Source organism: Mytilus trossulus, unplaced genomic scaffold, assembly GCF_036588685.1.
Source record: "Mytilus trossulus isolate FHL-02 unplaced genomic scaffold, PNRI_Mtr1.1.1.hap1 h1tg000122l__unscaffolded, whole genome shotgun sequence".
NCBI lineage: Eukaryota > Metazoa > Mollusca > Bivalvia > Mytilida > Mytilidae > Mytilus > Mytilus trossulus.
The window spans coordinates 1972486-2044574 of record NW_026963298.1 but is presented as its reverse complement, the minus strand read 5'-3'; the positions used below and the strand labels follow the sequence as shown (position 1 = coordinate 2044574).

Sequence of the window (72089 nt, the reverse complement as noted above, 5' to 3'; positions counted from 1 at the left end):
ATACCAAGTGACTGGAAATATTTGTTATTACAAACGTCAGAACGTTGAAGCCGTGAAATGAATTTGTTCTCAGAGGTCCTACCCAGATTGTGAACATAAATTGCCAGACTTCCTGGCAATATCATATTTTAACAGGTAGCTACCCTGCCATTGGCAGCTGGTAAATTCAAAGTGTCAAAGGGAACGTCAGGGAATTTTGATTTGATCTACAAATGAAAATTGTTATACCCAATTCCATATTTAACAACTTCAGACTCATTTTGCGTAAATTAACAACGTTGCCGAATATCTCTTGTATGGAATATCATACAAAAAGTAAAATCACAAAAATACTGAACTCCGAGGAAAATCAAAAACGAAAAGTCCCTAATCAAATTGCAAAATCAATTGATGGAACACATCAATCGAACGGACATCAACTTTTATAGTCTTGACTTGGTTCAGGCATGTATGTAACAACATTAGTAATTGAATAGGTGTTTACTAACTAGAACTATTGTCACTGTTGTCTTCAATATGCAGGTTTGTTGCATTACGCATATGTTACTACCCGTACAGTGTGAGCTTTAATACATATTGTATTGTTATATAGCTCTTCAACGGTTTCGGTAATTATACATATTCAGATTTCAAATGTTTGGTTTCGAGCGTTCCTGATGAAGGTAAATCCAGAAAAGAGCGTCGTACACATAGCATTATTAAACGTGTTGTTTTCATTTTTTCTTTTAAATTCACAGTTTGAATTGACTAAGCCGAAAATTATAAAATAAAATTTAAATTAAAATCGGGAAATGTGTCAATGAAACAACAATTCACTGCATTATAATTCAACCCTCCCGTTATACTTCTAGCCAATGCAAAAATAAACAAACACTAAATAATACACAAAGTAAAACTCAGTTTAAAGGAAATCCGATTCCGATGCTGGAACAAAATGACAGCAAAATTACTGCTGATATGTCAGCTCTAGACCTCAGCTCAACTGATTTGAAAAGAGGGGAGAAACATAGCAGATGATCTTTCAAACTTAAAAACAATAAGACAAACAGACCAACAATAGCACATAAAAAAGAAAACATAGAAAACCTAAAACTTTACAACACTAACCCCATAAAAAAAAACTGGGTGCGATATTAGGTGGTCAGAAAGAATAAGCAGACCATACTCCATATGTGACACCCATCATGTTAGTACAAATATGATACCAAGTCTAATTATGTAGGTCACATACGTGAACAGGGCACGATATAGTAATTACGACATTATCAACATATCTGCTATTATCAGTGAAACGAATATTCCATAACGGTAAACCAACTTTTGATTAAATCCTTTAAATACGAATTGATGATTGCAACTTCATCGTTTTTAATACTTGGTTTAATAATGTGTAAACATATATCTGGTGAAAATAACCATAATTGAATATAGCTATTTAAAAAAAAATAATTAAAATATACATATTTATAAACAAAAATTGACATTTCAGTTTTATACTGTGGATTGTCATAAAAAGTAAAAACACAAAAATACTGAACTCCGAGGAAAATTCAAAAAGGAAAATCAAAAATCAAAAGGCAAAATCAAGAGTCCAAACATAATTGTTATGCCCCATTAATGGGCATTATGTTTTTTGATGCGTCCGTCTTGTCTTCCGTCCGTTTGTTTGTCCGTTCGTTCGTCGGTATGTCCCACTTCATGTTAAAGTTTTTGGTCAAGGTTAAATACAGGTAACGTTATCAATTCTTGGAAATATACGGAAAACAAGAATACAAAAATTTACTTTCACATAAAAAAACAAAAAACAATGACTGGGTGTATGAGTACCGAGCAACGTTAAATAATTATACTCAACAGTTATTAATAATTTTCAATGACAAATATAAGAACACTATAATACTCTATTAAAATGAGAAACAACGTCAGTGCCTAGAATCAATACTTCAGGGCCATTTGGTATTATATGTGTAGTGGGTACACATTATTTATTAACAAGGTATTGGTATCTTTTTTTTTCAAAAGACTAGATGTTCTGTGACATAACCTTAGTTCATCAACATTTTTCTCTTACACTGGTGTCGTTCTAGTAAGTCTGTGCAGCTGATGCAAGATTTTGAATGCTGAATTAAGTTGAGAAATGTATATTTCATATGTAGGTGCAGTAGGTATATTGCTACATGAGCTTGGGAAAATGATAAATTCAGAATTAAAATCGTCACGTTTGTCATGGATTCTAGTACTACGATAATCCTTTAAATCAAATAAAAGATAAGAGTTAAAATGTGAGCCAGAGGAAGCCATTTATCATCAGTGACAGAATGACATTTTTTACCATCAAATGAATCAAAAGGTGTAGGGGATAATGGAAATTTACATCTACCATGTCTATTGAGACTTGGAAATTGAAGATTGATTTTTTCGAGTCCGAGACGGAATACTTAATTTTTTCTTAAATTTGGGATTACAACCTATCCTGACCTCTTCCCCTCCCAATCCTACCCACAGGTTGCTAGTACCCAGTTCTTGATCAATGTGTGATATAGATCTAATCAAGAACTATATGGCTTATTTTTACTAAACTTGCAAGTACTGTATTAGGAATAACACATATTATGTAGTTTCACTTCTTGTCCAATCACATAAACTGTACTAATTTCTCTGCATAATTAGATGTGGATGTTCGACAATCAATGTATTATATATGAAACTCGGGTCAAAACTATTTTTTAAATCCATTTTTTTTTCATTAAAATAAGAAGAGTTATCAACCAAAAAATAAACCAAAGTGTAACTAAAGCTGAGCAAGGAATCAATTTGTAACTTGTATATTGATATCCGAAAGTTAGTAAATGAAATGACGAAACAAAACAAATTACTGTTCGATGATGTTGTAATAGTATTCAATCAGCTACGATAGATACCAACGTGTTGAATTCATTGTAAATGTAAAGTTTTTTTGTTTTTCTTAAAATCGACAAAGGATAAATAATAAAAAGATAACTTCACATATTGCATTAGAAATATTGGGGGAAAATACATAAAAACGAGCAGCATTGTGAAAGTACTAAATCTTCAATTGGGCGTATCTTTTATCATATATTTCATTAAGATCAGTTTAACAATTTATTGAAATATTCACCTGAAATCAGTTGTAATCATATACAGAGAAGAAGACAAATACATTAGTAGTCGACACGATCAGTTCTTAGATAGAAAAGTTTAGAAATTGGTTATCAGAGTTATCCCCTGATAAGTTTCGTTCATAATATATATGAACGAAACTTATCATGGGATACTTAAGGATTGGCCTTCAAATATATTTGAATAACATTTTGACCAGTAAATAAAACATTTCATTTCAGAAATTCTAAATACATTTAAAAAAATGCACCCCTATGCATCACAAATCAGATCTGTGGGAGAGGTTAAATAATTATTAACTTTGCTGTAAGTCAGTTGCTACTGAAATGGTCAATATTACCTTCACCAACTTAGATAGACATCAACTATGAATGAATTTAGAATTTAAATCACATATTGCATTTAATATTTTTTTTTTATGGATTTTATTCCTTCAATACGTAAAACAATTTATTAAAATTACATTATCAAAAAACGTACTGTATGAATGAGTACACACCATGATTAGTTGGAGTTTATTATGGAGGATTTGTAGAATTATAACATGTATAATGACAATAAGTTGTTTTGCATATAGCACAATATTCTCATGTTTGTAAGTTTTGTGTTTTCTTTAAAAATAATTCATATTTAAACGTTTATCTTACGAAATTTTAATGTAACCATGAGTAGCAATAATTGTTGTACAATTACAGATGTTATATTTCTGTTAAATTTTGACTCCTTCTATAAGAATAGTTGTTTTGTTTTACTTCTTGCAGCTTTATTTTTCAAATGTATAAACGCCTCCTGGAGCAAGATTTTCTCGCTAAATTGAAGACCTGTTGGTGATCTTCTGCTGTTGTATTTTCTATGGTCGGGTTGTTGTCTCCATGACACATTCCCCATTTCCATTTTCGATTTTATTATTTGCAATTCATCATGTTCATCGGACATCTTTTCTCCATCAACCCCTAATCCACCTCTTTTTTAATAACTGTTATTTTCATTCTGGTCAGTGGTCATCATGCTGTCACATGATTATATTGATCAATAATGAAGTATTGCCCACATGTTCATATCTAGTATTAGCCAGAAAAGTGCATTTTTTTTTTTTTATATCACAACGCATTCACAGTGCCAGATATGGACAGATAATTATGTTTCTTCTCTGGTAACCGCTATATAATATTAAAAAGAAACAAAAAACAACTAAAATTAAATTTGATAAAATGAGTTACTTATGACGTTTAAACATTTCGTATTTTAGCGATCATCGATGAGTTTTAGATCGACAAAAAAGTCAAAACCTTGGGAACTTAATTATAAGCCTGGTGTTTTCTAATACTATGTCTTACATTAATATTATCTCTCAAGTGTAATTTGTATTGCTTCTTTCAATCTGGACACACAACTAATGTTAAATGACTAGTATTGATTTTTTTCAAACATTAACAGTCATTAAGTTTGTCTTCTAACGTAAGGACTTAACCGATGAATCAGTTGTATGACTATTGAAGATTTCTCCAACATCAGTAATTAATCAGATGCAATAGATAGCAACGTGTTGCAATCAGTGTAATTGCAAAGTTTATTTCTGTTCTTAAAAAACTTCAAAGGATAAGAAAATAAGATAATAGCATGGAAAATAAAGTAGAAAATTATGAAACTCCGTCAGTAAAAAATAACTACACATTTGCCTTGGAATATGTTTCAAAGAATTATTGTTCGATATTAGTTACCAGTATGAAAATATTGACGACCTTACTCGTTTTGGTCGTTTTGCGTTATACCTGCAAAGTTGATGCAGCTTGGACTGAATTTGTTAGTAAGTAATATAATCAATACATTAATATAGTTGTAATCACTTACATTTTCTTTTTGCAGGATTGAAGGTATCGTTATTATTTAAGCCTTTGCTATGGTTTTGCTTTTGTTTCGATTAAAGTGTCACTGGTCAGTCTTAAATATGCGAAACGAGAGTTTTAAGTGAAATTAAGAATGGAAATACATGTAGGACATGTGTCAAAGAGACAACCACCCGACCATAGAGCATACAACAGCCCAAGGCCAGCAATGGGTCTTCAAAGTAACCGGAGTTGCCCTTCAGCTAGCCCCTAAATATTTGTAGTGTAAAGATATTACCAGACGCTCTTATGGTTTCTTCCACGAGATTAATGTGTGTCGTACAGCTCTGTAGAATGTTATGTAAATAACGGGTCGTGGAGGCAATATTTATCTAATTTTATATTATGCTAAATGCACGTTTGGTATAACAAAGTCAAATGTCTGGTTAATTGTATGTCTATATCGGTGGCAGTTTGACATGAAGTGCAAATAATCCTTTTTTACTCATTTACACATGCAAACTGTCATAATTATTGTTCTATTAAATTTAGTTTTTTATTAAATGTATAAAACCTCACTTCAAATTTATCATATCTTATTAACATTCTATTTTATATTACTATTCATTTCAATTAAATGTCTAAAACTTGGCTTTAAATGTATTATATTTAATTAACATTGAATTAAATATTATATTTCAATTGAATCTTTGAATGTTTATAAAACCGTGTTTTTCAATGTATCATTTTAATTAACATTCTTTCGATAGATACAATTTCTATGTTAGACTGTGCAAGGCGTTGCAATTGCCCTTTTATGTAACAAGATAAATATCGTTTATGTTTAGGTAGGTTATGTTTAGTTAAAAAGGACAACAAATCCAAAGTACTATGTTTACACTGTCAATCAAATAAATATAATGTGACGATTTTACAACGAAACTGTATTATTGTATAACAGTGATTAAGGTAGATAGGATGTCTTTTCTTATCTTGGAATTTGAAATACCAGTAAATACGGTCTAGATTTTTAGTTATACAATTATTATTCTTCTGTTTAGAAAAAAACCAACTCTAACGTTGAATTCAATTATTCTTTAGTGTTTTATGTTTTGTTTTCAGTGATATTCTTTGTCTGTTTGTCTTTTTTTTTTTGGCCATGGCAATGTCAGATAATTTTCGATCTATGAGTTTGAATGTCTCTCTGTGTAAAAATCAACTATATTACTTATCTAAGCTCGATATTTGGTATTACATTAAGTAATAAGTTCGGCTATTGATTTTGTAGATGTAAAATATGAGATGGATGACCTCCAATTATATGAGTAACACTGTCGTGGTAAGTGGATTATCAAGTAGAGTTATTGTATATTTCTTTGATTTAAAAAGATATGATATGAGTGTCAATGACACATTTTCTATCCAATTCAGTGTTTGTAAAAGTAAACCATTAAAGGTCAAAGTATTGTCTTAAACACGAAGCATTGACTGACACCGACAAGCAAGCTATATAGGGCACCAACAATGACAATTATAAAATAAGCTTTGGATTTCAACTATTTTGGCCACGAGCATCACTGAAGGGACATGTTTTGTCGAAATGCGCATCTGGTGCAAGAAAATTGGTACCGTTAATTTTATAACACAATTTAAACAGATAAAAACTGTTTTTTTTAATAAATGAAAAATACATCAACCACTGAACATCAGCCTGCGTGTTTAAACGTTTTAATATGTTTCAACCTTCATTATTATATAATATATAACATATTTATAAAAACGAATATGAGGTATAATTGCCATTAAAACAACTTTCCACACAAGACAAAAATAACTCAAAATTGTATATTGTATATTTCTTAAATATATTTCTTGATGTAATAATCAATTGGTATTTACACCAGAAATATAGCGTCATAATGTTTATAAAAAAACACTTAAAAATTTCGATACGACGTGCTTCCAAAACGAAAAAAAACCCAATTGATGTGAGTTTTTATGATGTTGCAAACAGAAAACCAGTGCTTTTGTTTCTCGTATTAAAACTAATATTTGTTTAAATAAAGATGTTCTGTAGACACATTTGTGATAAACAATGTTTAAAATGTTTAATTGTGATACGACAAAGTTACGTGATATGTTTGACTAAACCATATTCAAATCTTTTTGATTTCAGAAATTCACCCATACGACATGATCGAATTAGATCAAGAACTTTCTGTATCTTATGACATAAAACTAAAATAGTTTTCCCTGTTTCATTTCTTGCATTGCAAGATAGATCTTAACTAGTACTTCTTTAACCATTAAACATGCGGTCAGTTATGCACTGTTCTATTGCATGTCAAACACATATTTGATATCTATTCCAACGTATTCGGCTTAGGCTATGACTACCACATTCTGTCTGATAATTATGTATAGCAAATAACTGTGAACATTTCTGAACGGTACATTTATTATTATTCTGTTAAAATATATCCCAAATAATTAAAATTGAAAAATTTCACAGAAATGTAAATAGAAGAGTTTTATGCTCCTGACCTGTTTTTTTGTCCGTTTACGTCTCTAAAATGCTGCTTTGGATATGACTTGCCATTTATTTTGTCCGTTTTTAATGGGTTATTTGCAGTTCCATTGTACAGTTTAATTGAATTAAACATATATTGAGTTGTACTTGATGAAGTCATTTTAACATCAATGTATTTCTTATTATCGGTTAAGAGCGTTCAATTATTTAAACACTAACTGAAGATATAAGAAGATGTGTTACTAATGTCAATGAGACAACTCTCAGCCCAAGTAATTTTTGTTAAAAGTAAATCATTATAGAATGTACTGTCTTCAACACTGACACCAAACAGCGTGGTATAAAGGGCCCAAACGATATCTAGTGTAAAGCCTGTAAAGTAGAAAAACCAAAAAGACACAAAAAAAAAACCCAGTTATGAACCAAATAAATACACTTCAACAATTAAAATTATCAAAAGGTATTCATTATGTAAATGAGTATTCGTGCGCTCCTTTAAACTATGTATTGAAACTATATTGATCGGCATTACGTGTCCAGTGAAAAATGTTTAGCCTTATTACACATTCAATTAAACGTATTGTGTCAGTGCATTATACGATATAAAGAGCTTAAATTGGCATAGGATCATGTTCAAGATAAAACGAGCGAATCAAACCAAAGACATTGTTATGTCCATAAGATGAAAAACTGCAAATATCTTAATAAAGCAACAACAACAGAAAACAACACTATACAAAGCAAAACATGCACAAACATGATTGAGCAGGGTCAGGTGCTCCGGAAGGGTAACATGTAGCAGAGACTGATATAACATTGTGAATTTGTAAGGACTTTATTTAGTATTTAGATATTTTATTTATCATGTCACACCCGTTTTTTTTTTTTTTTTACACTATTTTTGAATAAATGATCTTCAAGTGATACAGCTTGTTTTTAACTTTATTTTTATATGGAAACCAAAGAGCCATAATCATTTCCCCTCTCTTGTTTAAACAATATATGTACATAAAATGGACAACTTGCATTGCTTTAAACGTTGGACTCAGGTCACTACCAAAGGCAACAACCGGCTCATCCTTAATATAAACAAACAAACAAAAAGTCCAAAACACAACCAGAAAACTTGTATCACACATTGTCAAAAAAAGGGGACTTAAGATACTAGAGGGACATTCAAACTCATACATCGAAAAAAAGATGACAACGTCATGGAAAAGAAAAAAAGACGACATCTCAACTTAGTAAAGACACAATATATGGCTCCGTTAACATGGTTAAGTAAGTGTTGTGTGTTAAAAAATGCGGGAAAGATAATTGTTGTGTGTAGAAGATCTATCCAGCCCTCTCCGTTCTTTCTTATTAACTCATTGTTTGAGATCCACTACCACAACGAAGACCATTACCCTAACGAAATAAACATGACAAATAAATATCACTGATTGGGTATACATCATTATGTTGATGCACTATTCAACAGACTGATGTTTTATTTAAAAGACGACTTGCTTACAAGACACTTTTAAACTAATTCTTTCGAGAGTGAACTTAAATTCAAATATATTTGTCTACCATTTATATATAGTGTACAAAACTAAGCCTATAGACTCTTAATGAATTAAAATATTGAAAGGATATGTTCACCATACCCTTACTTTTGATCTCAGTTCTGTTATAGATAATGCATATTTTAAGGTTTTCTTGTCGTAGAACACACCGTGGGGTGTTCTACGACAAGAAAAACCTTAAAATATGCATTATCTGACTTATATACCGTCAAAATATATTAACTTTATAAAGATTTGTAAAATTTAGTATCCTTTTTTACCGACAACACTAAAGTGGGATATTCCTTTCTAATGCGTTCAGGTTGTAATACGCCCTGCGGCTCATTTAAAATGTGTAATAAAACTCACTAAATAATTTAGATATAAACCTTTTAAAAATTGTTATCCATACGCAATAAAAATATTACTGTAACTGCATGAAGTAAGACACAAATGTATTGTTACCATCCGATAACGGTATATGACAAATATGAGACACATTGTAAGTTATTTATTGTATCACTTAGCTTATGGAAAAGGGGGAGGGGTTATGTTTTTTCGTTTCGTTTTGTTATGTTATTTCTATCGCGGAAAAGTTGTTATTTATTTAACCATTTTACTTGAATCGAATGAAAAATTCAGAAAGATTGTCTTTCGAAAAGCAATACATTTTATTAAAAGATAATCAGGATAAAATTATATCCCCTCCGCACCCGACCCTTTCGTGCGTTATGTTAATGTTATTCAATAGAATATAAGATTATTTTATTAGTTGATCATTTGATAGAGTAAAAGGTATACATAAATTTTAAAAAGTTACGAACTGACACGAAGACGAATATAAATACATGTAGGTCACAGTATGATTTCCTATTCAGTGTGTATCGGTCTGAACAGGCATGCCACTGGACGTTTAAGCAATCAACCTATTCAGATTTTCAAAATCTTACACATGTTAAATCTGGATTTATTTTATGAAAGTCTACCTTAAAATGTATCTGAACTATATGATAATGTTTCTTTATTATAGCGATAAATCAACAAAACTTCTCGTTATTTGTTTCTAAAATTTAATTGCGGATCTACAATGACGGTTTCTTTTACAACTATGAACTTTAGAACATAAATTTCCAAATCGGCAACAAAAAACTATTAGACGAATAAAATTTTGAAGTAAATCATAGATTGCATGTTTATCAAGGAAAATAATGACCTTACACAGGCGTACATATACCATTGAAACATGGTATCGTCCGGGTTGATTCTGAAAAAGAATGACCTGACGTTCTGAAAGAAAATAACTCCATATAGGTATATAAAGATGGTGTTAGTTGTGGACGTTAGGTAAATTCACCAACATGTGTCTATAAGTCAAGGTAACCTTAGATTTGTTGGTATGAATTGTACCTGGAATGGACAATACCTTTGATACAGGGACATTTTCAAAATAAAAAGTAGGGACAGGTAGTGTCACTATACCCAACTTTTGATTTCAGTTCCGAACATTCGTGAAACTACCCAACGGGTCCACTTGATTTCAGCAACTTTGATTAACTTTTCATGAATTTACATAATTATGGAAGTTAACCCATCTGGTTCTCTATGACTTATGTTTGTACCTAAAATGATAACATGTTTTGCTGCATGAATTGTTACATGAATCAAATAATAGAGAGGGTATGGTAAAAATATGCCATCTTTTGTAAATCTGTTAAGGGCGTTTTTAAAATGTCGCTAGCTGTGTCTTTAATTCTAAGCAACGGTTATAGGCAACTGAAATCATTTGTCCTTATAATGGTCAAAAGCTTTGCCGAAAGAACCCTTTATATGAGACAAAATTGAAAGAGCCTTACCTCAACTTTGAACCTAAGTTATAGACGGTTCGTATGTATTTAGGTCTATATATATTGATTAGTTTGATATCTTTTGTTGTTAGTGCATATACATTCTTTGGCGTAATTCCTTTTTTATGAATTAAAGTGTGGTTCGGATAAGGTCGACATACCTTTACATTTGACTTCAGTTGCATATGATCCGAGATTTACCCACTCTGGTCATCTAATTCGTTCAAACGATGTTGAGTCGTTTCATGTTAAGCCAGTGTGGACAAACCATTTGCGGCATTGTCATTTTAATGACAACAAATATTATAAGGGATAGTAACACGTCCCAATGCAAAACTTTTAAACTCAGTTGAAGGTCATCCATGACTCTATCGGTTCAGACAACCTGATACAATTGGCTGTCGTGTGAACCTCGTACGGACACACGCTGTGCCGTATAGACTCTTTGTGAATTGAAACATCAAAGGGATAGGATCACCAAACCCCAACTTTTTATGATTTTGTTAGTTTTTATCTTGATTAGAATTGTTAACTTGAATTTAATGGCTTAACATTGATACAGCATACAGGAAGGTTAACATTATATTTAACAAACTCATACAAAGTCGGGATTTTTTGTGATATGATGTAGGGTTTTGTTTTTTCCTAAATTTATCTTTGAAACAATCTTTTTTCACGGAAAATATTTGAGAAAACTTTGAAATTGAGAACCCGTTATCGATCCGTGTATTATACGCTTTGGCTAATGCCAAAGTATATATATTGTCTTATCAGATGTTAATGATGTCTCTGTATACAAATTTTAACAAAAGACGTCAAAGATACAGATGAAACATTCACATTCATAAATCTACAATTGACTATCAGAACAATACTTTAACAAAAAAGAATTGACAAATGACAATTAATAGCATACAAAATACAACATGTAATTCTTGTTTGTTATATCAGTAAAATCTTACTTGTTGCATATTAATTTTCTTTAACTCTGTTCCTTCGGGACAGTCAAAATCCGTTTCTCTGCGCTAACATTATCAAGAAAGGTCAAAATTATAATTCGATGAACTTTGTTCATGCTGAAAAGTCAACAGCCGTGTTACTGATGAACTTTATTCTCTTACAGAAGTATTATCAGTGATATGTTGCAAATGTTATTAGAAATTTAAGGATTTCATAAAAGATAATCAGTTTGTTATACCTGTTTTTGTATAATACCTTATGTTAATAACAGAAGTTCTTCAAATTAATAATGACCACAGTGAGTTATTGTTATCTAAACGTTCGTTTCTATTTTTGTTACATGTCGTTTGGTTTTTGTTGCTCTTTAGTGTTTCTGTTGTTTCGTTGTTTTCCTGTTAAAGTTGATGTGTTTACCTCGGTTTCAGTTTCTAACCCAGTTCTGTTTTCTCTCAATAGATTTTTTTACTTTTAAAAAGCGGTATACAACTGTTATACGAAATCATCAAAAATATTCAGATGTTTTTTTTGATTCCGCAACACACATTAGTTCCTTCTAAAGTACGTTTGATGCATCGAGTGTAAAGTAGGAGAGTTTACATTATTACTCCGAACTACACCTTACTGATGTTAGAACAGCAAGCCCTCGGCTTGGCTCGTCCTGTAATCTTACGACGGAGAGTTTACCTCCGTACAACCAACTATTGATCGATTTCAAAATATTTGTTATGTTTTGTTTATGCTATTTAAACGAATATCTGATGGACATCCTGCGTGTTTGATGGGGTGTCACTCTTTATATTTCAGCCAATTACATGTATAGATAGCATGCTTAACAATGTGTATAAATAGTCCAGATCACTGACTTATCGTTACATTTAAGTTGAAATACTCGAACTATCTTGTAGTACTTTACTGGTATTCAATATTTGTGTATTCATTATGGGAATGTACGCAAACTGTTCATTGTCTTAATCTCAAATAAATATATTTGTCAAATATGCAAATGAAATATACGATATACAAAACAAACGAATCATTGATTGATATTAATTTTAAAACACAAATTATTGTAAATTCTGGTGATAAGTTATTTAAAGCATAGCAATTTAAAATCTGCGCTGTTGATTCAGTGAACTAAAACAACCAAATAAACCAAGGGTTGGATATAATCAATTCAAACGGTTTGGCAATACTTTCAGAAGTATCTAGTTTCCTAACCTTGCTTGTATTCAATATGATCGTTTTTTCTCTGGCTTCTATCAAGAATGGTGTAGGAATAATGTTCAGCCCACAGTACCAGTGTACAGATTAAGCCACCTTTGACATCGTGCACTGGTGGCAAGTACTATAGTATTTCAACAGTATCACGTGTTCACATATCGGCCAATGAAATGTCATTCTTCTTCTCAGTCATCTTATTTTTTAACCTGTGCGACATGTAAACACTAGTTTTTTCCCTTTTACTGATTTTGACATACTTACCGGTAACTTTACTACGAAATGTCATTCTTTAAAGTAATCATACGTATAGATTAATAATAAACAATATATGAGTTGACAAAAAAGTAAACCCCCGATTTTCGTCGGTTATCTCTTGTTATGTTTCTTTTTCTGAGGTAAATACTAAATTTTATTCCTTGTATCTATCATAAGTTTATTCAAATACTTTTAACTTAAAATGCTGAAATTACTAGTATACAAGCACATCATCCGAATCATTGCACTCTATACTGTTGACCTGGTTTTCATGCTAGTAAGGTTTATGGTAAGCATATGTACCCCCTCCCCCGGCAAACCAACAATACAAATTTCATAGTGCATCATACATTTTGAAGTCTGATATGCCTGATTTTATTCAAAATAACTGCATTACATTTACGTTAAATTTTCTAATCGTAAAACTATATTTTGACCTTTGTATTCTTTAATCCTTATTTATCGTTTCTATATCTACGAGACTGTTTTCCTTGAAAAGTTTGAGATAGTGCGGTAAGTTTGTATCAAAACACGTGTATTTATAGATTATCGTTGATCATCTCAACGATATTGATTTTCTCGCTTGAGCCGGGACGTCGAAAGCGAGAAAGGCAATCGAGTTGAGATGACCAATGATAATCTGTTTATCGCTATTTTGCCTATGACGACGTTGTCAATTTCAGGTCAATTTCGTACGCAATGCCACGTGCCTGTTAAGGTTCTAGCGATAATGTTCCATCTCGAGCGAGTAGCATCAAATGAAAAATTATCACAAAAAAAAAATCAAAGGAAAAATGCACAAAATAGCGATAATGATCGTTATGATATCGTTCTTTGTGTGATTGTTTTTAGCGATAGTCTACTCATATCTGTAAAAAGGTTTTCTTTTTAATATTCAACTTGTTTTTATCCTATTTTCTTATTAAGTACCAATTCATCGTTAGATTGTTTCCCCTCTGATTACGTCTGTTTCTAATTTTTCTTGCCGCTTAAACAGATGAGGAAGACGTTTCAATTACCATACGAACTTCAATAATGATAAAAAATAAAGCATAGTCATGATATAGCAAAATATAAAACCAGAAAAAACAGTGAACAACATTATTAAAAAAAATACGTTTGACTTGTACAGACTTGCAACATCTAGACATTGAGTGTCCTCTAAGTTTGTTTTCTTTTGGCATTTTGTTAAATTTGTTAAGATACGATTGGCATCAAACACGATGCACAAATATAATTACTGTCCGACAACTGTTAGATCAGGATATGTACCAATGATAAAAGGCAAACATTTCGAACGAGGAATCAATACTTCTGTCAACTCGCCATATATTCTCGGTTTTAATGAACCTGATCACCTGAAAACAATCAAATCTAACAGTAGCACAAGATTCCGTCATGTAGAAAGAATTAGAAAAAAAACCATGCTGCAGGGAAAACATTGGTAAGCAACATTTTTTACAACATTATTTTGTCACAAAATTGCAAAGTTAACCATGTGGCAGTCCATATTTATAAATGTAATGCACCTACAATCATGACAAGACTTCAACAATTTGCCTAACTGAGTTTGCCTGTCCTCTTACTTCATCAGCTAATGATCAGCTTCGATTGATGAGCGAGCCACTCCGCTTTTATAGTCTGCGCCGTATGTTTTTTGAAATGCATGGTTCACTTGATTATATATTAAACATTACATAGCATTTACGTCTCCGAACACTGCCTCCTGAGAAGTAATTACATATGTCAATAAAATAAACGTATAGGAACATTTATGTATTTACAATGCATTCAATAAAAAAACGTGTAACATACACTTCAAGTCAGGGATATGGCAGTTATTTCACTAGTACTCTGATTAATGGTGTTTTTTTCTTGGTTTTAGTATGTTACTTCAATTTATTTTAGATTAATCGAATTATGACCATTCAAACAGAGATGTACTACTTTCGTGTTTATCTATGAGCCTGGACAAGAAGCTATTCATACATCAAAATAAGCTTTTAAAGTTCAGATTTATTTTATGTTTATGTTATCCTTTTATTTGAACACTTTTGTTTAATCAACATTTTCTACTTACATGTCTTACATGTAGGAAAATGCATGTACCAAGGAAAATGACAGTTTGATGTTATTTGATGTTTTGTTTTTGCCATTTGATCGGTTTGACTTTTCTCCAGTATTTTATGTTTTTGTTAAAACAGAGTTTTCCGGTTTTTTTTTATTTACAAACTATAAGTTAACTCCTTTAACATACTTAAATATTTAAAGAATTGAATGCACTATTACATGTATTCCGTTATTTATAAGTTGATTAAGTTAATTATGGTATGAAGAAGCCCCTACTCTTTACATGTTAATGTCAGAAGCCCCTACTCTGTACATGTTAATGTCAGAAGGCTTTACTCTATACATGTTAATGTCAGAAGCCCCTACTCTTTACATGTTAATGTCAGAAGCCCCTACTCTGTACATGTTAATGTCAGAAGGCTTTACTCTATACATGTTAATGTCAGAAGCCCCTAATCTTTACATGTTAATGTCAGAAGCCCCTACTCTGTACATGTTAATGTCAGAAGCCCCTACTCTGTACATGTTAATGTCAGAAGCCCCTACTCTGTACATGTTAATGTCAGAAGCCCCTACTCTGTACATGTTAATGTCGGAAGCCCCTACTCTTTATATGTTAATGTCAGAAGCCCCATCTCTTTACATGTTAATGTCAGAAGCCCCTACTCTGTACATGTTAATGTCAGAAGCCCCTACTCTGTACATGTTAATGTCAGAAGGCTCTACACATGTATATTTAGAATTAAATCAGTCATCCCAAATTGAACAGGCACTTTCGATTGGTGGATACATCAAGTTCGCTTCAGGGCACGCTTGAATAATAGAAGAATATGATTTACAGATTTGTATAAATAGTCTTGCTCACTGTCTTATCATTACATTTAAGTTTAACTATTGGAACTATCTTGTAGTACTTAACTAGTATATTTGTGATTCCATCATGGATATGTACAAACTGGCTATTGTCTTAACCTTAAATAATTAATACGTTCGCCGGAAATGCCTTTAAATATACGAAATATGACACAGATATATTTATCTCTTATATCAGTCATTCAGAAAATGTAAAAAAAGTAATCCACGTTTTTGATGCAAATGGTTGATAAAAGAGGGACGAAAGATACCAAATGGACAGTCAAACTCGTAAATCTTACACAAAATGACAACGCCATGGCTAAAAATGAAAAAGACAAACAAAAAAACAATAGTACACATGACACAACATATAAAACTAAAGAATAAACAACACGAACCCCACCAAAACTAGGGTTGATCTCAGGTGCTCCAGAAGGGTGAGCAGATCCTGCTCCACATGCGGCACCCGTCGTGTTGCTTATGTGATTACAAATCATAACAGTATAATCTTAACAGTATAATCATAACAGTATAATCATAACAGTATAATCTTAACTCTACATGGTTTCTTGTCATTGTTCACTTTATTCAGTGTTACCGGTATCTGGTTTACTAAACCTTCTGGTACTCAATATGATCGCTGTGTCTGGTGCGTCTATCAAGAAGGGTGTAGGAATAATGTTCAGCAAACAATACCAGTGTACAGATGAATCTACCTTTAATAACGTTCACTGGTGGTAAGTAAACAAGTAATTTTAAAAACAGTATCACTTGCTCCACCAGTAGGCTCATCTGTGTGTCATGATGTCTCGTTCTGTTATAAAGCTGATCCCTTTTATGGAATGTCTACCAAATACATAGATTACCTTAGCTGTATTTACAAAACCTGTTTGAATTATATGTCATCAATTATCGTTATTTCTTTAACCTCGTAATCATTTTGCTTTTTCTTTATTTTTTTGTCAATTTTAGTGTCACTGATAAGCCTTTTGTAAACTTTACATTGAGATAAAATAGCTACGATAGTAAAAAAATCGTATGAAATGGATATTTTACGGACGTAAAACGTCCGGTTTTTTTTAGCCGTATAACGTCTGTTTTTTTTCAATTCTTCATTTTTTTTAATCCTTTTCTCTAACCTGTATATCTCATCTAGACTCCAAAACGCAAACAATTTTGAACTGTCAATTCATATGTTGTAGTTCAATTGCCAATAAGACAATTTATACACTAATAACCTATGAAGAAACACGAGGTCTTCTTATCACCTTCGTCAATGAGCAAACAAACAACATAGGAAGCTATACGAGGCCTCGGCTTCAGTTAGTTATATTAGGTACTTCGATAGAGAATCACTGGAATCCCATACATGAGTCAAAGACCTGCAGGTTACTATAGGCTTTTTAACATTAAGTAAAACTTCATAACGTACAGTCAATAACTTGCACACATTTTGACGAAATGAATACCAATTCATATTAGAAAGGTAGATACCTGATTTATGTATAAAACAATCAACAAAAAACGAAAAACAATATACAATGTACTAAATAAAGGCAACAGTAGTATACCGCTGTTCAAAACTCATAAATCCATGGACAGAAAACAAAATCGGGGTAACAAACTAAAACCGATGGAAACGCATTAAATATATAAGGAAACTCGTGACTAAGGACATGTACACATAGTCATCTATGTTTAAATTTACATTTTGTTATTGCTTTCAGGTATGACTGGCATCAAACACCCAATTTGATTCACGGATATTATCACTGTCCAACAACCGTTAGATCTGGATATGTACCGATGGTAAACGGCCAACAGTTTGAAAGAGGAATCAATATATCTGTAAACTCGCAATTCCTTCTCGGGTTTAATGAGCCTGATCATAAAGTACAAGCAAATCTTACAGCAACTGAAGCTTCTGTTATGTGGAAAGAAGTAGAAAAACATGCTGCAGGGAAAACATTGGTAAGTCCGGCTGTTACTGATATCAACTGGTTACAACAATTTTTTCAGCATTGCAACAATTGCAGAGTTGACCACGTGGCAGTACATATTTATAAATGTAATGCACACCAAATCATGGCATACCTTAAACAAACATGGGATAGATTCCACAAACCAATCTGGCTTACTGAATTTGCCTGCCCTCATACTACATCAGCTAATGAACAGCTTCGATTGATGAGAGAGCTACTTCCACTTTTGGAGTCTGCGCCGTATGTTTTTCGCTATGCCTGGTTTACTAGTAGATGGGTCTTCCAAAGTCATACATTTGTAGATGGTTCAACAAGTCTGATGAAAGAAAACTCAGCAGAACTCTCAGCACTTGGACATTACTACAATAATTTTATGTTACTAAATAAAAACAATTCTTATGAAATTTGGATGTAACAATATTTTTCATAAAAAGCTAAAAGTTGCAGTCAAATCCACAGTTGACCAGGCGTAACTAAGGAGGGACCCGTCATTTTGAATTGATGAATCAACAATTATTCGATTACTACTATATAATCGAAAATAAAACAATACCTACCTCAAATTCGCTGTTTAATGTAATTTTATCTGAATTTGAAGCGTACAGGTAACGTAATAACCTCCAGTTTGTAAGTTTTCATTTGTATGACGTCACGTTTAACATGACGTCTTTGTGCCAAAATCATTCATGCAGTTTCGCGGATTTTTTTTTATTTGACAAAACTAGACATTTTTTCAAGTTTTATCGTATTTTTTCTTTTCGTAATGCATTAGAATCGGAATAACAGTACTGTAGTTAAAGAGTTACGACCGTCAATTTTGATTTGACAGTCGCAAATCTCCGTTTTACTGTCTCCGCTACGCGTCGCCAGTATAACCCATTAATTTTTCAATTGGAAGAAACACATTTAAAACTGCATTTGCGACCGTCAAATCTACAATTGACGGTGGCAACTCTCCAACTACAGTATTGTTATTCCTTAAATGAGTTTCTTCCAATTGAAAAATTAAAGGGTTATATTTTTATATCTGATTTTAGGCAACCTTAATAGACATAATGGGATCATGTGATCCTAATTGACACCAGCCAGTAAAAACTGTATTAACATACATCACATTTTTGCGCATGTTCCAAATAGGGAGCCTATGTTCTTTGTGAGTCTTGTGTGATTTTTACTTATTGTTCATTTATATATTTTGGAGTTTAGTATTACTTCCATAATCACTGTTATAGTACACATTTTGATTAGTGGCCAGCTGAAGCATGACTGCGGGTTTGGAATTGTATCGCTATATAGAAGACCCTTTGGTGTTCTATGGTCGGTTTGTTTTCTCTTTGACACATTTCCTATTTGTAGTCTCATTTTCAAACATACATTGTCTAGGATAATTTTACGCAAACAAAAATGTGTAGTTAATAATACAAACTTATCATCAAAGACGTGCATATTGTCTCCATCTACTCATCAATGACGTCAATTTCATAATGACTTCACTAACAAAAGAAACGATTTCGTCGGTGAGAGAACAAACCATGTAATAGACAAATTAAAATAGCCAAATATTTATCTCCAAGAAAAATTCAAAACGAAAAGACCGTATCATGTGTTAAAGCTAAACACATGAACGAATAAAGAACAACTATGGTTATTCTGACTTTGTACTGGCATTGCCTTTAACTTGATTGTTAAGAATGTTCAACTCCCGTGTGTATGTCTGTCGCATTTAATTGCACTTTTTAGACAGTGGATTTTTATCAATTGAAATGAAAGGTTGCAAAAAAAATCAACTCAGCGGTTTGCGTTAATTCCAAGTCAGATCAAAGTCCTAGGCCTGCACCAAAGAACAAAAACAAATAACAAGTAAACTAAAGTCAAATAAAAAGAAAATACATGTAGTTACTCAGGACTATTATTATTTGTAAATTATATACGTTGACACTGATTATTTATTATTCGAAATGAACTCTGGCTCATAAATTGATCGCTCATACATCGACGACGTAGCAGCTTTACGCTATATAATATGGTATGTGTTATTGTGAATATCAACTCCATTCGCGGTTAAATTCGGGATACTGCTCCCAAGTTCAGGACAGTTTATTACTTTGAAATTGAAATCTGTTAATAATTGAGGACATGAAGGACTTTTGAATTGTCAACATCATATCTGTATCAAATGTTACTTGTTTGTACGTGTGATTCCCCGAATAGGTATTGATTAAAGTTCTTTGATAAGACCCTCGTAGTAAGAGGATTTACTCACAACAACATAATTGTGTGATTTGTTCTGAGGAACAACACCATATTTGTCGTAAAAACCTCAGACATTTATCAACCTCTTTGTCTATAAACACTATCCCGGTTTGAAAAGTACCTATTTCGATACAATAAACACACCGCACCTTATTACATGTATTCATAACATATAGCACGAAACAAAATCAATGCACACACATGTATGCATATACAATGACATTGTATGCATTTAAAACAAAATATATCCTCTCATTGTTGATATTTTTGGTCGGTTTAAGATTATAACATGTACCTACATTTTGTTTTCGCTTAATTGTATGACTTTTGTCTATAAGCCCAGAAAAAAACCCCACATAACTATTCATTAAAGATTAACATTGTTTTCGTAATGTCGTTATAAAGAAAGTAATCATTGCATCTTAATTTATTGATCACTGAAGACTTCTCAATGACAATACATTAGAGCCATTTCTCTAAATGTTTTCAATACTACTGTGTTGATTGAATTATATTATACATCAAGTAATTGAATACGTCTCCAGCTGTGAAAAAATGTGCATGTATATTCTTATGTAAAAGTATTTCCTCATGAAACGCTCAGCCAAATTTGCAATATAAAATAAATGAGTTATCCTTTATTTATCGGTAAGGCTCGGTACGGCAGATACAACAATTTAAAGTTAAGTTAGGGCGAGTTATGTTAGTTCGTCAGATGTTGAAAAAGCTCTAATAGAAATAACCCATACGATTATAATGTTATATGTTTATTGTTATTCTGGGGTTCACATGTAAGTGGCGATCTATTATATTCTCTATGCGTTTCTCTGTTATACGTGCACTTGTTTTTGTTTGTATTATGTTCTTGTCATGAAGTGTTGAGAGAGAGAGAGAGAGAGAGAGAGAGAGAGAGAGAGAGAGAGAGAGAGAGAGAGAGAGAGAGAGAGAGAGAGAGAGATAAAAGAAGAGAGAGAGAGATAGAGAAAGCGTGAGCACAAACAGATTATCGTCCTTTGACAACTAGACAAAACAACTTAACATAGAGCACCAACCTATTGCAACAAGATCACACATAAATATTTCGCATCAATACCATCTTATTGTAGTTTTATACATATCTCATTTGAAACTATTACAGCATTTCAGGCTGTTATTACTAAACAAATGAATTACATAAAAAGGACAACTTTAACGAGGGAATGTAAAAATTGTAATTTTCATAAAAAAATAAAATCACAAAAAAAAATAAATTCCGAGATAATTCAAAACTGAAAATCTCATAGACATCTAATAAATTCACAACAACTGTCATAATACCGACATCTCTGTGTACAAAATGGTGGATTAAGTCCGGTTTTATAGCTTGCAAAAACATCTCACTTGTTTGAAGTAACAAGAGGGACGAAAGATACCAGAGGGACAGTCAAACTCATGAAATACACTGACACGACATGGCTAAAAAGAACAGGACAACCAGACAAACAATAGTACACATGACACACTATAGAAAACTAAAGAATAAACAATACGAACCCCACACCAATCTAGGGGGATCTCAGGGGCTCCGGAATAGTAAGCAGATCCTGTTCAACATATTCAACCCGTCGTGTTGCTTATGAGATAACACATCCGGTAAATTGTTTAATTCAGTAGGTCACACATATGAAAGGGAAGTGGATTGTAGTTATGACGTAAGAAACAAATCAGAAACATTATTTGAAAAAGTTATTCCATAACGGCCAACCAAATCATGATGGCGTATGTAAAATTTACGAAGAGACGATTTCCACTTCACCATTTCGAACTCTTGGTTTAAAAGTTTCCTTGTGAGCAACAACCCTCTATCAAGAAAATTTTGATAGCTTGACAATGGCAAAAATTATATAAAACTAACAATAACGTGTGAACAAAACAAACAGAAATAATAGGTACAAATATCAAAACTGGGGTGCTTGAGAGAAATTTGTTCATCAAAGATTAATTTATCCACAGTATATGCCATTTGTTTCTCTCAAGCACCCCAGTTTTGATATTTGTACCTATTATTTCTGTTTGTTTTGTTCACACGTTATTGTTAGTTTTATGTGGCTTTCATTGGTACAGGTGAACCACGAAATTAAACGTTCAACAAAAAACATATGTTCAAGGTGTGTATGCAAACTTCAGCACAACCAGGAAATTCACGAACATGCAGGTTTTTCTCAATCCACGAAAATTGTTACCAACGATAATAAATGAAGCCACAGTAGACAAAGCACATGTACGAAGATGTAAGAGGGAAATTACAGAATGGTAATTCTCGAAACATCCTCCAACTTTTTGATGATGACCAATGACAAATTAGATCACCTAATATGTATGATACATATTTGATACATGAGGATCATGATAATTATTATCATATTTGTTCTCTATATGAAATGCACTCTGTTGATTGTATATTTTTTAATAACATATACGTGCACGCCTCGATTTGTATTTGTTTCATACTATAAATTAATTTAATATTTCAAGCCATACGGTTATTGAATGTGAATGTTGCACATGATCTCTGTTTGAATCGAATAAGTTTTTCAAATATGATTTTGTGTAATAGTTTTAACTGTGTTTTTTTTTGCAACTTTGTTTTTTTTGTCGGTGTCTTTTTTGCAAAGTTCCGTCAGATTGAATTAAAATAGTATGTATTCGTATACTTTACGTTACCGACATGTACCGTAGTACAATGGCAAACTAAAATTCATATTTTGATACGATTCAGCAAATTCAAAGTTGAAATCGTGCAGGAATGATGTCGTTTCCAATGTCATACTTTTCAGCCAATCACAAACAAGATATTCGACAGTTATAATACAATATAGACCACGTTCTTATCAGTACATTCAAGTTTATTGGTATTACCGTGTTATATCACTACACAGACATTTGGATTCTGTGTTTGTGTTTCAATTATGGGTATGTACAAAACATTCAAATTGATAAAATTAAAATTGTCAAAGTGCTTTGATACTTATTTTCGAAAAATAACATGAATAAGGATAAATGTTTTCGTTGATATTTTATTTTATGATTTTGCAATGGTTTTATATAGGCCAAACAAATATGAATATCGTTCAACGATAATTGATATGAGACAAAAACTCCACGAATAATCATGATAATGGTAGCCAACAATTATTAATGAGTACTTTATGAAGTATAAAACACACTGAAATGACAATTGATCTTAATTTTACAGAAGAGGGTTTGTTTTATTTGTTGGTGCAAAATAGTTAAAAGTATAATTTAACGTCTTAATTTTCATAAAATTGTTTAACACCAGCCCAATGAAATTAATGCAGTGTTAATTTCAAATCGATTAACCTGTTTGTTTCTAATATTTCAGTGTTGGTAGTGTATAGTTCTTTATGTTTAATTATACTTCATATCATCAACTTTACTGATGCATCTAACAAGAAAGGTGTGGGAATAATGAGGAGCAAACATTACCGGTGTTCAGATGAATCCACCTTTAATAACGTTCATTGGTGGTAAGCATATAGGTTTCTAAATAATATCGTGCGTTAACAACGAAGTTATTCTTTTAAGAGTTTAGTTCAAATCGATTAACCTTTTTGTTTCTAATATTTCAGTGTTGGTAGTCTCTATTTCTTTATGTTTAATTGTTCTAAACGTCATCGACCTGACTAATGCATCTAACAAGAAAGGTGTGGGAATTGTGTGAAGCGAAAATTTACCGGTGTTCAGATGAATCCACCTTTAATAACGTTCATTGGTGGTAAGCATATAGGTATCTGCAACATATCATGTGTTAACATGGTAGTCCTAAAATTTAAATTCGTTAGATTATTTCATAGTGTTTACATCTTATAACGGACAATCTAAACTTCAAATAAAACATGCTATCTGTATAGGTAATAACGAGACAAAAAATCGGCTTTTCGCCATTCGAAATTGCATGGACAAACGAAACAAATGGCAATATTCTGCTTAAAACACAAACACATATTGCTTTATATCTTACGTAATGGTAGGTGGTAATGTTGCATGTATGATGCTACCGATGTACAGGTAAAAGTTGTGACGTGATTATACAACACACAATATAGGTATTATTTGAAAATATTGTAACATCACCAAGCATTCATATTATCACTCATATCAACATATGTACAATTCCACTTAATGAAAGAAAAAATGTGGTATGCATTTATTGCGTAGCATAACTGTTTAATGTATAAACAAAATGAAAACCACATCATTATCATACAATCATGTACTTCCATGTATAATAAATAGTACTATAAAACGCTGCATACATTTCAAGAAAAGTTGAAATTGTTATTATCATTTTTTTAATAATGATACAAAACTTTTTACGAAAGTTTGTCAAATCGATCGAGCAACAAAAAACACATACTCATAAGTCTCAAATCTGAGTAAGATCATTTAATGAATAGGAATCTGACTCGAGATGTATACTTTCACCTAAATGCAATTTTTCTTTATTCTTGTTTTTATTGTTCTCAATTCCTTATACTTTCGCAAGCTCATTATTCTCTTATTTTAGTTTATTATTCTCTATTCTGTTCAAACTCTCATGAAAATAAGTGCACAAACCAAGCAATAAATAAAAAGGAGAATGGAAATAAGGAATATGTCAAAGAGACAACAAACCAAGCAATAATTTGTCCCCAGCGCTGCAAGAAAATCCCGCCAAAGTTTATTCCTAGTTCATTGTTTTGAGTTCCGTTATCTATTTTAGGTACGACTGGCAACAATCACCTGATCGTATGCACCTTCGCCACCGTTGTCCGTTAAACGTTAGATCCGGGTATGTTCCAATGGTAAATGGCAAAAATTTTGAAAGAGGAATCAATGTATCTGCCAATACACAATACCTACTTGGATTCAATGAGCCTGACCACCCTGAACAGGGAAATTTAACAGCAGCGCAAGCGTCGGTAATGTGGAAAGAATTGGAAAAACATGCCGCAGGGAAAATCTTGGTAAGTCCTGCAGTAACCAGTCTTGACTGGTTGCAACAGTTTTTTCAGCATTGTCACAATTGCAGAGTTGACCACATAGCAGTACATCTTTATAGATGCGAAGCACACCAAATCATGGCTTTTGTAAAGCAAGCATGGGATAGATTCCATAAACCAATATGGCTGACCGAATTTGCTTGTCCACATACTACATCCGAAAATGATCAGCTTCGTATGATGAGAGAGATTCTTCCACTTTTGGAGTCTGCACCATATGTATTTCGTTATGCATGGTTTGCTAGTAGATGGTTGAAACATGTAAGTGATGGCGCTTGGGTAGATATATCAGCATCTCTGATTAAAGAAAATACTTCAGAACTTTCAGCACTTGGACATTATTATAATAACTTTATGCATTAAAATTGAAATCAATAGTTTTTAATTAGCTCTAATTATATCACCCATTTCTTCCTTCTTAATATTAAGTTTATCAAGTTTTAGGTATATTATAGATAATACATGTTTATACTGATAAAAAAAAATACATCAGTTGTTAATTTCTCATTTGTGATATATTTGGATACATGTATGTAGTAGCAATCGATACCATTTTATACAATGCAAACTTTATAAAAGCTAACAACTACATTTGCAGCACATTATTTAATCTTACAATAAGTGTGTTTTTGATGAAAACATAACATTTCCTTTCATAACGTCCAATTAAGCGCTCACCAAGTAAAAATTCAATTAAAATTCAATCGGTTTTCTTTTTGGGAGACTCCACTAAAATCAGTTTGTAATTGGTCAGAGTTAATTTATGTTTTTATATAGACGGTCAAATTCACTTAATTGATCTGACTTTGAAGGTGGTTAATCAAAAACACATAAGTGATAATTAGTTCAATAAAATGCAAGTGAAAGATACAAGCCGGACATACAAACTCAAATGTCAACAATAAACATACGACACCGTGGTTAAAAAAGAAAAAAGACCTATGGACAAAAAGAAGTTGACAAACACAACATGGAAAGTAAAGACTGAGCAACACAAATCCCACACAAAACTAGGGGGGATATCAGGTATTCTGGACGGGGAAGCAATCCTGCTCTAATGTGACAAAAGAGGGACGAAAGATACCAAAGGGACAGTCAAACTGCACATGTATGAGTCAAGCGACCAGTACAATGGTCACAATCTCCAGGAAGTCATAACAAAATACATCAAAGGGTTACGGTTTATCAAATAATGCATATTTTTAGATCAGTCTTCAATTTTACCTTTCCTGACATGTTTATAATATTGTGATTAAGAACTGGGTAAAACAGTAAATATACGTTTCTCTTATTCTTATCTTGGCTTGTTGATTATTTGTATTTAATCAAGGTTTGATTTGTTTAATCTCAATTCTTTATTCGTCAAAAATCGGTTATAACTTTTTAGTGTACTTCTGAATTTCCTTTGGTGACGGCATGAAAAAAGGCGACCATGTCTGATGGTGTCACATAGAAAGAACACATATTTTTTGCAGATCATTTCAAAAAGAGTAATACGTTTGCCGGCATACTGTTTTAAAATCATAATATAAACATTTTCCACATCTAAACATCGTGTAATTCGATATTTATTCAACTTCGACAGTTTAATTAAAAACATTTAAAATGCTCGGCGATTTTCGAGTTTCAAATTTGACAGTTTAACTGTCTCGAGTGAATAACTATAGTATTACAGTCGTGCAATGGTAGAATGAAGGAATTACAGTACTATAGTTGAAGACTTGCCAAATTCAATTGTCGATTTGACGGTCGCAAATACATTTTCACTGACGACGCGTAGCGGAGACACTAAAACGAACATTTGCGACCGTCCAATAAAAATAGACGATTGAAACTCTTCAACTAAGGTACTGTTATTACACAACGAAATAATATGTTAGAGCTTGAATGTTAAATTTGACATACAAACGAATTCCGCAACTCTTTATGAATGATTTTGGTGTAAAGACGTCGTACTTAAACATGACGTCATACACAAAAAAACTTACAACCTGGAGGTTATAACGTTACCTCTTCGATTAAAATTCGAATACAATCGCATTAAAAAGACGAATTTCAGGTAGGTGTAGTATTATTTTCGATAATATTAGAGTAAACGAATATTCTTTAATCTAATCAGTTCAAAATGGTGGGTCCCTCCTTAGTTACACCTGTTCCTTGGTGGATTTGACGGTAACTTTCAGCCAAACAAAAAAAAGTTACATAACAATTACATATGAACCAATATTCATACATAGAATAGAGGCAAACGATACTAAAAAGACATTTAAAATTAGAAATCGATGTCAAGTCAAACCAAACGACCAACAACAATAAACAAACACCCAACATAAAAGCCTAAAAACCGTGAAACATCAACCCTAGACGAAATTAGGGGTTATCTCAAATTCTCCAAATGAAAAAAAAAAACAAATCGTTCGCCACATTTGGTACCCGTCGTGTCACATATCTTGTCATAATTTGATATACATGATAATGGTATAAAAACTTAAGATCTATTCGAAGTAAAATTTTCTACATTATCGGGCACTATTATATCACTTCACTAGAGGTGTCAGGAATGGTCATGTCTGCAAGAAATGACAATTAAGCACCTTCATTTTTTGACGTTGTTGTTTTTTGACATAGTATGACATCTTCCTCATTTCTGTTCTTTATTTTCCCCTCTTGTGCAAAAGCACTAGACATATGTGTTCCTGAGGCCTGGATTCAACTTGCCCTTTCGAAGGTATACTAAGTCAACAAAATAACCCCAAAACAAATTGTGATACATGCATATTAAAAGCTAATTAAAAAAATGTCTGACAAATCATAAAGACTAGAGGTTCCGACAGGTGCAAAACGCGGCGGAATAAAAAATGTTTGTGAGATTAGAAAATTGCCATTCTAAAGCATCATTGTCATTTAAATTGTTTGGACAAATATTGTGAAAATACATTTAGAAAGTTTAAAATTGAATGTGTGTAAAGTTAGCGACTCATTATTTGAGATATTCTGTAGGTCATCGGACGGCTCTACATAATGGACAATGAACCGCAAAGTCAGCTATAAAAGGCCGCTAAATCACAATGTAAAACAATCAAACCTGGGTCAGTGGTAGAAAAGTAAAATATAAGAACAGCTATAAAAATCAGGTGTAAAAGGCTTAATTTGTCAGACGGAAAAAACTACAAATACTAAAAATACAACTGATTTGACCGGGTACTTGTAAATAGCAACTACAAAACGACACCAAATTGCGATCTGAGAGTAATCGCAGTAACCGCCAGCCAGTTTAAAGTCACCATCAACTAAAAAAATTCACTACAACTAGACGTTATATCACAAGTATGTCAGACTTTGTATTGTTTCAGAGAGACTCGATCACATCTGTCATTTCCTTTAGTAGCTTAGTAGTATTTCAACTGTAGTTTGAACTTAATATTCATGACTATATTCTGTATTATAACGAAAAACCAGTGGTTGCTGTTCAGATAAATAACGCTTATTATTCCTCCTGATTAACCAACTTACTACAATATGTATAGAAATGCCCATGCTTTATAAAAGTTTTATATCGACATCTGGTCATTATGAACGGAGACATTACTACAGCCAGTCATTACGGAATCTCAGTCATGCATTACGAAATCACACCCGTGCATTACGAAATCACAGTCATGCATTATGAACAGATGAAACGGGATTTTATTTCGTTTATTTCTTTAAATAAGTGTGACATTTTTTTCTTTTTTCTTTTAAACTTAATATCATAAAAATAAGTTTAAATGATGTTTATTGCTTTGTAACGACTTGAAACGGAAATATTTCACAGCCTTTTTCGAGTACGACTTTCGATTATTATTTCTGTTTCACTCTATCATTTCCGTTGTTCAATCCTCAGAATAGTTAAACTGTTCGATTTATTCTTCCCAGCTACTTTATATTTGCTGGATGAAATGAATTATAATAGCATAACATAAAGTACTTGGATGAGAAATCAGAAATTACATCTGACAGTCACAATGTTGACCAAAATTCCATGCGAAATTAAATGCGAAAAAACAAATTGAAGTTCAGCCATGAAATTCCTGTATCTTCTTCACGGTAAATTTCTTACTCTTTGTTAAATTGAAGAATTAAAACCATTAAATAAAAATGTTATAAAACTGGCTTTTCCTGTATGTGTTCTGTTTGTAGATAGCTGCACATGTATAATTTTGGACCAAGACTCGTAGACTGTTCTTGAATGAAGTTGTATTAGTTGGTTAATAAAAGTATCAATATATGGACTTTTTCATATTGGCCCTGTAATATGCCTTTAATATTAATAACGGCCTCGGAGCATTACAACCATCCTTGGTCATTATTAATACCTCGGGCATGTCCCAGGGCCAATATGAAAAAGTTCATACATTAATACTATAGTCATGATAGGATTGTATTAGTTTTAAGCAATTTTAATTTAATATTAATCAATAATCAATAAGAATGTTTTAGTTTGTTTAATTTATTTCATTCTTATTATCATTTATTGTTTGTCTTGTTTTTGCAATTTAATTATTCGTATCGATTCAAATGCCCCTTTTGGGTGATATAATTTTGAATGTAAGATATAGGTATTTCGTTTTGTATTTGTTGATAAAAATTGCGTCCGAAACATTTTACTCGATTTACCTTCATCAGGAATACTCAAAACCAAACATTTGAAATCCGAGGAATGTATAAGTACCGAAACATACCCAAAACAAATAGCAAAACGATTTACCGTATAGCGGGTTATTTTCGCGGGTGTAAAATTTCGCGATTCTCATTGAATAAGGTATACGAAAAATTTTGGCGGTTATTATTTTGGCGGATTCAACATTTTTAATATTACCTTTGCATGTACACTTTTAAATTGGCGGAATTTATTTTGGCGATTTTGTTCTATCAGCGAAAATAAGCGAAAATTTACACCCCGCGAAAATAACCCGCTATACGGTATGTGGCACAGGAAATGTATCATTATCATTAATTATTTGGTTACGATGAGTATTGTATGTACTTCTTATGCTCAATGGTATTTGTTCGTGATTTCTGAGTGCACTTTTCGGTCTCTCAATTTTAATTCTAAATTGTTGATGCTTTAGTATATTTTGTCTTTTATTTTTTCTATAGAGTAGATTAGAAAAATTGACACATTACATTTTCATGTTTAAAAATGTTCGTGTTGTTGTCCAGTTATAATAGTACGCGTAGAACGATCACTTTAACTATTCCAACAATTTGTCTTTAGTTTGTGTTCTAAAGCGAAAAATATGTATTTGCTAAAACATGTCGATTTTGAATATGTATCATGAAGACAACTTTGATTACATTGTTTTGGTATTTAAGATATAGTTAAACATATCACAAGTAGGAAGTTGCACTTTTGTGCAAAGGTTAAAAGTCTGACAAGATAAGTCCTTACTATATCAACAGTTGTTGACTGTTATGTGAGATAGTTCTGATGTACCCATATTTTGACTATTTTATTAATTGTGACTGTTAATTAACGCATCATGTAAATATAACGGAATTTGATGAGACTGTTATTAAAGAGAGAGGGTTAGCGCTTTAGAACCAGGTTTAATCCATCATTTTCTACATTTGAAAATGCCTGTACCAAGTCAGGAATATGACAGTTCCTGTCTATTCGTTTTTGATGCGTTTTGTTATTTGATTTTGCCATGTGATTATGGACTTTTCGTTTTGATTTTCCTCTGAGTTCAGTATTTTTGTGATTTTACTTTCTACCTATAAGATAATCGACTTTTGAGAAGTTATCGGTTCCTACTTGGATTTATCTAAATCGTTTTACACTACAACAAGGACATTTACTTGCAATCTCAGTGGTTTTCTATTTATTTGAAATAAAGTTTCAAGTTGATAATGTCTAACCGTTACTTAAGGTACTGAAAGGTAGAATTATGAACTAAAACTACGGTTGTATTTTGATAAGATTGATCACATTCCAGGTTGACATCGTGCAGCTTTGATGTAATGTCAAGGTTAACCTTTCAGCCAATCAGAGACAAGATAATAAACAATTATAATAAAACTATCTCGGCCGCTATCTTACCAGTCCATTTAAGTTCATTGGTACTATATTGTTGTGGTACTTAACTGATATTTTGAAATTGTGTTTTATTATGGGTATGTAGAAATCGTTGTTTTTTGTATTTGTACCTGATATTAATATGGTATTTGGAACTGTCAATTACATTCTTTGTATCTATTTATTTTAGCTGATATTAATTTTCTTTAATTTATAATAATGATATTTTCGTAAATATTTGATTATTTGATATTGACATAGCTTGTATATAGACCAACTAAACCTTGTTGTTGGCATATGGTTGAACAAGTTTTAAAAGCAAATTTAACCATTATATCCATTATAAGAGTGTTATAATGGCTAAGTGGAAAGGCATTTATATAAGTTGCAATTACTTGTTTCCCAATCCACTACTAATAAATATGATTTAAACTAAACTAATTACAACCAAACATTTGAAACAGAGTTAACATACTAAAGATTTAAATGTTTCAGTGTTATTGTTATCTGGATCGTTATGTGTACTTTTACTCAACATCATTGACCTGGCTGGTGCATCTCGCAAGAAGGGTGTTGGAATAGTGAGAAGCAAACATTATCAGTGTTCAGATGAAGGCAATTTTAATAACGTTCATTGGTGGTGAGTATACAGGCTACTTAGCATAATCATGTGTCACCACATCTACCCCGCCCCTCACCTGCATGAAAATGTGGGGCATGGCGTTTTGTGTTTACTATAATAAAATTCAAGAATACTGTGAATTCATTTATTGTTCTGGGTACCCATTTTCGTGGACTTCTGAGAACCTGCATATTCGTGGATATTTGATTTCACACAAAACCTATTATTCGTTTAACATTTGATTCGTGGTTAATAATGAATAATATTGAACCCACAGTAGATGAAAGCCAACAAGTGTTTGAATGTCCATAACAAACACCTACATGTATCATCTTTCTTATTTAGAATGGATAGTCGAGGATATGATACTGTGTTTCTCACTCGTATATTAAAGAAATATTATAATGTCATGATACACTGCTGGTATTATATGTAAATATTGTACATTATCTAGCATACTTATAAGCACCCATGTTTCTGCTAGACAATATATACACACAGGGACCAATACGAATGCTAGGCAGAAGGAATATCTGATTACAAAGTATATTTGACTATCATTGTTTTCCCCGATCAGGTGCACTAAAATTATGCTGTAATTTTGAGTCCTATTCACGTTTTAACTGTATTGTATTGCTTCACATCAGAGTACGTAGCAATAAATTTCATTCGATATTCATGCAATCTTGAAATTATTACTTTGCAAACCTCGTTAAAATTGGTTGCCTTATAAAAGAGCTTATGTTCTAATGTTAAAAATGTGATATAGAATTTGAAATAAATACAGATAAAATGAGAGATTGTATACGAAAGACAGAAATTCAACTTCAGTTTAGTTCTTTAAGATCAAATGAATAATAAATGCGCGGTGTTGATATAATTTATGAAAGAACTATTAAGGTTAATATATTATATATCGATATGCAAAGGTTTTCTTAAAGTTAGATAATAATCCTAATCCTTTGTTTGTACAGCAATTAATAATAATCAAGAACTGTCAATCAATGTCATTTAACAGTCTAATGCGATTGTTAAGCCCTCAAGTCGTAATACATTTATTACACAATCATTTTCTTTGGATAATACATCAAAGGTGTGTAAAGCCAATTAACACCTGATTAGTGCTCACTGCACTATGAAATGCAATTATTGATTTTTCCCAAGAGCGAAAGTTCAGATCAGTTTTTGTAAGGTATTATAAAGTGACATTTATATAGTTGTTTTCTTAACTTAAAGTCCACGAAAATTAATCCCCACGAACTTACTTTTGGATACAAAACCACGAAATTTGAACCCCACGAAAATCAATGTTTATACAGTATGTACTTTTTGAAGAAAATGTCAAATTATTATCCTTCAACTTCCAAGGATCGAGTTGGGTTGGTGTGTGTCCCCTACCTCTGTGCAGTTTTTATTTTATAATGTCGATCATTACTCCATCTTTTATCATATTTTAGTATCCCTTTATGCTCGTCTCTTTTCTGTATTTGCGTATTACTTGTTAGTCAACATTTCTCTTACTGTGGATTCATTTATTTTCGTGGATATCAATTTTCATTGTTTGAGAACAACTTGCATATTCGTGCATATTTACTTTCGGGTTTTTAGCAAAGTAGGCATATATTTATTTAGAAAATGTGCACTTCGTTGAATATTTAATTTTGTCATGCCCTCGTACCCATGAAATCCACGAAAGTATCCAACAAACGTGAATGAATATATCGATTTCGTTACTGTTTTCAGGTATGACTGGCAGCAATCACCTGATGTCATGCACTCTCATCATCACTGTCCGGCAGACGTTAGAGCCGGGTATGTACCGATGGTAAACGGCAAACATTTCGACAGAGGAATCAATATTTCTGCAAATGCACATTATCTTCTAGGTTTTAATGACCCTGACCGTCGTGATCAGGCAAATCTATCAGCATCACAGGCTGCAGTTATGTGGAAGGAATTGGAAGCAAATGCCGTAGGAAAGATCTTAGTTAGTCCTGCAGTTAGTAGTCTCGACTGGTTACAACAATTTATGCAGCAATGTCATAATTGCAGAATTGACCACGTGGCTGTCCATATCTTTAATTGCAATGCAAACGAAATTATGAGACTACTTAAGCAAGCATGGGATAGGTTTGAAAAACCAATCTGGCTTACAGAATTCGCTTGTCCTCATACTACATCAGCAAATGATCAGCTTCGGTTAATGAGAGAAATTCTGCCACTATTGGAGTCTGCGCCGTATGTATATCGTTATGCATGGTTTGCTAGTAGATGGATGAAACATTTAGATGGTGGTAATACGGTAGATATTTCAGCAACCCTGATTAAGGAAAACACGGTAGAACTCTCAGCGCTCGGACATTATTATAATAACTTTATGCATTAACATCGAAGTAACTCATTTTGCTTCAACTCTATCAATATTAAGAATGCTTATTTTTTTGTAATAGCATCATGATAAAATTAATGCGATCAGGAAAATTATAGATATTATATATCTAACAAAAACACATCAGTTGTTTTCTATATTTGATTTACATTGTCTATGATCTAACGTCAATTATTATAAATTAAGGAATGTATCTCCCTCATGCAAAGCTCTGATTCCTTTCACGGATTTGGCTATACTTTTAGGACCTTTTGGATTATAGCTCTTCAACTTTAATATAAGCTTTGGATTTTAAATATTTTGGCCACGAGCATTACTGAATAGACATTTATTGTCGAAATGCGCATCTGGTGCAGTAAAATTGGTCCGTTAATGTTTTTGCTTAAAAACTAGTTTAAAATGCTTTTTGTTCAAATATGGTTATCTGATTTTATATAATTGTTGCATTTGTCGCAGATGTTTGCTTTTGTTTAGAGCAGCAGTAAAACTAGTTTTCTATATTTTGATATACGTTTTTAGCTCACCTGGCCCAATTTTCTGAGCTTTTCTCATCAATTGGCGTCCGGCGTCCGTCGTCGTCGTCCGGCGTCCGTCGTCGTCGTCCGTCGTCCGTCGTCGTCGTCCGTCGTCCGTCCTCGTCGTAGTTCGTCGTCGTCGTCGTCCGTCGTTAGCTTTTACAAAAAACTCTCCTCTGAAACTACTGGGCCAAATTATTCCAAACTTGGCCAAAATCATCTTTGGGGTATACAGTTTAAAAATGTGTGGCTTGACCCGGCCAACCAACCAAGATGGCCGCAATGGCTAAAAATAGAACATAGGGGTAAAATGCAGTATCTGGCTTATAACTCCAAAACCAAAGCATTAGAGCAAATCTGACATGGGGCTAAAATTATCAGGTCAAGGTATATCTGCCCTGAAACTTTCAGATGAATCGGACAACCCGTTGTTGGGTTGCTACCCCTGTATTGGTAATTTTAAGGACATTTTGCTGATTTTGGTTATTATCTTGAATATTATTAGAAATAGAGATAAACTGTAAACAGCAATAATGTACAGCAAAGTAAGATTTACAAATAAGTCAACATGACCGAAATGGTCAGTTGACCTCTTTAGGTGTTATTGTCCTTTATAGTCAATTTTTAACCATTTTTCGTAAATCTTCGTAATCTTTTACAAAAATCTTCTCCTCTGAAACTACTGTGCCAAATTAATCCAAACTTGGCCACAATCATCTTTGAGGTATATAGTTTAAAATGTGTGGCGTGACCCGGCCAACCAACCAAGATGGCCACCATGGTTTAAAATATAACATTGAGGTAAAATGCAGTTTTTCGCTGATGACTCAAAACCAAAGAATTAAGAGCAAATCTGACAAGGGGTAAACAAATTTATCAGGTCAAAATCTATCTGCCCTTATTCAAATGAATCGGACAACCTTTTGTTGAGTTGCTGCCCCTAAATTGGTAATTTTAAGGAAATTTGGCTGTTTTTGCTTTTTATCTTGAATATTATTATAGATAAGGATAAACTGTAAACAGCAATAGTGTTCAGCAAAGTAAGATTTACAAATAAGTAAACATGACCAAAATGGTCAATTAATCCCTTATGGAGTTAAGGTCCTTTATAGTGAATTTTAAACAATTTTCATAATATTTGTTTATTTGTTTCTAACAATTTCCACTGAAGCTACTGGGCCAAATTCATTAAAGATAGTGATAATTGTAAGCAGCAAGCATGTTCATTAAAGTACAAACACATCACCATCACCAAAACACAATTTGTGTCATGAATCCATCTGCTTCCTTTGTTTAATATTCAGATCGATCAAGGTGAGCGACACAGGCTCTTTAGAGCCTCTAGTTATATATATTCTAGGTATACAATCACTTATCTTTTGTTCATCAAAATACATTGTAGTTAATGATATAAATTCATTGAGAAAATCTGGAAAAAATCTATGCAAATTCTTGATTTCCTTTGTATTTTTACACAGTTGGTTAAACTACATACAGAAGGAATTTGTTTTACATACTTGTTGACTATATCAAACATCTGATTTATCTACACAGATTTTATAAACGCTTGTATATAGTTATGAAAGGAACCAGGATTATAATCTTAAGAAGCGCGTTTCGCTTACATACACTAATCAGTGACGTCGACGCGAAAAATAGAATATTTATAAAGCCAAGCAATTACAAAATTGAAGAGCATAGAGGATCCACATTCAAAAAAAAGTAGGCCAATTGCGACTGAGGCAATTTATTCCTGGGTAAAACAAATCCTTATTTTTTGAAAAATACAAAGTTTTGTAACAGGAAAATTTATAAAAATTACCATTTTTAATTGATATGCTGACCTCTGGTCTGATGATATTATCTGGAAATAAAAACGCCCTTCAGATAACAATAAAAATACAAAAAATACTATTAAGGACTATTTCAGAGTAGGAACTTAAGTTGAGGACCAGTTGGTGTGTCCTAGTAGTCAATCAAAATCATAATTACATAAAGTAGAAAAGCACAATTAGAAAACTAAAAGCGGAAAGCCCAAAAGCTACAACACGTAATATTATTGCAAACCAACTGTAATACACTTAAAAAGATGTATTTCATTTTGTAGAAAATATTGAATTTAACCTGGTTGTATAGCTAGATTAAGTTCTCACTTGAACAGAAATTCCATCGAAGTTTTTTTTATTGACATGAATATTGGGTTTAACTTAACACATGATAAATCATTATCCCAATTGAATATGTTTTGTTAAATTGTTTAATAGGGCAGTATGTCCTGCAGTTCTTTAAAAAAAAAGTAGTATACATACAAGTTAGATTAAATATTCGTGTAACGTTTTGGGTAGTCTTTGATACACTAGTGTTTAACTTGGCATGAAAATGCCTCTGATGCGTATTATTTGCATGTTATACTATCATGGTCAGCACGGTTACACAGTTGTACGACTAATGGGATATATCACCTTTATATTATATTCAAAAGTGATAGTTCCTGGAATAAATGAGCATCTAGGTAGAGTAGTCGCACTTCCCTCACGAAATGATGAAAATGGCATTTATCATGATGCTTACATATGTGACAATATTTCTGTGCTTGCATTTCCTGTCATGACTTTCTGGATAGAGGGTTGCTGTTCACAAGGAATCTATTTAACCAAAGAGTTCCAAATGGTGAAGTTAAATCTTCCATTCTTAAATGTTACGGACGCAATCACAAGTTGGTTGACCGTTATAGAATAACATAAGCAACATGACGGGTGTCACATGTAGATCAGGATCTGCTTACCCTTCCGGAGCACCCGATATCAACCCTTGTTTTCGGTGGGGTTCGCATTGCTTATACTTTCGTTTTTTATGTTGTGTCATGTGTTCTATTGTTTGTCTGCTTGTCTTTTTCATTTACAGCCATGGCGTTGTCAGTTACTTTTCGATTAATGAGTTTGGCTGTCCCTCTGGTATCTTTCGTCCGTGGTTAACAGAAAATACAATCATTGGAATTGTCATAACATATACAGATCCGCTTCATTAAAGCAAATACACATGACCAGTAGTAATACGTGTATATGATGTACTTAAAACGGAATGTTCGTGACCAATGATCGAATGATCGATCCAAATTAAAATATGAATCATTTTAGGTATATCGTACTAGGTCTATTTTATCTTCAATAGAGACAGGTGTTAGACCACATGTACCGTTAGGGAATTTGTAAGTTTTATCACCGAAAAAAGGCATGTAGCTTATTGCATATTTATACATATTTTTAACATGGACATTAAAAGTAAAAAAATCGTGTAGGAATACACAATCAATATAACGCTATTCGTATGGTACATTTTGTCGCCAATAGATCATTGGAATCTTAAGGAAGGAATGTGCATAAAAAAATCTAGGAGGTTAATTTAAATGTTTTAAATATCGGCTGAAGTCCATGTTAAAATCTGTTAAATATTGGAAAAATATAGTAACGGTAAGGCGGACATTGGAACAGATTACATGTAGACATATCCCCTAGTCACAAGTTGTTAAACTGTTTGGTTTTATATGTATGTGTATTAAAAAATATACATGTCATATGATGGAGATCACTGTTTTACTACATAACAATTTCATTTTTGACGGCTCACATCATACAATAGCTACACTAGCTATATTACGTTATCAAAACTCTTTACACATATATTTGTAATGATTGAATCTGATGATACCATTGATATGTGTTAAACACCATTGTATTAACAAGGTCCCTTCTTCGTCGTCTCAGAATCGACAGGACTATGGAATATTTCATTTAATTTCCAATAATGAAAAGTACTCCATTGAACTTTTAAGTCTTGTATATAACATTATCTATTTTTTTCAAATCGAAAATAATACTCTAAAATCATACCTTATCAATGTATTTACTTTGAATTTTTGAAACAGGTGTGAGATTTAATATGTTTGTGTTAAAAAATATCACATTTCAAATAGTCTTGATGAAATTGCTACATCTCAAGCACTATGCTTTAAAAAAAGGACCGTTTCCTAAATATTAAAACACATTGCACAATACTACACTGTATGCCTAGTAATTTGAGAGAATGACATATACCTTCGTGTGGGTAGCATATTACTTTAAACCAAAAATTATTATACTTTAGATTTATGTCTTAACTATGTATTAACGACATAACAAATACTAAATTGAAATTGCACGTTTACAAAAATAAGCTTGAGGTAGAGTAGTGGTTTACCCAGTTGAAAAAGTTTCAAAATGTTTACTTCTGTAGCTGAAAAAAATTTATTTGAGAATGAAATCGTTCAACATGTTAAAGCCGATGAAATTTTCTACAAGTTTGCAATAAGATGTCCCTAGTATGATACAATTAGTGGATTTGCGTAAGAAATGTTTTGGAAAATAACTAATAAAATTGAGAATGGAAATGGGGAATGTGTCAAAGAGACAACAACCCGACCAAAATAAAAAAAAACACAACAGCAGAAGGTCACCAACAGGTCTTCAATGTAGCGAGAAATTCCCGCACCCGTAGGCGTCCTTCAGCTGGCTTCTAAACAAATATATACTAGTTCAGTGATAATGAACGCCATACTAATTTCCAAATTGTACACAAGAAACTAAATTTAAATAATACAAGACTAACAAAGGCCAGAGGCTCCTGACTTGGGACAGGCGCAAAAATGCGGCGGGGTTAAACATGTTTGTAAGCATTTTTGCTTTTGTGCTGATTTGTGTCTTAGATGAAACGAGTTTATATTGAACAAATATCGACTTTTAATTTCATTTGGTAGGTAGTACACGACAAACTAATACATCTAGTTGATACATTTTAGATTGGCAACGTACAAGAATGAGGTCGTGTCAAGGTCTTACCATGACGCTATTTATGTAAAAGTCAATTTATAGTTATAATATAACTGTCTTATCAGATCATCTAAGTGTATTGGTACTATCTTTCAGTACTATACTTAGTTGTTATTGGTGGTTCTATCATGGGTATGTACATTACGTTCGATGTTTTACTATCAGAAGTTGATTTATTCCATGAAATTATCCATCATTCAATTTGGTAAAATCACAAAATCAACAACAGAAAATCTATACAAAGAAAAATCATCAAATAAAACATTTTACAAATGAATCAAAAACAGTTTTTCTTTTAGTTTGTACTAGCAAATATCCCTACTATACATGCTATATTCCTGATCGCATAACGTCGGTTGTAACCGTCCAAAGAATGCGATCTCCTTTAGTAATGTATATCTGAATACCAGTTAGAAAAAATATGTGGACCAACATTTTCAATATGTTGTATTAATACAGGTACAAATTAAGTCAAATAAAAGTTTACAACATGTGTTATTACTCTTGTCCAATTTTTGTTTTTCTTTTTCCGACCTGTTGATTATTTTAAGTTAGTCAACGTTCAATGATTATATTCATTTATGACGTCAACAGTTCTTGCTTTCCTCTGAAATTCCCATTGTGACGTCATTAAAAGGTAACGATGTCTGATGACGTCACATAGAACGAACATATCATAAAGAGATCATTCGAAAAGAAGTACTAAATGTGTTTGCGTATCGTCTTGAAATCATTAGAATAACAGATTTAACCACCAGATCTCATGCAATACGATATTTATCTACTCTTGACAGACACATTTTTTTATAATTAAAACGATTGGTGAGCCTCGCTTTTCATGTATTTAAATTTGAAAATGTATCTCTCTCGGGTGGATAAATATCGTAACACACTTGATGCAGTGCAATGCAGTGACATACTCTATATACTAAGGGACACTGTCAGGTCACATATTCCAGCAGCATTCTTTGTTTGATTGTCAACATTAAACAGGTTGATCTTTTGTATTTTTTAATATTCTACTATGAACTAGTATTTTCTTAACTAAATGCTTGGTGCAGACAAACTTGTATATTTTTCATAGATGTAGCTACGTTATCTTCATAATCATACGTAAACGACAACAATATTGTTCTCTGCGTCAATACAAACAAGATGAAAAGTCGCAATTACGTTCAATACATTTTAAAGATTATTCTGCCGAACGCTAAGTATATTCCTATTCACGCTCTTTAATTTCATATTTTACTTGGTTTACCAACGGATATAATTGTGGTTCCTTCGCATGTTAAACTAACCTCATTAAACAATTTACGAATAAAAATAAACACCTGAAGAAAACGGATCGTATGATTAAAACACATTTTACCTAATGTTTCAGTGTTGGTGGTATCTGGTACTTTATGTGTACATGTACTAAAAACCATCACTCTTTCCAGTGCTTCTCATGAGAAAGGAGTTGCAATCATGGAACACACAGTATCACTGTACGGATGAAGCCACCTTAAATAACGTTCATTGGTGGTTAGTAAAAAAGATAACTATCCAGGATCACGTTTTTCACACACAAGTTATATGGGTGTATATATGTTCTTCATCTGCAGATTAATTGACATTATATCAAGAAACATTACCAATACTGTATGAACATATCGAATTCTTGCATTTGTTTTGCACACTTAATTTTTTTTAAAGTTAGTTGAATTTTCATGCTAGAAATAATATACCGAGTGGAAAAATGAAACGAACAACACGAACGTGTGAACATGGAATAAATTGACGACAATTGCGTAATGTCAAAACCATATTAAATAAAGACAAAACAACATAAAGTAATATCAGAGTTCGACATAAAACAGCTGTTGCGTTCCATAATTAGCTGTATGGTCTGGTTTTTGGTGTTACAAAGTCAAATAAACAATTGTCGTCAATTTATTCCATGTTCACACGTTCGTGTTGTTCGTTTCATTTTTCCACTCGGTAAACCATATTAAATAAAACAACATAAAGCAATATATGAGTTCCACATAAGACAGCTGTGGCGTTCTATAGTTAATTGTGGAATTATGTTTTAAATGTTAGGTACGGCTGGCGACAATCACCCGATCAAATGCACTTACAACATCACTGTACAACAACCGTTAGAGCAGAATATGTACCGATGGTGAATGGAATGCATTTTGAAAGAGGAATTAATATTTCTGGTAACTTGCAATATCTTCTTGGGTTTAATGAGCCGGACCCCAAAAAAACCATGCCAATCTAACTGTAGCACAAGCTGTCGTCATGTTGAAAGAATTAGAGAAGCATGCCACAGGAAAAACCTTGGTAGGCCCTGCAGTAACAAATCTTAACTGGTTTCAACAATTTATACAGCAATGTCACCAATGTATAATTGACCACGTGGCTGTCCATATATATAAGTTCAATACACATCAACTAATGGCTAGACTTAAGCATCTATGGGATATGTTCCACTAACTTTATGGCTAACTGAATTCGCTTGTCCTCAAACCACATCAGTAAATGAACAGCTTCGGTTAATGAGAGAGCTTCTTCCACTTTTAGAGTCTGCTCCGTATGTTTTTTGATATGCCTGGTTTGGTAGTAGAAGGTTACACCATAATGATGGTTCTTGGGTTGATGGTTCAGCGAGTCTGATCGATAAAGGAAAATTCAACAGAACTTTCAGCACTTTGACATAATTACAACAATTTTATGTAATACAATGAAAAGAAAATGTATGATTTGAAATCCTTTTTTTTCTCTTGTTAATTTCTTTTCTCTGAAGTACATACTAGATAACATTGGTGCATATAATTGCATATTATGACAAAAAATTGATAGCTGTTAAAATATGTTCGATATTCAAAGTTCACGATTTTTAAAGTTAAACTCATCACTACTCAACCATTTTATGGTATTACACACTGTTTCATTTATGCAGAAGACGTTAAATCTACAACAATACTTAAATCCGAAGAACTTTCCTAATCAAACACATAAAGTTATGAAAAATACCATATACTTGACATTCAAGTGCTGACAACTGGGCTTGTGATACCCTAAGGGGACGAACCGTGCACAATCAGTGTCATATATTCCTTGGTGTAAATAGGTATCAGGCTTATAATTTGATACGCAAAACGCGCGAAACGCGCGTTTCGTCTGTATAAGACTCATCAGTGACGATCAGATCAAAACAGATTGAAATCGAAAACTAGTGCAACGTGAAGACCAAAAAAAGACCAAACAGTTCTGAAAGTTGTGCCAAAAACGTATATGGCTAAGGTAATATATGCCTGGGATAAGGAAATCCTAAGCATTTAAATAATTCATACTTTTGCAAATGGTAATTTATCAAAAAAAAATCATTTACTTGATATTCATGTCAACATGCACTAAAGTGCTGATTACTGGGCTGAATGGATAAATTGCGGAGGGGTTAAACATGTGTTTTAGATATTAACCCTCGCCTGTATCTCTAGTCAATAAAGTAAAACAAACACACAACAGTACGCACAATAAAGCTTAGTTAATAGGATGTCCGAGTCCGATGTCAGAATACATATTTGTGGTTTTTTTTTTGGAAAAGGGAATAAAGCCATTGGAGAAAACATGCTCTTATTATCAAAAGGGAACTATATGAGCAGACCTGGTACTACATAACAAATTCAAACAAAGAAATGAATCGATCAATTAGTCAATCAATTACACCGGTCAACCATTTGGATGGAAATAGAAACGTTCATTTAAAACAGGTATTCAGGAAGTCAATTGTGCTGTGTTAGACTTGAAAAACACGATGTTTTGGATCTTCTTGAACTCAAAGGGAAACTGCGGAATGCTGTACAAGTTTTCGTGGTACGCTTACAGTTCCCTCTATAGAGTACAATACCTCGTTAATAGCAATGTCATGACTGTCATGAAACTAAACACATGGAGAAAATATTGCAACACCAAATTGAAATTCAAATTAAAAAAAAACATTTTTTAATTATTTATTGAAGAATTTGTTGGAATAGAACTAGTTAATCATTATTTAACTATCAGCTGAATTAATCAATAAATATCGACTCTATCAGTTCTGCACATGCAGCTACTGTACTCGTAAATACTATAAAACAGATGTATTTATCCTCATTGTTTTCAACACTTAAAATAACCAATTTTATAAATGTATGTGATTGACACCTTGCAACTGGTCATCCACAAATCATAACTGCAGCACGATGGCATATAATCAGCATGAGGGAAGCAGGTATGTCGCACTGATAGCTGCACGTATTGTTGGTCATCACCATTCCACTATAAATCGTTTTGAGAATAAAAATCAGGCAATAAACAATGTTAAAGACCTTCCGAGGTCAAGAAAAGCCCCTATACAATTTGTTAGGGAAATGACGAAGGTTGGTCAGAGGGAAATCATTATAAACAATACAATCAAAAAAAGAGAGTAATGAACATACATGAGCCTTTAAACAAGAACTGTTCGAGATCGGCTCATCGGTACTGGTTATCGTGCAATAATACCATTTCGGGGACATTGACCTACGAACAAACACACAGATGCCCTTATCCAATATAGTGCAGAGCTCGCTAAAGTTGGAAGTTAGCGTCGTGGAGGAAGATCCATTGTTCCAATGGAATTCGGTTTATCTTCCTTGGCCCAATCGTAGCCCGAATTTGAACCATATCGAGCAAATATAGGACACTATAGGGCGTAATGTTCACGAAAGGAACACCTCAGTTCAAACACGTCATGAAATAAACAATACCCTTCGCCAAGAATGGTTGCTGATCCCGTAGCAACACTTTAGTCGACTCTTGACAAGAATCAGAAGACGTCAAGATGCGGTTATCCGTTTGCATGGAGGCTGCGAACAAAGTACTATTTCTTTGGTGTATAACGATCAACCATGATGTGAACAATCGTCTAAAAATTAATTTTGAAATGTCTGACATTGTAAAGCTCGACTACAGAAACAGTTTTATAATGCTTTTTTTTTGTACAAAAAACAATGCATTTTGTTATCAAAATGTTGGCTACACAAAAACAAAATTTTCATACAATTTTTATTCGTTTTAATGCCAATATTATCATTCACAACGTTTCAATATCATTTCACATATATTTTATCATATTCCATCCAAAATAAGAGACTCATTTTTCAAGTTTTAAAAAATCAAGGTGTTGCAATAATTTTGTCTATGTGTATAGAAGCGGAGGACATTCGTCCTAAACTGAACATTTTGATAAAAGATCAAAATTGCGTCTATATTGGGATGGTATATTGATGAGATTGTAAACTTTTATATTTTGATATGAATTGCCCCAAAAATAGCGCACTCAACTATAAAACATTAAACTGTAAACGATTTTTTTCTTTCTTTTATTGGTATTATCTAACTACAAATCAATGCCATGAGGTTTATTTACAAACGATATGTGAAAAATTAATGAGATATAATTATCTCATTTTGAATAGTTCAATCTGAAAAATGTTTTGTGCACCGAGGCAGATGATCAATTTTAATTGACTGAGGGAACCGTTTTGAGCACAATCTAATTTTGATAAAATAAAATTTACTGTTGCCTTTCACAATATGATATTAGAGTAACAACAAATATTAACATATAGCTAGCAACCATTGATATTCATTACAGTTGGACGTCGTGCAGGAATAATGTCTTGTCAAGGTCTCACCAATTCACCGACGAGTTGAATTACAGTTCAATTATTATAATCTAGATCATTGCTTATCAGTTCATTTCAGTGTATTTGTACTATATTGGTGTAGTACTTTACTCAGATTTTGATTCGTGGTTTCATTATGGGTATGTACAAAAAGTCCGTTAATTATTTGTATTAGTTTCTGATACTGTGGATTCATTATTATTCGTGGGATACCAATTTTCGTGGCTTTCCTGGGTACTGGTGAACCACGAAATTAAATGTTCAACGATCAACAAATTTTATATAGGCTTGTATGTGAACTTCGGCAAAACCACGAAATTAAATACCCACGAACTTCCAAATTTTCCATAATCCACGAAAATTGGTACCCACGAAAAAAGATGAATCCACAGTAATTATTTGTATTAGTTTCTGATTAATTGACATGTAAAAACAATACTGTTGATTTATTATTTTCTTGAATTTGAAGAAATGCTATTTTCGTTAATATTTGATTCAATGATTTTAGTTTTAAGATTTCCAAATGATAATTTGCTTTTCGCTGGACTTTTTTGATACATCGGAATTATAACTCATATATCAGTAATAGTGAAATAAACAAGAATGTGTCTAAAGTACACGAATGCATCACTCGCACTTTCATTTTCTATGTTCAATGGACCGTGAAAATGGGATAAAACCTCGTATTTGGCATTATCATATTCATATTCAAGGGAACATGTGTGATAAGTTTAATGTTGTTCGGAGTTCAACTTTAATAAAAAAATACCTTGACCAAAAACTTTAATCTTAAGTGGATCAGACGAACGAACGGTACGACGGACTAACGGACGAACGAACGGACACTCAGACACACAGACCAGAAAATAATATAAATGAGGGGTTTTATTTAAAGCATAATAATTAATCAATATTATCACAACTTTAAAGTAGAAACCGACATGTAATACACATTTTTATGTTTGAATTCACACATTTGTTTTTCATTTGTTAAGTGTTGGTGGTTTCTGGTTCTTTGTGTTTACTTCTACTCAGTATCATCGACATTACCGGGGCTTCTAACAAGAAAGGTGCTGCAATATCATGGAACCCGACGTACCACTGTACAGATGAAGCAACCTTTACTAACGTTCATTGGTGGTACGTAGATTAGCTCCACAATATAGAAATAGATGTTTGAAATCGTTTGGATTCATGATCATTTTCTCCCTCTAAATTTTAAATGTGTATGAAATAATTCAAATGTATTTTATTGTGTTCGATTATTGATTATTTTCAAAATATCAAGTTGTAAAAATTGCGTTTGATTGTCATTAGTTCGGTCAATACATAATAATAATTTATAAAGGTATTAAAGAACGCTATTATGTCAACATATAATATATCTACTGTTTAGACACATCGGATCGTTATCTTGTGTGCACTCAACTACATGCTTGACACAAATTGATCAATGGGATTGACTAGACTGGACAACGTGAATAAACGCTGATACAATGAAATAAATGACCACTATGAGTTTTAGATTTATGTTTTTAGGGTCTGTCTTATCAATTTTGTTGTCACTTATTTTCCTTACGGAGATGTAACGTACCACACAAAATTACGCTGCATACAAAGCACAAATTTATTCTTTTTTTATATTTTGCACCAAAGTACTATCTTTCTATTTTTCCCGAATGTTATGTACTCTTTTTCATTCTGTATTTTGTTAACTTCACCTATACTCTTATACATATTTTTTTTAAAGCAGTCAATTTTCTATCTATTGTTATTTTTTCCAGGTATAATTGGAAACATTCGCCTGATCGAATGCACCTTCAACATCACTGTCCGACAGCTAACGTAAGAGCAGGGTTTGTACCGATGATTAACCCTAAAAATTTTAATAGAGACCTGAATATATCTACAAATGCACAATATCTTCTAGGGTTTAACGAGCCTGACCACCATAAACAATCAAACCTTACAGTAGCCCAAGCTGTCAGTATGTGGAAGGAAGTAGAGAAAAAGGCTGCTGGGAAAATCTTAGTTAGTCCTGCAGTTACCAATCTTAACTGGTTGCAACAGTTTATACACCAATGTCACAATTGCAGAATTGACCACGTGGCTGTCCATGCTTATAGATGCGATGCACATCAACTCATAGCATACCTTAAGGACGCATGGAATAGATTCCATAAACCAATATGGCTGACCGAATTCGCATGTCCTCATACTACGTCAGTTAATGAACAGCTTCGATTTATGAAAGATGCTCTGCCGCTTTTGGATGCTGCACCGTATGTATTTCGATACTCATGGTTCACTAGTAGATTTATACATCACAATGAAGGTACTTGGGTTGATGCGTCAGCAAGCCTGATGAAGGAACACTCTGCTGAACTCTCAGTACTAGGACATTATTACAACAACTTTATGTAATAAAGAGCTCGTATAGTATTCCTACTCAGCTGAGTTACTTATATACACTATTGCTATATACTCGCGTCAGACTTAAAATAATTTATCTCAATCATGGGATCTATGAAGACGTTATTTTCTGATAACCGTTAGAGCGCTCGCAGGTCTTAATCAACAATTTTATTTAATATAGGATTTCGCTATATTTTTTTTTAAATGATCTTTATCTTATACCTAATAGAAAAATGAAATAAAACAAATGGGGTCACCGTTCATTTACGCTCACAATTTGCCTTCGAAAGAAGCATACATTTTTGTTTATGTCCCTTTTTTCTGTTGACCTAATATTAGAAATAGCGTTAGTATCAAAATAACAAGAGAATTAAATAACAGAAATCGCTTAAATTTTACAGTTATTTAGTTAATGTACAGCTTATTCGAAAACAACAATAAAAAATATAGGTCACCGATGAGTTTAAAAAGATATTTCAATGTTGATGCCTAAAAATGGCAGTTTTGCACCAAAGGGAGATAATTTGGAGCTTTTTCATTGATATTTACATTTTAAAAGTCACCTGGGGCCAACACGTATTGATTTTTTGGAATGATTCTTGTACCATATGATAAAGGGACAACTACTAAAGGTAATTTGTAAAATTTGTAATGAATAATTTTTTTCTGAAAATCTTATACCCGCGAACCTCCTTAAATCATAAATTAAAGGTATTATGGATGATATATCATGAGACAAAAATATATCACCTGTTTTGACATTTTTAATTTACAGGATATACGCATTCCTTTATTATGTATTGTTCAGTGTTAGCATGGCGTAATTGTTCGTTATTCACCATCTTGTGGTTTTCAAGAGTTTACTCTTCTTCGAATTCTTATGATTTTAATCAATATGCTTTTTAGTGGTAATTATGGATGTTTGTAACAAGAAAATTCGACAACCAGTTTTATGTACAATATAAAAAAGTAAAATAACTAAAAATACTGAACTTAGGGGAAAATCAATTCGGAATGTTCATAATCACATGGAAAAATCAGATAACAAAACAAATCAAAAACGAATGGACACGAACTGTCATATTCCTGACTTGGTACAGGCATTTTCAAACGTAGAAAATGGTCGATTAAACCTGGTTCTGTAGCGCTAACCCTCTCACTTTAATAACAGTTTCATCAAATTCCGTTATATTTACATTGATGCGTTAAATAAACAAACACAATAAATCAAAAAATCAAAATATGGGTACATCAGTCAACGAAATAATATCTATCATATTTATATGTTTTAATTTAAGAATAAAAACAAAAGTCGTCGAATTTTCTTGTCAAATAATTTTACAGTATTGATTACCTTAGCCGTATTTTTATGAATTTTGGATCCTCAAGGCTCTTCAACTTTGTACTTGACTTTATATAGTTTGTGAAATGAGCGTAATTGATGTAAACGAAACTCGTGTCTGGCGTACTAAATTATTAACCTAGTGCCTTTGATAACTACTATAATAACATTCTATACAGTAGGGGTTTTGTCATGGTAACATCCAAAATTACAAATTCTATCATATCTCAAAACATCACTTAAACACACAAAAAACAAACGTTTTGATGCCGATCGGGAAAAAAAACTAATTTTGAAACATGTTTACTTTTATCAATGTCATAATTGAAAATGTGGCGGGTGACAATTCTGATCGGTTTGATATAATTTGTTCATAACGTAGACTTCGAAATAAAGACAAAAGATACCAAATTAATAAAAATCGGATGAAAACTGACATTTTAATAAAAACAAAACATATAAAGTTTAATCCCAGCAACAGCAGCGCTACCAAATATATACCTAAGGCGATTGTAGGTTCTTCGGAATGGTAGGCAAAACCTGCCCCATTAGTGCTAGTCATCGTCTGGATCATGTAGGTACACATTATGTGACAAGTATTTATCGTTTAATAACGCCGAGGAATAGCGGACGGGAATAAAGTTGAAACAATTCCATCGGTACAGTTTTCAATACGTTCCACTAATTCGAGATGGCGTCTAAAAAAGAGATGGGTTCAGCCAAATTCACCATTTATAACTATTTTTTAGATAGCATCCTTGTAAGCAGAAATTATTAATCAGGGAAAAGTAAATGAACATTGATCACCCGGAAAAAAATCTGCTATATATAGGCGTGGCAGGACTTGCTACATGTACATGAAATTGAAAGCAAATATTGGGAAGATGAACTCACCTTATTGAACACATGCATACCTAATGAATTACGTCATCGTTTTAAATGTAAAAAAAACATAATAAAAAGTAAAATCATTAAGATACTAAACTTGAAGGAAAATTCAAACGGAAAGTGCTTATTCAAATGGCAAAATCAAATGCTTTAACATCAGACGTATGGATAACAACTGTCATATTCTTAACTTGGTTATTGGTATCTACTTTAGAAGGTAATTCATACTTACCGAGCCAGAGGAATGTTTTGATGATAAGTGAGTACTATTTTTACTATTACTACTTTGAATAAAAAACAACATAGGATAGGAAAACTGAAAAATAGTACAGATAAGGTAGCTGGTATTATTCGATAATCAAACCAGTCAAAGCATAAGGAATATTTCATTTTTGTAAGTCTTGTATTGTTTTTTGTTTTAGTTTCTTGTGCACAATTTGAAATTTAGTAGGGTGTTCATTATCACTGACTAGTATTTTTTTTAGAGGCCAGCTGAAGGACGCATCTGGGCGCGGGAATTTCTAGCTGCATGTATTGAAGGCCTGTTGATGGCCTTCTGTTTTTTTTTCTATGGTCGGGTTGTTGTCTCTTTGACACATTCCCCATTTCCAATCTCAATTTTACATTATATTAAAATAAATGACCATTAGGATTTTTTCTATCTTAACTTACAATCTGTTATTATTTGTTGTAAATTCAATTTACGACGGATCACGCTACATTCCAAACAAAAACAAAATAGCAGCACAAAGTACCAGTATAAACGAAAACAAAAATCAAATTAGGATTTAAATGATTTAAATATACAAATGTGTATGCACGTATATTAAAGAAAAAGGGTTGATATCCATACATAACATTTTTTTATGGCTGAACTCTAATTTATAAATAAAAACAATTTATGGTAATATTTCTTTTTTTTAGCTATGAATACTAAATATTAAAATCATTCCTAAACATCTTTTCTTTCAAAACTATTTGCTTTAACGATTAAAATCTAGGATTGTTATACTGGATCATAACAGTGACCTTAAGGTCTTTCCACACTAATTTACCTTTCCATCATACTATATGGCGTAATCTCTAAATCAAGCTGAAGGTTTTTAAATAGCTCATTGCATGTAAGTTATTTCACGGGCTGTAGCATTTATTGCTATAAACATTTTCGATGTACAACAGCTAAGTTAGAATAAATTCAATAACTCTTTAAAAAAAGACGATATTTTTCAGTATTTTTCTTGCCATACACAATGCAGTTTCTGTCTCACAAATACTATGTAAATTATTTCAAGTACCTAGTGTTTCCCACGAGCATGATTAGCATGGATAGACGCTATTTCTAAATAACACCTTGTCCTTTTTCACTTCTTTGGATGACTCCATTGTCTCGAACATGCCCAAATAGAAGCCTTTTTTAAAAAAACAAAATTAAAAATTCCATGCTTATCGAAGTTACTTTAACCCTTGATAAAGCAATGTACTTTGGACGTAAGTTATTGTGTGAATCCGCAATATCTTTTGACCGAAATCAACCGTAAAGCAATATCAAGCTGTTTCTTAATGAAAATTCATCATTAAGAATTTACTGTCCTTTCAATGACATCGAAACGTCAATGCCTAAGAGAAAACTACTTGTTTTAACCTATAGCATATAAATGTCATGATACGAAGTGTATTTGTCATTTTTGTAACTTGATAGAGTTAACAAACAATTTATCGTTGCGCACATATTAAATATTAATTGTCTCCGCGCTATAAACGAATGTATTTCAGGCAACGCCTTAACAGTCTAATACACTTACCAAAACTAGTATCCAGTTTTTAATTTATTTTTATTACTATATAATTTTTTTTTAAATTCAAAAATGAGCTAGTCTTTTTGATAAAATTGAGTTAGCTATCCTAATAGACATACTGATGTAATATAACAATACTATTAATTGAAAAAGCGAAGAGCAGACTATTTGATTTCAATACGATTAAATGCAATTTAGGTTGACGTCATGAAGATTGAATGTAGGGTCAATGTAATACTTTTCAGCCGGTTTTAGAAAGGTCAAGACATAGTAATAAATTGATAGTCAAGATTGCCGCCTTATCAGGAAATTTAAGTTTGTTGGTACTGTCTGGTTGAAATACCATTGATTTGATTCGTGCTTCCATCATGGGTATGTAGAAAACGTTCCTTTGTTTAGCCTTACTATCTGAAATCCATAAATTCATTGACAACACCAATTAATTACTGTAGATTCATTTTATTAGAGGGTACAAGTTCACCTGTATTTAAAACAGTTTTTATTCACATGAATACATGATTTAATTAATAATATCGGCAACGTTATCTTACATCGAATTACAAAATAGTACCTCGTTGATGATTTTAATTCGCCCACGAAATCCACGAAACAACGGTATCCAACGAATAAACATTACATTAATCACCATCATACAAACAATCAAACCTATTAAATTAACACGTTTTATTACGATTCTCTTTAACAAATCCATGTTGTTTTAATAGATTGATACAGATCATTTTACAAGTAAGCATTATTCATAATCATGGATAAAATATATTGGTGGGAATTGAGATATCGCAAAACATTTTAACCCCGTTACATGTTTGTGCATGGCCCAATCAATTGCCTATGGCTTTTTTAGTCTTGTATCTTTTTTTGTAATCAGTTTTATTTTCATGTCTAGTACACATATTTTGATATAGGCGAACTGACGCACTCCTTGTTTTTCACGCTGTGTTGAAGACCAAACGGTGACCTTTGGCTGTTTATACTCTGCGGTTAAGTTGTTGTTGCCATGCTCAATTTTAATGAAAAGCTTTGTTATCTACATGTTTTAATGTTTCAGTATTGGTGGTATCCGGTTCCTTGTGTTTACTTGTGCTAAACATCATCATCCTCGCCGGAGCCTCACACAAGAAAGGAGTCGGAATTGCATGGAGCCCGCAGTACCACTGTACAGATGAAGCCACCTTTACTAACACTCATTGGTGGTAAGTTTACTGGTAACTGAATAATATCACGTGTTTACCGGTAATTGAACAGTATCACGTGTTTACCGGTAATTGATTGATTGATTATTGGTTGCTTTACGCCGCGTTAGCACTATAGGTAATTGAACTGTATCACATGCTTACAGTTAATTTAACAGTACCACGTGTTTACAGTTAATTGAACAGTATCACGTGTTCACAGGTAATTGAACTGTATCACGGGTTTACACAATATTTCTGTTCGTCAGGGTGGCGAAAGAGCATTGCATTATATTATAATGTTCACATCATGTTAACAAATGTTGATAATAGAAACAACAGTTTGAACAGATGTCAATCAACTTTTCGCTATTGCAAAATACATTGTTTTTTTCCCCGATATCAGACGACATGCGGGCTATAGATTATGCAGATGTAACATGTTACAAATTTTGCTTAACACAAATGCAATGCCAATCTTAACATTTGACACGTGTTGAGGTGTACGATAGATATGGCAGATGCAACATGTAAACAAATCATCTAATTGCATGTACACCATTGCGATTACAATCAAAGCGAAACAAACATTTTGCTGTAAACGATACTAAAAGAAGTGTTGCGTGTGGTAAACAGGTACACTGGTTTATAATATTTGTCAAAGATGTCGTGGAATTTAGGGCACTATGTTACTAATTTGTAGGTCAAAGAACTATACGTTAACATACTCTACCCGTACTTTATGAAAATATCGCTAGTTCATCTTCTCTGCCAATGAACACGCATTTTCAAGCTAGATAAAAAACATATCCAGCGGTATTTGTTTCCAGATTAGACAATATAAACATGTTAAATAACTGAAAATGATGTCCATTACTTTTATTTTGACTGCTAAAGTTCAGTTGTTATTATAGGTACTAGTTATTGTTTTTAATCTATTAACGTCATTATACTACGGAGCATGTGGCGTTCCCCTGCACATTCACAGACTGTGTACTTTTCATCTGTCCAAAGTCACGAACCTTGATAAATGGTTTATTTGGTTCATAGATTTGTCTCATTTCTCTTTTTTTATATATAGATAAAATAAGACTTTTGGTTTTTCTGTATGAACTGTCTTACAATAGTCATGTTGGTACCCTTTATAGTTTGATGTTCAGTATGAGCTCATGTCCTTTGTTGAAGGTTGTATATTGGTCTATAATTGTTCTCTTTTAACAATTGTGAGTTAGATGGAAAGGTGTATCATTGCCACGCATATCACTTCTTCTCATTACTATAAATGATGAAAACAATCATTTGTGGTTGTTAATCGATTAAAGTACATTTTTAGTCATATATATAAACATATATATAATGGGAACAGCTTTCTACCTGTACCAAAAACCGTCGTTTGATTAAGTCTATTTGAAAGAAAAAAAACACACAAAACCCGTCTTTGGTTGAGGAGTGTTTTGAAAAATGATAAACACAGATAAAGGTCTTTGGTTATACATCTTTTTTACTTAAAATGTCGACATTGTCCCAAACATTTTCTTTTTCTAATGTTGGTGAAGACTTCGATTTTTATAGGCTGGTACCGTTTAATATACTTCTTGGAAGATTTTAAACTTCGACACTCGCTGGTTAGTGTGTTGATTGATTTGGCCTAAATTGTTTAAAACAAATGTTCCTTCAAAAAGCATATTCTAGTTAGTCTTTGGTCGTCATCTGTTGTAATGCAGATTTCAGGAGGTTGTGCTACTAGGTTGTTAGGTCCTACAGATGTAAATACACGGAACTCTTTACGAATCGAGTGTTATAACGACGCATGGTTTTAATTTATATACTTCTATGAAGAACAGTCACAGTAAAAAAGACATGAATAATGTCAAACTAATTTACAAATGATGACATGGATGGGATGAGGTGTGTGGCATCATTTCTGTATTCTTAAGTTTTGATGCAATTTCTTTGTTTTTCGTTTTTGTCTTGTTTTGTTGTTTGCTTGTTTTTAAGTTTGGGTTTTTTTTCTGCTTTTTATTTTTTTGTTGGTATATATTCTGTTGGTCAATTAGACTATAATGAATCAATAGAACGCTAGTGAAGTTAATGCTATATTTCATTGTTGGTTTTAGGTACGACTGGCGACAGTCACCAGAAAGGATGCACTTTTTTAATCACTGTCCAGTAAACACTCGAGCAGGGTATGTACCGATGGTTAACGGCAGACATTTTGAAAAAGGGATCAATATTTCTTCGCAAGCTCAGTATCTTCTTGGTTTTAATGAGCCTGACCACCATGACCAGTCGAATCTTACAGTAGCGCAGGCTGTCGTCATGTGGAGGGAATTGGAAAAGCATGCATCGGGGAAAATTTTAGTTAGTCCAGCAGTAACCAATCTTAACTGGTTGCAACATTTTTTACATCAATGTCATAACTGCAGAGTTGACCACGTGGCAGTCCATATTTATAGATGTGATGCACACCAAATTATGACAAAACTTAAGCAAACATGGGATAAGTTCCACAAACCAATATGGCTTACTGAGTTCGCTTGTCCTCATACCACATCGGTTAATGACCAGCTTCGGTTTATGAGAGAGGTACTTCCGCTTTTGGAGTCTGCGCCGTATGTATTCCGTTACGCATGGTTTGTCAGTAGATGGTTGCACCACAATGATGGTAATTGGGTAGATAGTTCAGCAAGTTTGATGAAGGAAAACTCTGCAGAACTTTCCACACTTGGAAATTATTACAACAATTTTATGTAATAAAATTATAGTATATTATTTTGTCTCATCTTGATTACTAATCATTTGCTTATATACATATTTGTTTTAAATTCTTTTTTTAGATAATATTGTACCGACTTTTCATGCACGCGAAAATGATTGTGAGTAACTTATCATACATTAGTATGTGGACTTCTACACTTTGTAGGCAAAACCTTTCCTAAAGAAATGTGGTCATTCGACTTTTGTTTCCACTCACGTCTGGTCCAGATTTTTTAAAGCAATACCTCATTTAGCGTGGGCCTTATTTACATCAGAGACAGTAAACGAGGATATTATATTTTAGTCAAAAGGGTACCATCTCAATATATATGAAATATTTGCCCCTGCATTTAACCAATACATACACATGTGTCTTATAAAAGCCCTGGTCACAACAGATCGTACGTTTTGTTTTTGTCGTGGAAGATCTATTAGTGGTCGTGGAACTGTCGTGCAAAATGGCAAAACAATATTTCGATTGGTCAAATATCCAAGATGGTTTCACGACGGGTGCAAGATAGATAAAACAAGAATTGTAATTGTTCTATCGTGTGCTTTTCACAAGTTGGTCGTGCGACAGTTGTGCAACAATCGTACGGCAATCTTGAGTTGTTTGGGGCTATATTTTAGGTTTTCATGTATTGGGATGCGCGTTTGACTGTCGTGTAGCTGTCGTGCCACTGTCGCACGACTATCGTGCTACTGTGATGCAAGGGGCGACTCTCATCAACAGGTCTTAAACCATGCCAGGCTCTATCCGCATTATTCAAACGAAATCACCAACAAATTCCCGCTCCAAGTCTTACATCAGTTTACTATACTGCCCGAACATGAGGCGCTGTTCGCTCCTTTGCCTAACCCAACAACGTCGGCCGATCCTAGTATATTGTTCACGGGCTCGAATCAACGCTAACAGGGCCATATTTTGCTCTTGTTGGAGTCCGGCAAGGTGCCTATCTAGCAGGGCAAGGCATAATCGTTTTGGTGTAATAGCCATCCTCTTTAAACGGCAGACGGTATGTTTTTCCAAACATTCATTTCCGCCGAATTGTATTCTTCTAAGTAACACGAAAACATGTGCACAACGAACGTACTTGCAACTGTCGTACGACACACAATCAAGGTTGAGCGAGCATCGTACGAAATATGGTATTCGTTAGACAATCGTGCGACTGTATCACGAGTGTCTTGTCTTGGGATGATTGTTTTATCAAAATGGTTTTGAATGGTACCCACCACAATGTGTTTATCGTACAATAGTCGCACGACTATGGAAAGACACTTTGGCCAATTTTTATGTCGTGACGCTGCATAGGTGTGTCATGGGTTATTTGTCACAAGGGCTTTAGCTTTACAGAGATGCAAAAGATACCATTTAAACTAACTACAGCCACTAATACTCCTAAATTGGTATTAGCTCTCGATCAACCGATCGTTAAAAACAGCATCCCCACTCGGCCCGCGATCATATAAACCAGTTCCATCATTGGGCCATGACCTTTTACCAGCTTATTTAATAAATTCCGTTGCGCGCAAAATTACTGTTTTTAATGTTAAAAATTAACTTGAACAGGATACTTTTATGAAATATCAAAAGTTCACATTAGAAATATATCAAATTTTTAAATATCAAAAGTTGACATTAGAAATATATCAAATTTCTATGATTTTTTTTTTTAAGATACAGATTTGACATTTTAATTTGCTTTCCCTGAGTTTTATCTCCCTCATGTAATGTATGAAGTAAATTAAAAAAAAATCGTCTAACAAAACAACATTCTTATATTTATCATATCTTGGTAGAAAACAAAGAGTCACGAATATAGAATGGTATGTTAAGGGTTACATGATGTCAAATTGTTGTATTGTTATAATATTTGTGAACATATTACAGTTGTTAATAGTCTTATCGGGGCCTTTTATAGCTGACTATGCGGTATGGGCCTTGCTCATTGTTGGCCGTACGGTGATCTATAGTTTTTAATGTCTGTGTCATTTTGGTCTCTTGTGGACAGTTGTCTCATTGGCAATCATACCACACCTTCTTTTTTATATAACACTCCTATGAACCTTGTATTTGACATTTCTGATATATCACACAAAAGGGTAGGATTAGCACTTTGTTAAAGACAAAAATCATCAAGTGGTCAATTATGACCTAGAACAAGGAGATACATTGTACAACTACGTCAAATAAAGGCAACAGTAGTATACCGCTGTTCAAAACTCATAATTCCATGGACAAAAAACTAAATCGGGGTAACCAACTAAAACTGAGGGAATTCAAATAATGTGTTTATATAATGTACAATTGCTTGCCGTTTTAAGACCATCACCTTTAAACCAATTGCATTATTCAATATGTTTATGAAGAAAATCTGCATACGTTTGTTTTGGGTCTCATCCAATTTGTGTTTATAATTGATTGATTGTTGGTTGCTTAACGTCCAGTGGCAAATATTTCATGCATGTTCAGGACGAGAACAAGTTAACTATAGGTAGGTCTTGTCAATTTGTGTTTATGAAAGTAAAATATGTTTAAACTAAACTAATAGCAATTTAAACAGTCTGAAGCTAGCGAACAATAAGCCGGCGAACAATAAGGTGATATATGTTTAATAAAAGTACAGACAGCAACGGCCGTTAAACATCAAATATCTAAAGAAGCCGAAATTCCGTGCATAAATTGCAATTTCAACTCTATCATGAAGTATATATTTATAACTGTTTCTCGTTTCTCGATTTTGATATAAATTAGACCGTCTAGTCAATTTGTGTGTGTGTGTGTGGGGGGGGAGGGGCTAATAGTCTGTTGTTTGGTATGAGCCAAGGCTCCATGTTGAAGACTGTTCTTTGGTCTTTATTGGTTTTTCTTTTACAAATTGTGACTTGGATGGACTCATACAATATCTTCTTATATCTAGTTTGCATTCAATTAGTTGTTCACAGGAAAAGATGGCACTTCATCTATAGTACGAGGTTTAAATTCTAACGTCCTCATTCCGACCTGATTTTCCGTTTTATAATACACTAATAAATCAATATTAAAGTTTTGTAAACATTACCCGTGTACTATTGCAAAAAAAAAACGGACGAGAAAGTTCATTGTGTATCGCTGGTCAACGTTTGGATGTCAAGTAAGTAGAACTAAGAATGGAAACTGGAGATGTAGCAAATTTCAATCCTACCATATAGCAGAAAATGGTCATTAATTTAAATTAAACGCTGCGAGAAAACCTGTACCCAAATATAAAGCCTTTATTGTATCGGATTTGTTCTTCGACCATTATTGCAAATTATCATAAGTTTCAAATCACTGCATTTGGAAAAAAAACCATTTGCAACGGAGTCTGTATTTAATTTATCTGTTTCAATGGGTCAAGTGATCTTTTTTCATCACTTGACGTTCGTCGTACGTCGTCGTAGTCGTAGTCGTCTTGGTTTTCACATTTTGAACTTCTAGAGAATTACTGAATTTTAATGAAACCATACATGGCATGAATGTTCCTAATGAGGTGCTGACTAAGTATTGTTAATTTGAAGCCGATCATTCATTCAAGGAGGCCTAAGTTTAATATAGGACCCTATAGGAAAAACATACAATGTCATCTTTTAGAATACCACCGTATAAAATGAAACCAAACAAAAGCGGTGTATGTTCGTACCGGCAACCAAGGCAGTCACTAATGTAGTAAACGTGTGACGCATATAAAACAGGGAAGTTCTTCAATACGAAATTATCAATCCCTTTACATCCAAGTCAGTATGCACCACAGAGAGTAAAATTTTCAACAAGCATATCACTACCACTACCCAGCTTAAAGCCTTTCCAAACATTTGAAAGTCCTTATTATGCACTGGTTACCGAATTTACACAAAAAACATTTAAATTCCGATTCATCTCCGTATCTCGCATATGTTCTACTACAAAAATGTTTAAGCCAGCTAGAACTATTAAACATTAAATAGCAAAAAGTTAAACTAGCGAAATGCAAAACACATGTGATAACAAGCAGATAACCTTCGACTTAAGCAAAACATATGTGTGTATTGCTGTTGCGATATTATATTGATTTGGGAAAATTTCCAAACGTGAATGTGAAATGTTCAAACTATGACAAATCAAATAAAATACTCAATTTACATGACAAAGAACGACCATTCGAAGAAAATACACCAACCCAGTCTCTCAACAAATCTATAGTGCAAGTATTCCACCACAATACCAAACGCATCATCATAACTATTTACTATTCAACTAAAAGTTGCCTTGTACAAGAAAACTCTTGTCAAAAATGCTTGGGAAAATAATTTTTTGATTTGGAAGAATGCATAAACAACTATATGAAGGAGGATATTAACTTCAAAATCAGTATTGACAATGTCATTCGACAACTTCAAATATGAATGGTACAGGATGGCCAAACATCGAGATACAATCCAGTAATATCGATAGGTGGAAGACAACACTCACCATTTTTCAGCTAAAATAGTTCAATTTTGCAACTCGTCATGGGAAGGATACAACTGCAGTCCTCCGATAGACAGTAAGATATCTCAAAGATTGTGGAACGGATTCATTTTGAAAGCCTACAATGAATGTCCCTGTAAACCTTTATATAGAAGCAAGCCTAACTCTTAAAACTATTCTAGTTGCTTTGACTATGAAGAGGCCTTCCCCATCACGACTTCGACATTTTGAAAAGGACATGGCATGTTTCAGAACTTCACCACATATTCATTGAGAATCCAAAGAAAGACGCAACCTTTCATGTGTGCTTACATATCATCTATGGAAGCTAGTATTCAATTTTTCATAAACGTTGTATTAATAATTCCTTCCATGACAACTAATATTTACTAGGGACGTTTAATGTATCATTTTTCCATATCATCAATTTTAAATATTAAAACAATATCTGTTCCAGACTGTGAGCCGTCACTGTTTTCTATCATTTTGACAAGCCCCATTGCAATGGATAACATATTCTTGACCTTCTTTCTGTGTCTCGAATTCTGTCTAATTGCCTTGTCGTTCAGTTTTAATAAACATTTAGCATATGAGATCGGCTCCTGAAATATCAATCTTCAGTACTGAGTATGGCTAAAAGAACCATGGTTAGTAGTTCAAGTGACAGACACATACTCTAGTGTCGATCACAATTGTTGATGCTTTATGATGATGGTCAGAAACCTCATAACAAAGAAAGAAAGACATATCTGCAAGCATCGTTCTTGTTGATTCATCACAACTGTGGCTGGTTATTTTACTGTTTTTTACAACCCGGGCCCCCTTACTATATATATTGAGATTTGCTTTGCCATGATTAATACATTTTGCCTTGTGATTCTCCCATTGCATGGCCTTCATCAACGTGGAACAGTTGTATGCTACAAAAAATTACTGATTATCAGCTCAAATGTCTATGTCTGTTCTTTTCGTGTTTGCTTGGCATTATACATCATGACGTGTCCTCTCTTCCCGTTACGGAATTCTTTCCAGTCTATTTATTTATTAAATTTGTTCAGCTCTAGTGATTTCGATATCTACTTATTTTTCCTGTTCAACATATAGTGCTCATATTGTATATACGCATTTTTGTTTATGGTAAAAAGTTACCTAAGCCCTACATGCTAAACTGCAATTAAAGGAATTTACGTATTTCTTTAAATACATTTACTTGTTAACATATGCATACCTTATTTGAGCACTTGGTGAATATATCTTATATGAAAAGCAACAGTTATAAATAAATGAAGAGCAAAACTAGTTGTAAATGCATATAAAACTTAGCATTAATTCAAAAAACAATTTAGGATAGCGAATAATAATATATTGCAAATTTACGTTTCCAAAATCGCCACCATTCAAGATGGCCACTAACTACTTCAATAGTCCTCATTTTATATTCTTTGTCATAATAAATACGAGAGTTTATCAAAATTAGTTAAGTAACATATTTTTCATATTTTTTCTAATAATTTTTATTGACTTTTCGGACATGATTTCAGAATGGCCGCCCAGAGCCACCATTTTAATTTTCTGAATTGGGTCCATAGCTATTAATGTTAGTTATGATCTCAACTAACACTCTGCAAAGTTTGATACTTTTACCACAATCATAGCAATTGTTTCACATTTCGACTGGACTATACTTATTCGTTACCTATCCCTTATTCGTTACCTATCCCTTATTCGTTACCTATCCCTCACTTATTCCTTATTCCTTATTTGTTACTTATTCGAATTTTTATATTCTTTCATTTTTTTAAAGGTTTGTATTCTTATCTCTGATAATGTTTCTAAATGTGTTGAGGTGTCCGTGAAATTACCCTTTGTTACCTATTCATACGTGTGCGTGCTCAACATATCCTGTTACTTTATTTTCGATACTTTAATTTTGTGTTCTTTATTTAATTTTTATACGTTCTACCTTTAAGGTGGTATGGGAGTCTACAATAAAAATGATAGAATTTGTTCATACTTTGCCAAAACGTAGTATCTATTGATATATGTTGAAAAATATCATAAAAATGAGAGGTCACCGTGCATTTTTTCGAGCTACAGGACGTGACAAAATGACAAATTTTGTATGGATTAAACAGGAAAAAACACCATTTTGTGATTAGAAACTAAACAAAATGATAGAATTGTTAAATACTTAAGGAAAAGATAGCTTTCAGAAAATGCTTTTAGAATACCAAAAGAAAAGATAGGGTCACCGTGCGTTTTTTCCGGCTGAAATACAAAATAGGAAAATTCCATGTTGAATCCTTCAGAAAAGCACTGTTTTACAGTTACCTTCCCTTAAAATGCCAATTTGAAAAACAATTAATACAACCAAAAATTATCAACCTTTGCAAAAATTTTGATATTTATAAGTTATATTCTTATAAATTGGTTCTTTTAAATGAAAATTCACATTAAATATTTGCATTCCTGCAACAAATTTTGCTAACTTGATAAAAAATCTGGACCCTTGGTTCTCTGTTTTTTATAATCCAAGATGGAGGAAGACACCCATACCACCTTAACTGCTTTATATTCGTAAGTTTGAAGATGGTTATTGGTTCAAAGAGGTGAAATCACCCTTTTAGCGCTTGTAAAAAAACCGTGTTATGATCATCCCAAGTTTTTGGTGGGGTTCGTGTTGTTTATTCTTTAGTTTTCTATGTTGTTTCATGTTTACTTTTGTGTTTCTCTTTTTTTTTTCATTTTTAGCCATGGTGTTGTCAGTTTATTTACGATTTATGAGTTTGACTGTCGCTTTGGTATCTTGCATCTCTCTTTTATAAACACTGTGTGGATATCTCTGCTGGTGGACATTGTTTTATTCGGATTTTATTGAAATAAGAGACTGCGTTAAACAATTGTTGAATAGAATGTAAACAATGTTTAATCACAATTTGTAAAGTAAACCATCATAGGACAAATAACGTTTTTTTCAGCACGGAGCCTTGGCTCACATCAAACAGGAAGCTACATGGAAAACCATTCAAACTAGCTCTATCTGCATTATAAAGCAAAACTTTGAAGGTGGCATATGTAACTACAGTGTGTTGTAGTGTGGGGTCTCATCTCTTATGTGATTCTCGTCAAAATAATACACATCCCCGATAAAGTCTCGTAAAGTGGAAATTAAAAAAGAAATAAACTATAGTTTCTTGGGATATAAATAGACAGACTCTAAATAGACAGTCTGACAAACAACTCGACCGTCTCCGTTTCAATCAGATATAATATACAGTAGAGTATGCTATTTTAATTTGGCGAATATATTTCTTCATTACTTTTAACAATCCAAAGTAATAAATATCAAACATACACGGCATCTTTGATGCCGGGCCGCCATACTTTTTGCGATTATTGTTTACATTTTGGACAACACAACTGCCTTTAATTTTTACGGATTTACACAAATCGTCAAATGAGGAAACGTTACAAAGCACAACGTGACGTTGTAGACTAATACCGTTAAACGCATCAACATCTATAGTTTGCCTGGTTCGCGTTGTGCATTAGAAAGCCAGATCAAGCTAACATTTGACATTTTAAAAGTACTGGGATAATGTATTTACCTACCGAACGATAGGAGCATCAGCCAGTACAATCTCTGAAACGTTTCCCTCACAATGAGCCTTCTGCTACAAATATCCGTTGTTTATAGATGGTGCGCCAGCTTAATAAAATAAAGTAGGTTCCGATAAAATAACCGAAAAGTGTAACGTCGTCTAAAAATTGCCGTTTTGATTGACAGGACGCAAATTTCATTTATTATATATCAATAAATATAAAACCATGTAAAAATTCTTTGAGTATTCGTTTACTTTTGCATCTAATTTATTTATAACTCAACCCAGTAATTATCTTTGCAATTATGATAACAAGTAGCAATACAAAACTAAATATTGTATGACGGCAGATCGTAACATTACGACGTTACTTTAGCGGACAGAGTGCCTAATTTTTAATGCTCTTTAACTTTGTACTTCATTTGGCCTTTTATCCTTTTTTTGTCTCCAGTGTCACATATCATAGCGATGACCTTTTGGAGACGAATTGATTTATATTCAGGCTGTCTTCACAAAGGCATATCTAAAGCATGGATCAATGGTTTTAATGAGACAAACATATAATCATATACAGCAAAATTGAATATTGTGTGTAAATAAATACATATGGTATGATGTACAATTATATAGATAAAATATAATATATCTGGATTTTTGGTGTTCTTTGTTATCTTTATCTGATTCACACCACCTGTAAAAAATGCAGTTATGTAATAACATTGAAGCCCGGCTTTGATAACTGATATAATTGATGTTAACATGGTTAATATTGTAGATATTTTGTATTATAGAAGAATCTTAGAGATTCTTGGAGGACCTAGTAGTATAACAAAATGTATAGTTTAGTTTTCAATACAGTAATGTCTATGTACTCGAAATACCCTGATTCTTTTTTTAATAATCATCTTTTTTATACTATTTTTTGGTAGACAGAAACATGTGTTACAGTCATTTTGATTATGTTTTTTAGCATTTCCTCTTAAAAACTGCAAATGACAGATAGACGCTTAAAATTGTTATACCAACTATAAAGTTATGACTCTGTTCGAAGTATAATCTGACAGACGGACTTATCAAACAAACTCTAGATAGTTACTTGCTGGTTTGGTTGCTTAAACGGCTACATTTCAAAATTAAAGCTTTTTGTCCGCCATAATTGATTTGATCAATCAATATTTTAATATCATACTTATAAACAGTTGATGTTATGAAATTAACCATTTATATACACACATATTACCATATGCATCAGACCGGACGAAACATATCCATGACTACATAAAATCAATATCAATATATACATAAATATCAGTATTTTTTATTTACAACAATTGATTTGATGTTCTATCAGATAACAAACACCTGTATATCTTCACACATTTAGTTTGTGTTTATAACGCCCCTTTACATTTTTTTCATGAGAGACCATAATTTCAATGAATACACTTGTTTTCATATTACTGACTTCTCACTCCTGACTGAGTCTATTACTAGTATTTTCATCTGAGTTTTCCATTCTTCAGCTGAATGTTACGTCCTAGCTTTGGCATTTTCAATGATAAGGTGACCCCCCAAATTGAAATATGTAATTCAAAGGTTTCACCTGCTAGTGGGTGTCAAATTTTTACACGGATTAATTTCACCTTTCCAGTTTAATGATGTTTGTTTGTACGGAATAAATAAATATCTCTTAAAGTTCATAGATAAGAAAACGTAATAAAAATAATAATGTATTTTTACATTGTTGAAGGCTGTACGATAACCTTCAGCTGGTAATGTATGTGTCATTTTAGTCTGTCGTGTAGATTTTGTGTCATTGGCATTCATACAACATCTTCTAATTTTCATAATCCATAACAATGAATATACATGTAGAAAATAAGATTAAATGGCTAAATTCAACAAATACAAAGCTTTTAACGCATTTATTTGAAATTGAATAAATTTAATTATATACCAAAATGCAAGTCAGGATTAACTATTAAATTGTGTCAAATAATACACCAGTGCATGATCACTTATCAGGTGGTCATTAAATGTTACCAATATATTACCATTATAATATCATTAATAGAACCATTTAAACCCTTTTAAAAATTAGGACCTATTATATCCGTGTTTTTTAAGGTTAAAAACAATATGCAATAGTCAAGGGCCTTACACTTTGACCAATTAATAAAGATAAAAAATGAAATGCAATTATTTCAAAGGGTCAAAGGGAGCAGAAGGTCAAGATTGGTCCAGCATTTGTCATGACCATGTCATACTATATCAAGATTATCGAGTACCGAATATTTCAAGAAGTGAATTTTGTAAGATCCAAAGACCAAAGTCAGAAAGTAAAGTACTGTACACGAAACAGTTTTTAGTGTGTTTCAACGTAATTTTATCAAATCAAAATGTAATAAACAGAGACTGCGATAAAATAGAAAGGACTATTCCAAGCTGTTATTATATATGGTGTGATTGCCACTGTGACCAACGACTGAATGATGTACAGTGTACGAGTCTGTTTGATTTATGAAGAATGAGCAAAATTCAGGTTTAAGTGTACACTCTCACCGTTACAAGAGGCAAAACCGAAACATGAGAGGCACCTCATCTGACAAAACAGAAGACACAATTCTAAGAACTATCCGATTAATTGAATGGTGTTAAACAACACTTCCCACACTGCGAATACACGGAGGTCATGTTTTTTTGGTGGATAAAGCTACAGTGTCCGTAGAAAAAAATCAATACATATTTGTTTTGCCAAAAATACCAAACAGAAAGAAAAGGGGCTTCATACCCTACGCCGATGTCTAATTATACTTATTCTAATCTATTCTCCGAGTAAAAAATATATTTAAATAGTTTGTTTCTTTTATTAAATAAGTTGTTTATGTAGAAGATGCAACAAACATATATATAAATAAAGATCAGCGCTCAACAATTACCCGATGACTGACATTTGTATTTCTTTTTACAGAATTACTTCCCTTTGAATGCTATTTGTGCGTTTGTAGACAATGACGGACCCGAAAACTTGTGAAACACGTTAACTTTGACTCGAAAGTGCTAGCGTGTAGAAATGATGAATTTTCGATTCAAGTTAACGTACAGAAAGCTGAATATTAATATTTTACGAAAACTGCTTCTCAGTTCATGTTGTTTTTACCGTTTAAGTGTAAGACGTTGTAATATCTGAAGGTCATAGTATATGTGGCGCAATTCAGTCGAACATCTCCGTTTATTTAATAAATCTTTTTATTCAAAGAGGCGAGTAGCACTTTTCTAATACTTTGGAATATAAGCTATCCACAGATAACAATACTTAGAAAAACAAGAGTGTCTACATGATAGCACTTTTGAGTTTTATTATTTTTTTTTTTTTTTTAAATAGATTTTGTGTGTCACCTGATAACCACGTGATAATTTGAGAATGTAATTTTTGAAAACGAAAATTTATATTGTCAACATACTAGCAAAACAAAAAAAAATATTATACATTACAAATGAGTCAACAAGTCTTTTTATTTAAATTTTAAATTCAAGTAACATGTTTTAATTTTTTTCAAAAATACAGCATGAACATACCCGCTTTTTTCTGCTTGCCTTTTTATGTTTAGACATGGCGTTGTCGGTTTGCCTTTATTCTGTGCGTTTGACTGTCCCTCTGTTATCTCTTCCCTTTTTTAATATTTAGGATATTGAAATTTGTTGAAGATACTCAGATATCTATATGTTATATTATCTTGAAATTTATGAAAACTCATAGACATATGTAAAATTGTTAGTGTGCTTTTGAACATCAAATGTTCATGATAATAATCCTCACTGATTGGTGTAACAATTGCGATTGATGAATTAGTGATAAAAACAACAGTTTTAATTGACAAAAAGATGTACGAAATGTTATCCTTAATGTACGAAATATAATTCTTAATGTACAAAATGTAAAACATGAAAAAGATTTAAACGCTGCGTACGTGTAAATTGATAGACTTGGATTACTTAAAATGTTAACAAATTATCAAACATGTGTACACAATTTGTATCAGATCGTTATCAAAGGGACCAATATTATACTTTGATACGCCAGACACGCATTTGGTAAGCAGTGACGCTCGGATCAAAACAGCTATAAAGCCAAACAAGTAAAGGAGCATGGATGACCACAAATTTCAAAAACTTGTGCCAAATAATGCTAATGAGATATATTCCTTGGATAGGAACACCAAAAACTGAAGAGATCTCAGGTGCTCCGATGGGATGAAAAGACCCTGCTCTAGATGTAACACCTGTCATGTTTAATAAGTTGTTCGAAAAATTCAAAAGTGTTGTAACAGGAAATTTATTAAAAAAAAGACCATATAATTGACATCCAAATCCTTCACATTTTCAGTTTAGATGAATATATTCATTGCATCCCAGATTCGTTCTATGCAAACCAATACAAATTTTACATGGAGATAAGTACTGGTTGGCAGCATTACAAATACATGTACTCGTCGAATTTGTCAACAAACCATGATAATATATAATAACTCGTTTACCATATTATGTTCAAATAATGAACAATAAGTACACCTAGACAATAAAAAAACATCAGTATAAAGGAACCCTTGTCAAAAAATATAATGGCTAGCGGGTACTAAGGTGACCGTCTATCAGGGTGACTGGACCCGGATTCATCATGAGTTAAAGAGATATTAGGTCTAGTTCGATCGAAGTTTTTAAATAAATAAAGCAAAGTTAACGTATGACAAGACCGGTTTCGCAGTAACTTATTATCATAGCGAACCTGTAGTCATGTAAAGTATTGTAATACTTGTCAACAGTACAGTCTGTCTATTTGATTATTTCGTCTGAAGTTTTCCAACTTTAGAACAAAAAAGTCATATAAGTCGGTTAATCAAGTTAACTTGAGTATGGTCCAATGACTGGTCAGGTCAGAGTAATCCTAAATACCGTCACAGGTTAACATTGACCAGTCCAAAATGACTGGTTACTAAGATAATATGCTAAATGTGCTATGCAGGTTAAGATTACATTCCCCGTCGTATACATTATTCGTTCATTGCCAGGGGTTGAAGTCATAAAACTTTGCTCAGTGCTCGAAGCACAAAACTCATGCTCGAAACATGAAATTTAGTATGTTGATTGATGATTCTTGAGTCTGAGTACACAAATCGTGCTCCAAAGTTTAAGACCGCAAGGCCAGACGAAGACCTTCTCCGGTCTCGGAATTATTACGCTGTGTTGAAGACTCGTTGGTAGTCGTGGTATGCGTTTTGTTCTTTGATCTTGTTGTGTCCTCTTTAACACATGGTCTGTTTTCATAATAAATATCCACATGCAGATCTAGAAATGATCATACAACAAGCGTTGGTACTTGGTACTAACATGGCAATCCATAGATATATATTTGTTCCTTCCTCATAATAAATATCCACATGCAGATCTAAAAATGATCAAACAACAACCGTTGGTACTTGGTTCTAACAGGGCAATCCAATAAATATAGTTTTTCCATCTTCATAATAAATATCCACATGCAGATCTAGAAAATGATCATAGAACAAGCGTTGGTAGTTGGTTCTAACATGGCAATCCATAGATATAGATTTGCATTGTAATAAACTTTTTGGCAAACCTGAAATTTCGTGAATATTTGATTACGTAGTACTTTTATCATGTTTTGTATAATTACTTCTTATAATTGTAAAATGATAAAGTACTTTTGAAACAGTTGTTATAAAGTAAGTAGGAAGTTTAAAGATTGACTAAGTACATCATAAGAAGTAAAAGAAAATCCAACATATGTTATTTATGCATCCATCTATCATCACGTACGCACGTTATACAATGGATATTTCATTTTTTTTATTGATTGACGCACTGAGGATGCACAAACAAACGATTTTACAAACGTATTAAGTTGGTATCAAACAGCTGTTACAAAAGTGTCTGTGATATTTGAATATACTAAAGTACACGGACGCAACAACCTATGGGTAAGTTATTCAACCTATGGGTATCCGTTACAACGTACATGCATCACTGTCTCTAAATTTATAAAATCTATATCTATATTTCATTCTTGTCTTGTTCTCGTATTTAATGGATTCTTGATGAAATGACATACATGTGTAATACGCGTCAACTTATTTTGCTCTGTAAATAAATTTTAATCAAAATCAAGGCAAATCAAGACTGTTGAAATTACCCTCTCCCATTTCAAAATGAAAATTAAGTTAATATGAAAATTGCCTTGTAAAGTAACAGAACATGACATAGAAAATAACAATCAAAACCAAGTAGTAAACAGAGACTCCCAAAACCAAAGGACATTTATATCAACAGTTATGAATAATAAATAAGAAACAACACGAACTCCACTAAAAACCGGGAGAGAACTCAGGTGCTCCGGAAAGGTAAGCATGTCCTACACCGTATACGGCACCCGTCGTGCTATTTCTTTGTTGTATAATTTTGATAAAAATCAAGTCAAATAAAGACTGTTAAAATTATCCCCTCCCATTTCAAAAAGAACTTTAGATAATATGAAAAGTACAGAGCATGTTTTTGGGATAATAAGACAGCGAGCATACACCCATGGTTTACTTTAGACATTCAAAATTATTGGCTTCTAGATTCTTTGTTATGCATTAACCGGATGTGAAGGAAGAATAAAACCACTGTGTTGACCATTGGCGTAAAACAATAAGTATGTAATAAAAATATTGCTAATACATTACAATGACATCGTTCATATACGCATAAGACATAAGTCTGTCAAATATGAGTACAGTGAAACCTGTTTAAACCGAACCTTTTTGGACTTAAGATTTTGTTTAGTTTTGTTTGTCGTTTGATTGATGATTAGATTTAGTCAGGTTTCACTGTATCCATATTTTACCATTTTGTCAAAAATATTGCCATGACGGCTTCAAACGTCATAAATTGTAACCAAAGCATCAAGCCCGGCAAAACTTATCTTTTATCGATATTATATCATGATTATCTAAATAAGGGTAAAATTATTTCAACCTTAAATTAAAAGTTTATGAAAAAGATTTTACAAACATGTCTAGGAAGACCAAAGCTGTACCATTAAGCCTGTGTGTCTTTATTTAAAATTATTTGATATTTTTATTATCATATATTTGGTAATAAATACAGAAATTCTGTATATCTAATAAAGGTTCATTACTTCAGTCTGTATCAACTACCCTGTATCACATACCCTGGATCACATAGCAAAACCGGTATCGAATTCCACGTATCGCATCCCTTATGAAAAACCTCGATGTTGTTTCCGGAACTCCTCAGTAGTTATCCGCTTAAAATTTATGCAATTACTCATTTATTACCGCAACTATTTCAAATAGATTTCAATGAACAAAGATTATATACATATGTTATTTATCCTGCAATCATGGCAATTGGGTGTTTTATCATACGTCTGTGTATACTATACAGACATCGCTTTAAAGTTTGTTTCACCCACTCACGGACTACTTTTGTGTATTGGTTTTGACAAGTGGTGTATGAACCTGCGTGACCTCAAAATGTGTATTGCTGTCGTATTTCATTGACATATTGCTTGAGCTTATGCATAATATAGATTAATTACCGATAGATGTTTGTTTTCAAGCATTTCTTTAGAGCAATACGAATTAAACACATGTTCTGCTGACAGACAGACATGAACAGCAGGATTAACTTCATATCATCGAGTTCAAAACTTGAAAATTGTCAGTGTACAAAACCAACCATGACAAAATGTCAAATGCAGCATGTTCATATTCTTTTCTTTTAAATCAGACAATGTTTTGTTTTTTATTTTTATTGTTGAAATTAGTTGTTATATTACAATAAATAATTATTTTCTTTGAACTAGGTATTATTGTTGACCATACAAGATTGTTTTCTTCGAACCCGTCTACATATGAATATGCGATTT

General features: G+C 32.7%; 4 protein-coding genes across 4 annotated transcripts; all 4 read left to right on the top strand.

Annotated features, from left to right (window-relative positions):
- The first annotated feature begins 16841 nt into the window (after positions 1-16841).
- LOC134700090 (uncharacterized) lies at positions 16842-25889 on the top strand. Its single transcript, XM_063561460.1, has 5 exons — positions 16842-16986; positions 17977-18606; positions 22651-22754; positions 23867-24011; positions 25247-25889. Exons 1-5 carry the CDS (start codon positions 16883-16885, stop codon positions 25887-25889), a joined length of 1626 nt encoding a protein of 541 aa, XP_063417530.1. The 5' UTR covers positions 16842-16882.
- A 5703-nt stretch (positions 25890-31592) lies between these two features.
- LOC134700119 (uncharacterized) lies at positions 31593-34716 on the top strand. The gene is made up of 3 exons (XM_063561490.1): positions 31593-31682; positions 32080-32224; positions 33950-34716. The coding sequence occupies exons 1-3, from the start codon at positions 31679-31681 to the stop codon at positions 34590-34592; spliced, it is 792 nt and encodes a 263-aa protein (XP_063417560.1). The 5' UTR covers positions 31593-31678; the 3' UTR covers positions 34593-34716.
- A 10987-nt stretch (positions 34717-45703) lies between these two features.
- LOC134700089 (uncharacterized) lies at positions 45704-48098 on the top strand. Its single transcript, XM_063561459.1, has 3 exons — positions 45704-45814; positions 46670-46814; positions 47459-48098. The coding sequence occupies exons 1-3, from the start codon at positions 45811-45813 to the stop codon at positions 48096-48098; spliced, it is 789 nt and encodes a 262-aa protein (XP_063417529.1). The 5' UTR covers positions 45704-45810.
- A 4275-nt stretch (positions 48099-52373) lies between these two features.
- On the top strand, positions 52374-56080 carry LOC134700132 (uncharacterized). The gene is made up of 3 exons (XM_063561500.1): positions 52374-52487; positions 53185-53329; positions 55426-56080. The coding sequence occupies exons 1-3, from the start codon at positions 52484-52486 to the stop codon at positions 56060-56062; spliced, it is 786 nt and encodes a 261-aa protein (XP_063417570.1). The 5' UTR covers positions 52374-52483; the 3' UTR covers positions 56063-56080.
- The last annotated feature ends 16009 nt before the right edge of the window (positions 56081-72089 follow it).

What these genes read in the sequence shown, in the direction of transcription:
- LOC134700090 (XM_063561460.1), top strand. Translation starts at nt 16,883, where the DNA reads ATGATCGCTGTGTCTGGTGCGTCTATCAAGAAGGGTGTAGGAATAATG. An exon ending in CAAAGCACATGTACGAAGAT is followed by an intron (nt 22,755 to 23,866) that starts GTAAGAGGGAAA and finishes CTAATATTTCAG; the next exon opens with TGTTGGTAGTGTATAGTTCT. An exon ending in TTTAATAACGTTCATTGGTG is followed by an intron (nt 24,012 to 25,246) that starts GTAAGCATATAG and finishes TATCTATTTTAG; the next exon opens with GTACGACTGGCAACAATCAC.
- LOC134700089 (XM_063561459.1), top strand. An exon ending in TTTACTAACGTTCATTGGTG is followed by an intron (nt 46,815 to 47,458) that starts GTACGTAGATTA and finishes TATTTTTTCCAG; the next exon opens with GTATAATTGGAAACATTCGC.
- LOC134700132 (XM_063561500.1), top strand. An exon ending in TTTACTAACACTCATTGGTG is followed by an intron (nt 53,330 to 55,425) that starts GTAAGTTTACTG and finishes TGTTGGTTTTAG; the next exon opens with GTACGACTGGCGACAGTCAC.
- LOC134700119 (XM_063561490.1), top strand. An exon ending in TTTAATAACGTTCATTGGTG is followed by an intron (nt 32,225 to 33,949) that starts GTGAGTATACAG and finishes TACTGTTTTCAG; the next exon opens with GTATGACTGGCAGCAATCAC.